Raw genomic sequence first — 72,060 nt, 5'->3', positions numbered from 1 at the left:
TGTTTTGCTGAACAAGCTTCAGATTTTGCCCTTTTTAAATTTAAATCTGAACAATAACTACCTAAAATCCTAGTCCCAGAGAATATTGTCCATAACAAACACCATGTTCAAGCACAAGGGTGTCCATCAGTGCACGTGGCACCAGGACACATACTTCCCAACTCTCTTGGAGATATTTATTTAAAAAAATAAAAATTGACCTTTTCTACTAGCCTTTACTTTGGTAGCAAAGGCGAGCGGGGGGAGCATACGGGGGACACGGGCGCCGCCATGTTTGTTGAGATTACGATGCTGAGCGTTTCCATCCCAGAATTCAACGCAGGTCAAATTTAATCCGAAATCTACACCATGATAGTGAACGACATGAGCGTTAACAAAGATAGCGGCGCCAATAAGGATAAATCGACTGATGAAAATAAATACCGGTTCTACACCACATGCTTGTTTAATATAGAAATATACTATGAAGCGTAAAGTGGGACGAATATGCATCCGATGAGTCATGTGGCTCGCCTTATTAGTGTTATTTTCGGTTAATTCTGATAAAATTTGAAATCTCCCGCATAGGGGGGCAATCTCCCATTTTTTAATGTGTTATCTCCCCCCTGGGATGGTAAATAATTTGGGAAGTATGAGGACACCCTAGGCTGGAGATCAATTATCGGCTTCGTTGTCGTGTCATCTGACCTCCGGCCACGTATCTTGGACACTCGGGTGAAGAGAGGAGCAGAGCTGTCAACTGATCACCACCTGGTGGTGAGTTGGATCCGCTGGCGGAGGAGGAAGCTGTGCAGACAAAAGCGCATTGTGAGGGTCTGTTGAGAACGTCTTGCGGAGCCCTCTGTCAGTAGGGTCTTCAACTCACACCTTCGGAACAGCTTCTCCCATTTCTTGGGGGAGGCTGGGGACATTGAGTCAGAGTGGACCATTTTCGTGACCTCCATCGTCGATGCGGCTGCTCAGAGCTGTGGTCGCAAGGTCTCAGGTGCCTGCAGGTACGGCAACGCCCGAACCCGGTGGTGGACACCGGAAGGGATGTTGTCAGGCTGAAGAAGTAGGCCTATCAGGCCTCTTTGGCTTGTAGGACTCCTGAGGCCTTTGACAGGTATCGGCTGACCAGACGAGCCGCAGCTTGTGCTGTCGCTGAGAGGAGTTTGGGGAGATCATGGAGGAGGACTACTGGTTGCCCCCAAAGAAATTCTGGAAAACCGTCCGTCGCCTCACCAACACCGTTTACGGTGCGGGTGGAGACCTGCTGACCTCAACTGGGGATGTTGTCAGGACGGTGGAAGGAATACATTGAGAACCTCCGTAATCCCACTATCACATATTCCGAAGAGGAAGCAGACTGAAGACTCTGAGGCTGACTCGTCCATCGCCCAAGCTGAAGTCATTGAGGTTGTTGGCAGACTCCTTGGTGGCAGGGCTCCTGGGGTGGATGAGATCTGCCCTGAGTACCTAAAATTTTTCTGGATGTTGTAGGACTGTCTTGGCTGACACATCTAAGTGTCTCTGGACTGGCAGACCGGAGTGGTCATCCCTCCGTTCAAGAAAGGGGACCGGAGGGTGTGTTCCAACTACAAAGGGATCACACTCCTCAGTAAGGTCTGTTCCAGGGTACTGAAGAGGAGAATACGACTGATAGTCGAACCTCAGATTCAGGAGGAGCAGAGTGTTTTTTGTCCCGGTCGTGGAACACTGGACCAGCTCTAGACTCTCCATCGGGTGGTCGAGGGTTTATGGGAGTTTGCCCAACCAGTCCACATGTGCTTTGTGGATCTGGAGAAGGCTTTCAACCGTGTCCCTCGGGGTGTCCTTTGGGGGGTGCTCTGGGGCTACGGGGTCCGGGGCCCTTTGCTCAGGGCTGTCCGGTCCCTGTATGACTGGAGCAGGAGCTGTGTACATTGGAGTAAGTCAGACCTGTTCCCAGTGCGTGTTGGATGCCAGGGCATCCCTTTGTCACAGGTTCTGTTTTTTGTTTTTATGGACAGAATTTCTAGGCGCAGTCAGGGGTCGGAGGCTGTGGTCAGGGGTCGGAGGGTGTTCGGTTTGAGGACCACAGGATTTCATCTCTGCTGTTTGCAGACGATGTTGTCCTGATGGCTCCATCAAACCCGGACCTGCAACATGCACTGGGACGGTTTGAGCCGAGTGTGAAGCGTCTGGGATGAGAATCAGCTCCAAATCCGAGGCCATGGTTCTCAACCGGAAAAAGGTGTCTTGCCCTTTCCAGGTGGGTGGGGAGTCCTTGCCCCAAGTGGAGGAGTTCAAGTATCTCGGGGTCTTGTTCACGAGTGAGGGAAGAGGGAACGTTAGATTGACAGTTGGATCGGTGCAGCGGTCTGTTGTGGTGAAGAAGGAGCTGAGTCGAAAGGCAAAGCTCTCAATTTACCGGTCAATCTACATTCCCTCACCTATGGTCATGAGGTAATATTTTGAATAATTGGTTAAATCCAACTGAACTCTTTGCTTTGAAAACCACTGCAAATATGATGACGGTTCAAAACCATGAACCATTTGCTCAATATTCAAACCCATTTTGGGCTGTATTCAAAATCAGAGCGTATTAAAAAAAAAGTCAAAATGTGTCCTGTTGAGTTGTGCTGTAGACCTTTAGTCGAACAATCGATCAATGGTGTCTTTGTCAAATTCATTTTGGGTTCTTTTGAAGGATTAATATTCACAACAACAGAAAAGAATAAACAAGTGAGATACTGTGAGATTTGGGAGTGAATTATGGGTTCATTCTGTTGTTTTTCATGTAAATACACTGGTCGTTTTCTATAAAAATAAAAAAAAAATATTTGCAATAGTGTGAACTCCTGTGATCTTGTGGTGTTGTCGTTCCACTTTGGGTTAAATACATGTTCTGTTAGCAAAATATATAAAATCAATGTTGTTTTTAAGATGGGCTGAATTTGAATATTAAGTTTATTGTTGATGGTAAAAAGTTCAAACCTCAACTAACACATTTAAACACATTTCTGTTGTATTGAAATAATATTGTCTGATTATCGTTATCAGGAATTAGATAAAGATTTTTGTCACTATTTTTGCCTTAGTCTTATCATAAAGATACTAAATAGTTTTGCCCGCTTTAATCGTGTCTACTGCACGGTTTTGGCCGTAGAGGTTTAGGTTTATAGTTTTACTTCCTGTTTCTAATTTATGACATCACACTAGTGAATTACCCAGCAACCACTTTTTGATTCGACAAATAGAAATATATGAGCGCTCCTTTATTTTGTTGAATTAACATTTATAGGGTGAAAAACAGTTGTTTTGTGTAAATTATACATCTACTCTGGCTGGACCCTAATGTGATGTCACTTCCTGTCATTTACTATAGATTTGTTTGTACTTTTCCTTGCATATAGTCGCTCGATCGGTGTAAAACTAGGGTTCATATGTACAACAGATACAGACACACCAAATAAAAACCTGTAACGTGCCCTTTGAACTAGGGACTGTTGAATGTGGTGTCGATGAGTCTCGCAGGCCTGTTTGAATAGAACGGTTTGGCGTCTTGATTGTGTGTTACAAAGTTGCGTGTCTCTCATGTAACGCGCCTGAGCAGACGTTCAGCCCAGCGCTTCCGTTTTGCAGCGTATAAGGAAGAAAACTGTCTGGATGTTGCCAGAGCCCATTATTCTAACACTTTCCGAGCCGGGCCACGTGACAGATGATTGAACGCTTTTCTTTCAACACTGACGATTTCAGTTTGAGTTGAGTTTGTCTTATTAAAAGCAGACTGACTTTTAACACAAAAAATAGTCACATTTCTTTCTCCATTTTGCTAAAGGTGTGATTTTTGTTTGTCTCAATATTAAATCTGCAAGTGAAAAGTAACGTTAAGGCTCAATTAATGAAAAAAATATGACAATCACAGTTATTAAAACCATAACTGTAATCACGATTATTCAAACAATTATTTGTTTTAGAGCAGGGATGTCAAATTTTACCGTTTTGATTAAATATCACGATTTAATGATTGATCACGATTATTGAGACTGTGACCAAACAACAGTGACAGTGAATTTCCCTGGGAGCGCCCCGGGTTTTTGCCTCTGTGACACAAGCGGTGTGCTTGGCCTGCCGATACCTGTCAACGGCCTTAGGAGTCCCATAAGCAGAAGAAACCTTATCCCTTACGCCATCCCGTACTTCCGGCGTCCACCACCGGCTTCGGGGGTTGCCGCCTTCCTAGATTTTTAAAGATGAATATTCATTAAAAACCTATAAAAGGTTAATTTGAAAAAGTAAAAAGTGTGTATGATACCTGGAGACAAAAAGTACTAAAAAAAACCTTAGATTTGACTTTCTAGTTTACCTGATTTAGAAGCTATTACATTTTATTATTATTATCTAATTAGGGTTGAATTGAAAAAAGTACAAGGTGTGCTTGATACCTAGAAATTAAACCTACTATAAAAGACTATAGAATCTATTGAAAGAATTCCTTGTTTTTTGAAGGTGAATATTCATAAACTACCTGTCCTGATAACGAGACTGTGACTGGGGCTTAGCATCGGACCTCTTCTTGACTGGAAAAAATCACAATGGCCAATGTGAAACCTGTGGAAAAGAAGAAACTGTCCCCCATGTTTTAATGGAGTGTAACAGGTTTGCAGTTCAGAGGAGATCACTTTTGTCCCACTTCTTTGATCTGGGGTTTAAATCTGTGTCAGTGAAGACTTTGCTTGTCCCCTCTTTGCATCAGCAGGTGTACAGAGCGTCATAACGGACTATCACCAGTGAGAGGCAGCAGTGCTCTGTGTGGTGCGTAGTCTGCCGGAAATACATTGTTACCTGCCTGGCTGGCCCCTTGAAGAGAGAGGGTGGCATTGTGGGTAGCCGGAAGTGTCTTGTTGTTTTTGGGTCTGTTTTTCGATGTTTTTTCGTCGCGCGCGTGTCTGCCACCGCTGATCCGTATGTCCTGCATTCCGCTTCATGTAACCAAATAAAATCGTGTTGCAACGAGTACTATGCCTGCTCAGCCTCTGTACCACGGTTAGGAGTTTACTGTGCAGGGGAAGTATTAATAAATCCGGAGGTGGAAATAAATTTGGCTACGTCCCGGAAGGGACCTGCGCGCTAATGTATAGCTTACATAGAGATATCGTTCTACTGACGCGCGCAGATCTCTATTGGTGGTGCGGAGGCAAAGTGCTTCACCATGCATTAGACGGCAAGAATGAAGGTCCTTGTGCCCTAGTATCTCTCATTGTGCAGGCAGTCGTGTTTCCCATGACAGCTAACGACATTTTGCAGTGGGCTGATTCTCCTGTCCGGATGGCAGAGAACCCACTGCGTCCCATGAGATCGGTAGGGAAATCCACTCCCTGGCTGAGTGAAGCTGACCCAACCTACGTCGATGCCATAGGAGTCCCACGGGGTGTACCAGACGAGTATAAAATCAGTAATCAAGTGGCCGCAGGATTTGAATCATTCTTTTGCCCGTGGTGTACTATAAATAAAAACGTTGATAGAATGAATTACATCCATTATAATATTCAGAAACTGGGTAATTTTTCCCAGGAAGGGTTCACTGCTGTACACGAGCAGCTAGCCGCTACCTCTCTGATGGCCTTCCAGAATCGTATAGCCTTGGACATGCTCTTGGCAGAGAAAGGCGGGATTTGCGCCATGATACGGGAGGTGCAATGTTGTACTTTTATACCGAATAACACACGCGAAGGGGGCCGTTTGACCCAGGTTGTTGACGGATTACGCACACTAAATAGAAAGATGAAAAAGCATTCGGGGGTAGACACATCCATGTGGGATTCATGGATGAATTATTTTGGTAAATGGAAAGGGTTAATGTTGTCTGTGATACTCTCCCTCGCCGTTTTCCTGGCCATCCTGGTCTTGTGTGGCTATGGCTGCATACCCTGTATCAAGACCCTCATGGTGTCTTACCCACCTGGTGGAACGAACGATCGACGGCTTTGTGGCTCAGGCAGGAGGAGGTCAGTATATGTTGATATGTTGGTGCCAAAGGAAGATGCTGTCCTCCCGGAGGAAGAGGAATGTTATCTACTCTAACCTTTCCCTTTGTCTAGTGTGCTGCGCTGTGCTTTATTTTTCAGAGTTGTCTGGTGAGCCGAACAATGGGAAAGTTTTGCAGTTCTGTAGTAGACATGTTTATATTGATGCACGGTTTTCTCACCAGTGATTCTATGTGAATTATTTGATTATATATGGGTTCTGATTGTGATCTCCTTCAGATATCAACAGGGGGAATGAAGTATATTGATTATGCTACTATGTTTGTTACTTATGCTCATGTATCGCTTCATTCTTCTGCCCAGTCCAGATGAAGGGAGATCGGAGGGTCGGAAAAGAGTAGTGAGAGAGCAGAATAATCCTAAAGTAATCCTTCAATTTAAAACTGAGAGTGAGTTAGGAAAAATTGGAATCTTGGCGCTGTCAAGGGAGATAAAGAAGATATTGGGGGATGTAGCATTTGCCAGTGTTGAGAGATGGTAATCTACTGATTGTGTGTGATTCGGAGGCGCAGAAAAACTCAGCAATGCAGATTAGTAGCATTGGAAAGATGGCTGTAAGTGAGTTTAAGGTTGTTGGAGAAAGGAAAGGAGCACGTGGAGTAGTCACAGGAATCCCCCTGGATGAAGATCTGGATAAGTTTAAAAACAGTTTGGGTGCAGGGGTGGATTCTGTTAAGAGATTGATGAGATGGAGTGATGGCCAAAGAATTCAGAGCATGTCGGTTTTATTGGAATTTAAAGATGTGCTTCCTGAGAGAGTGAAGGTCGGCTGTTTGAATTTCCTGGTAAGAGAATATGTCCCTCCTCCACTCCGGTGCTACAAGTGTCAGCTTTATGGCCACATAGCAGCGGTGTATAGAGGGAAGCAGAAATGTTTAAAATGTGGAGGTGAACATAAGATTGAAGAATGTGAGGAAAATGCTCAGATTAAGTGCTGTAATTGTGGGGGACAGCACACTGCGACGTTTGGTGGATGTGAGGTAAGAAAGAAAGCTGTACAAATTGAAAAGGTAAAAATGTTGAATAACATCTCGTATGCAGAAGCTGCAACGAAGGTCCAAATACAGAAACGAGGAAACACTGCTGACACCAGTGTTGTTCCAAAAAGAGGAGGAACAAGTATAGTACTTGTTGTTGATGACTTGGTAGTATTTTTGTCTTATGTGATAAATTGCTCTGAACAAGTCAAACGTAAACCAGACAAAGCTAAGATGATAGTAGAGGGGGCGGAGAAATTCTTGGGTGCTAAAGGTATCTCTTGGGAGCTAATGAACAAAAGGTTAGAGGGGAACAGTAAGGCAGGAGGAGAAACAAGTGAGAAGACCTGATTATACTGCAGTGGAATGCCAGGAGTCTCATTGCAAATGGACAGGAATTTAAAGGATATGTACAAGATAGTAAGGTGAAACCGGATGTCATTTGTGTTCAAGAAACCTGGCTAAAGCCAACATTAGATTTTGTTATTAGAGGGTACGAGTGTGTTCGAAGGGATAGGCAAGGAGGAAATGGTGGAGGATGTGCAATATTTATCAGGAATGGGATCAGTATAGAGTTTTAAGTAAAGGGAAAGAATTATAATTCATTGTGATAGAAGTGTGGGGGAGAGTTCTTCTATTAAGAGTGCTTTTTAAACTTCCTATAAGTTATCTATCCTTTTCCTCTGAATCTACCTGCGTTGCAACAACAAAATTTCCCCATTTGTGGACAAAAAAGGAATTTCTTATCTCATCTTAAGCGTTTAACACTGGAGGGTCTGCAGGATTTTATGGTTCATCTTGAGGGCAAATCTACATGTTGTGGTGATTTTAATGCTCATAGTACGTTGTGGGCATAATGATGAGAATGAGTTGGTGATAGAGGATTTAATGGATATGAAGGGTCTTGTATGTTTGAATGACGGGAGTGGAACTAGATTTAATGCTGGTGTCAGCGGAACCACCTCCTCATCAACGCGGGGAAGACCAAGGAGATGGTGGTGGACTTCCACAGAGGCCACCCCACTGCCCCCTCACCAGTGAACATCCAGGGACGGGACATTGAGAGAGTGACTCATACAAGGACCTGGGTGTTCATCTGAACCACAAACTGAACTGGACTCATAACACAGACGCACTGTACAGGAAGAGCCAGAGTCGGCTCTACCTCATGAGACTCAGGTCTTTTGGAGTGACAGGGCCACTCCTGAAGACCTTCTCTGACTCTGTGGTGGCATCAGCTCCTGTAGGTGTGGCCTGCTGGAGCAGCAGCATCACAGAGAGGGAGAGGAAGAAGCTGGACAAGGGTCCTGACTAGATTCACATCTATGCTGGACCATGAGTGTCGCCCCCTGCAGGACACTCTGTCCGCTCTGGAGAGCAGCTTCAGAGAGACTGATCCAACCTCGCTGTGTGAGGGAGAGGTTTCACAGGTCTTTCCTTCCTGCTGCTGTCAGACTGTATAACAAACACTGCTAGCCCTGAACATGTGCAATACTGATTTAACCATGTGCAATACTGTCATATTCATGTGCAATTACTGTCATACTCACACGCAATTAATTTCATTCATGTGCATACAACTGATGTAAATAAGAGTGTTTACTTTACCATTATTATTAGTATTATTTGTCTTATGCCTGCTACTTTTATTTCTATTATTATTATTATTATTAGGCCCGAGCGCCACAAGCTGGCGAGAGGCCTATTAGTCTCGTAAGGCCGTGCAAAGCACGGCTGCGAAAGTGCGCACATAGTGCGCACGAAATCGAGCGCGAAGCGCTCGCCCACTTCCAAACACTCACTAACGCACTCCTCCACTCATGCACGCCCCGTGCATACTAATTAGTTGTAGGAAAATGGAACATTACCGTTGTAAACGGGCGAAGCCCGTGCAAAAGTTCGCACTAAACGAGCACTTTACATATAAAGCACTCATTTGCGCTAAGTAGCTCACGAATACGTTCCCCATCTCTTGCATGTTCCGTGCATATAAGCATGTAATGCAAAAATTGAACATTATTACTGTATAGAGGGCCAAAAACACAAAGTCGAAAGTACCCGTCAGTGACCAGGGACCCACACCATGAGGTAGGAAAGCGCGAGCGCTTTCCGAAAATGTATAGTTTATGATATTTGAAAAATGGGAAACATTGTTTTCTCATCGGAATATTCTTCTTCTTCTTCTTCTTCTTCTTATTCTCGGGACCAACCCCCCTATTTTTCACCCAGTGAACATTGACGAAAAGTCACAAAAATTTGCACACCTCTAAAAATCGTGCCTCTCTACATTATGGCTATTTCCCTTTTCTAAAATAAAAAAATTGGCGCGTCAGCGCCCCCAAATGTACCAAAAATGCATTGAGAGATGGGAAATGACCCAAAAAAAATCTGATCGTAGAATCATGAAATTTGGCGCAGAGGTAGATGGTGACAAGAGAAGTAAAAAATATTATTACGGCAACGCCGTCCGCCCAACCAAAAGTCGGCCATATTGCTTCAAAAATGGCTAAACATGACTTCGGAGTTTTTCCAAACGTCGTACTTTTACGAACTCCTTCCAGGGCGTTGGCCCTAAAAAGCTGAAATTTGGTGAAAATGCTACTGAGGAGTGGGACATCAAAAGTTATCCAAATTACATTGATACCTGTCACGGTCTCTGTGCGGCGAAGCCGCAAACTGTAGCAAGAATTTCAGAAATCTCCCAAATTTTACATTTCTGCCGTTTGCGCAGATAAAGTCCGAATTGCGTCAAATTAGAATCAGTTGTTAAACTCTTTGCCCTAAACCTACTTGAAGTGAAATTAATTAATTTGGCGCCACAGCGCCCCCTACAGATTTTATATGGAGGTTAAATGTTTAGTTTTGCGAAATTATATGAAATTTGACACACAACTCAATTTTAGCATCCCCATCAAAAAAGTCAATGAGACCCATGTCATAATTGTTATGGCGTTGCCGTAACGATGACCGAAACCTTCCATGTTATTCCAATGGGGAAATCGCCAGAACATGTTTACACTTTAGACTTTCACAAACTCCTCTTAGGGCGTCAGCCCTATTAACCTGAAATTTGGCGAGACTCATCTTCAGGGGTGGACCATCAAAAGTTATCCACATTTTTATTCAAAGAGTCACGGTGTCTGTGCGGCAAAGCCGCACATTTTGCCAAGAATTCAAAATAAAATAGCTTTTTGATGGTAAAACAAAGGGGAGAAGATGTGACAGCGTCACAGATTCAGCAGTAGGCGTAATAAAAGGACAATTGGGGCGCGTTAGCGCCCCCTCCTCTTGCGGCGTGGCGGCGGCGTAGCGAGGGCCGATCATTGCCGCTTGCGGCTATATTTATTATTATTATTATTATTATTTTATCTTTATTTTTATTTTTCTGCCCTCCATTCCCTATTAAGATATGAGAGGACCTGTTTACAAGGTTTTGTTAATAAGAGTTTTTGTTTATAAGAGTTCTTCTATTAAGAGTGTTTTTTTTAACTTCCTATAAGTTATCTGTCCTTTCCCCCTGTATCTACTGTGTTGTAACACCCACATTTCCCCATGTGTGGACATTAAAGGCATATCTTATCTTATCTTGCCTCAAAGGCCGGTTTTTCTATATTATACAAACGAGAGCAGAGGGGAGAACAAGAGAGTAGAGCAGTAAGAGCCGCAGAGAGGAGGACGTTCTGACGTGTCTGAGGTTGGGACACACAGGGCTGAATGACACCCTCAGAATAATAGGGAAACATTGAACAGGGGAGTGCGAGCGCTGCAGAGTCCAAGAGACAGTGGAGCATGTCATTATTCATTGCCCGAAATATCAACAGCAAAGACAAATTGTGAGAGAGAGTATGTGAACATGGGATTAGATTTAGTATCAAGGAATGATTGCTGAACATCTCACAAGAGGTTATAGTAAAGGTACTCCTTATGTACCTTAAGTCAACAGGATCAATGGGGAGGATTTAAGGACTGTTGGGGCCTTCCCAACCCACACTCCATACCGGCCGGTGGCGGTAATGGTGGTGGCACCTTTAGTTGCGTGCCAACCGCCAATAAACAATACTAGAAGAAGAAGAAGAAGTACTTCCGTGAGTTAGGCGTGTATGATCTAGTGCCTGCCATGCTGCTGGACTCGCTGCTTAAACCCGCGACCTACAACGACTCCAACTCAACATAGCCGAAGGTAAGTGAAGAATGACATTATATTTGTAAAGGAATGTGTTTCCTTCACTTATATCCGGTGTTTAGGCCATAGTTTTAACTTGTTTGTGACGTTAGCTAGTCGGCTAACGCTAGTCGGCTAACGCTAGTCGGCTAACGCTACAAACGTAAAACAACAACACTAATGAAGTGAACTCTTTATCGGTTCGGCTGGATGTGAAGTGAATTACTGAGAGTGTGTTTCTACTATTATTTTACATGTTTATTGCTTTTTATGAAAGATATACACGTTTTTACCGTTGTCCCAGCAACAATACATAGCTTCACGCTGACGTCGTCATCCGGGTCACTTGACCTAGTAACGGGGGCATTCAGTTTGCGAGGGGGAAACAACACCATAACTACCGCGTGTCACGTGGTTACGCAGAGCATTTGGAGCATCAGTGATTTGAACATCCCAAAACTGAGCAACTTTTTGAGATTGATCAGAATGACAGTTAGCTTACTCGGTATCAAGGTTTTGTGAGGGGGCAGTGACCCGGATGTTGTGACGTCATCTGAAGCTATGTATCGTCTCAGTAGAAGTGCATGTGACACACTGAATGGACAGTCCACTCTCGATGCACTTGGACAGATCCTTCTTCTTCAAAGACAGAGAAGTCTCCTCGGGGGTCTTTCGTGTTCCTGTAAATGAATAAATCTTGTAAATGATTCATCAACTTAACTGCATTGATGACATCAGTAATAAGCCCTCACTTCCTCTGTTGTGCTGCAGTCTTTGTTTAGTGCAACGCGTACATCCATGGATTTGCTCTTCCATGACAGATGTAACCTAAAGCATTGTTTATTATTTTCTGATCGGATGTTGCATCCCGATCAGTGATCGGATATACATTTTACTCTTACTAGTTTGATCAGCGTTATACATTTCAAGCTTATTATTAGTCTCTCTCCTCCGTATAACACATGAATGGATCATGACATTTTACTGCCCACACTTTACGGCAGTTAACTTGCATCATGGATCAATCATCTGCATGTCCAGGGAATTTCGCGGACACCACACAGCAGAGAGCATCTTAACAGATTAAGGAAAAAATGCTCAATAACTGGGGCATCGACAAGCAACGGGTCGGTGTAATTTTGCGTGACAAGCGCTGCTAATATGAAGAAAGCTATGTGTGAGACGGGAGTGCGGAGTGTGCGCTGCGTCGCACATTCTGGCCATCTCTGCGTACAGAACTTGCTTTCCCAACACGGCGTGATAGACACCGTGGCTACTGCGAGGATGAGTGTAGGTCGCTTCAAACACTGGCCCCTGGCCTACTCTCGACTCGACAACAGATGGATTTCATCAAGAAAAACATACGTTTTATTATTTAAGCCCAAGAGTATTAAGAGTGCAGTTCTGAAAAGCACATTATGGCCTTACTTTATGACACTGTTGCAATTTTAATACACTTTGTTTATTTGTTTACATGCTTCTGGGGATTTTAAGTTGAGCTGCTTTTTTATTTAATTCAAATTCTGCACTATTGTTTCTTATTCAAGCTACCTCAAAAAAGGTGCACTGTTAAAGTGTTAAAAAATAAAATAAAAACTGCGACAACCTGCATTTGTGCATTTAAAAAAAAAAGTTACTGTACTAGGGAAAGAAATCCCGCACACTGTCTTACTTGCGGATAAAAATGTATTGGTAAAGAGGCAACGTTTCGGCAACTGGGCCTTCGTCAGGCAAATGGGTAACTGAGGATGGGACAGAGGTTTAAATAGGAGTGGCCTAAAAAATAGGAGTGGCCAATCACAGATGTTAAAGGTCCCATAACATGCAAAATCGACTTTTCAGAGCTTTTAACCTTCTTACATTGCTATTTGTGCTTCATATTTGTCCAGAGTGTTTTTTTGATTGATTCCCGCAGTGTTTAGCTATATTACAGACTATCTCCTTTCCACAAATCTCCAAACTGACGGGCGGTGGGGCAAGACCGCGTCATAAGGGCAAGCACGCGTCATTAGCCCCCCTCACCCCCCGCCTGCCGCCTCCCGCCCCCTTCCCCCCGGCTCCGCGCTGCTGTCTCCCTTCAAGCTCATTCCGGAGTTTTTCTGCTTCGATTTACGAGGAAACACGGCTCAAAGAGGCCCAAAACGTCATTAATGATATCGCACTCTTTACTCTTATCACAATGGTGAAGGTTTATGTGGCACTTGATGCAGCAACCGGGAAAATAAACGGAGAGAAGTTCTATCCGATACGAAAAACCAGGAAATAAGAGCGCGATGGACATAAGACTTTTTTATCCATCTCTATCTCTATAGATAGATAGATAGATAGATAGATAGATAGATGGATAGATTCTCACTCATTCGCGCGGAGCTGCGCAGCGCGGAGCAGACAGCTGTGGGGCTACGTCACGGGTGGGCGGGGCACACACGCTCTCTGAGACTACGTCACGGGTTGGGCGGGGGAGCCAAATCGCTCTTCGCAAGGTTGGGGGCGAATATCAAACCAAGCCGTTTGCATTTCCGGGTTGGTGAGGGGGTCCAAGGTCTGGGTGATATTTCTTAACTATTCTGTTAAGGCTGTTGCACAACCCTTATTATTACCAATTATTATTACCAATTATACACTAGACTACACTAGACTACGAAACGTGAAAAAAAGCATGTTATGGCACCTTTAACCCCAAACGATAAACGATAGACAAATAGTGACACCTCATGATGAATTACACATACGTCAAAAATAGTATTAATCACTATTTTTTGAAGGCCCAGTTGCCGAAACGTTGTCTCTTTACCAATACATTTTTATTTGCAAGTAAGACAGTGCGCAGGATTTCTATTATTATTATTATTATTATTATTATTATTATTATTATTATTATTTTATATTTATATATATAATTCCACAAATGTTCCCAATCATTGTGTTCACACTTGCTATCACAGGCAACACAACACCGCTCTGTGACGAGTTCTTGCTGGTTTGCTCACGGCAACAAACCACACTTTTTTGTAGCTGCTGTGAACAGCTGCAAGTTCCCCGAGTTGATCTGGCGCTGTACTCACACCACGTTTGTGAAATATGTTTGCTCATGTAACAGTTATATGATTAAATCCCACGGGCGCATACATGGATGCGCCCGTGGGTAAAACAAAACTAATCAAATGTGTGGTGATTTTCATAGCTTACGATGCCCACAAATGTTTTTTTCCCAGCAGCTTTTGAGTTTGCTCTCACAATTTGACATTCTCGAAACATACGGCCAGTAAATATGCAATAAAATGTTTAACGTCTGGTTTTCATTATTTTGAAATCCAGGTCGAGTTACCGGAAACACACATTTTTTTCTTCTTATGAAGTTCTCTCAGGTGTGAACTGTTGCCCAGTCAAGTGACCCAAACTGCCATTTTTAGAGCCAATTACCTTCCCAGGAATGTTGTGTAGAAGCATTGCGACTCCTGCTGACCAATTTGTTCCATAACTAAAATATATTTTGTCTCCCCAACATTTTTCATCAGTGTTTTTGGTGTGTGTCTCTTGAAGAAGAAAATGATGTGCTTTGGTTTTAGTCGAGTCTCTCAAACCCCGAGCATTGAGAGACGCCTGCCGTGTGGGGCGGGCTGCGGCCTCATGAGTTTGAGTCCGGCTTTCACCTGTTTGCTGCATGTCGTTCCCCAGTCTCATTCCCATTTCCCACTGCACTGTCCTGTCAAAGCCTACAGTCCAAAAAAAACTCTGGAAAAAAAAGTACTCAGAATGTGAAATACAAAGGATCAAACATGACTCTCCCACTTTACCCTCATTCACACAAACACATTTAATTGTTAAATTAAATCAATGTGTTACATTCATTAAATGTTGAATGTAAACATGTTTGAATGACAGAGCTCTGGCTAGACTTGTTTGATGCTGTCGGTCCTCACCCAAAGCCAGAGCCTGTTATACTGTCCACATTCTTATAGAAACAGTAAAGTTCTGTTCGTTTCATAACTCACTGAAGCTTGTGAAAATGACTTATTTTTTTCCATTACAACACCACTCTCAATGGTGATAAGGAATTGACAAAAGTATAAGTTATTTATTTAACCCTATTATTACTTAACATCTTCTTTTTCTGTGTTCATGGCAGATCTAAAAGTCCATCAGAAGAATGGGGTTCACCCTTTGACCAGTGTGGAAAGACATGGAGCTGTTCTTCTGCGCTCAAGAAACACTACAGAACTCACACAGGAGAAAAACCATACGAGTGTGACCAGTGTGGAAACAGTTTTCCTACAGCAAGAGCTCTCAAAATACACACTAGTATCCACACTGGAGAGAAACCTTACAGCTGTGATGTTTGTGAGAAGACATTTTCAAGCTCAAGCTACTTAAAAAAACACATGAGAATCCACACTGGAGAGAAACCTTACAGCTGTGATGTTTGTCAGAAGACATTTTCAAGCTCAAGCTACTTAAAAAAACACATGAGAATCCACACTGGAGAGAAACCTTACAGCTGTGATGTTTGTCAGAAGACATTTTCAAGCTCAAGCTACTTAAAAAAACACATGAGATTCCACACTGGAGAGAAACCTTACAGCTGTGATGTTTGTCAGAAGACATTTTCAAGCTCAAGCAACTTAACATCACACATGAGAGTCCACACTGGAGAAAAACCTTACAGCTGTGATGTTTGTGAGACGGCATTTTCATACTTGTGCAGCTTAATAAAACACATGAGAGTCCACACTGGAGATAAATCTTACAGCTGTGATGTTTGTGAGAAGGCATTTTCATGCTCAAGCCACTTAACATCACACATGAGAGTCCACACTGGAGAGAAACCTTACAGTTGTGATGTTTGTGAGACGGCATTTTCCCAGTCAAGCAGCTTAACATCACACATGAGAATCCACACTGGAGAGAAACCTTACAGTTGTGATGTTTGTCAGAAGACATTTTCATGCTCAAGCAGCTTAACATCACACATGAGAATCCACACTGGAGAGAAACCTTACAGTTGTGATGTTTGTGAGACGGCATTTTCATGCTCAAGCAGCTTAACATCACACATGAGAATCCACACTGGAGAGAAATCTTACAGCTGTGATGTTTGTCAGAAGACATTTTCAAGCTCAAGCAGCTTAATAAAACACATGAGAGTCCACACTGGAGAGAAACCTTACAGCTGTAATGTTTGTCAGAAGACATTTTCAAGCTCAAGCAGCTTAATAAAACACATGAGAGTCCACACTGGAGATAAACCTTACAGCTGTGATTTTTGTGAGAAGGCATTTTCAAGCTCAAGTCACTTAACATCACACATGAGAGTCCACACTGGAGAAAAACCTTACAGCTGTGATGTTTGTGAGAAGGCATTTTCAAGCTCAAGCTGCTTAAAAAAACACATGAGAGTCCACACTGGAGAGAAACCTTTTAAGTGTGACCAGTGTGAAAAGGCTTTTAGAACATCACCTGAGCTCTCGAATCACTACACAACCCACACAGGAATAACACTAAATGAGTGTGACCAGTGTGGAAACAGTTTTTCTACAGCAAGCGCTCTCAAAAGTCACACCAGAATCCACACTGGAGAGAAACCTTACAGCTGTGATGTTTGTGAGACGGCATTTTCCCAGTCAAGCAGCTTAATAACACACATGAGAATCCACACTGGAGAAAAACCTTACAGCTGTGATGTTTGTGAGAAGGCATTTTCAAGCTCAAGCAACTTAACATCACACATGAGAATCCACACTGGAGAGAAACCTTACAGCTGTGATGTTTGTCAGAAGGCATTTTTCCAGTCAGGCAACTTAACATCACACATGAGAGTCCACACTGGAGAGAAACCTTACAGCTGTGATGTTTGTCAGAAGGCATTTTTCCACTCAGGCAGCTTAATAAAACACATGAGAGTCCACACTGTTGAAAAGCCTTAGGCCTAAGGCTTTTATCAGATGCATGTGTTTTCATATCAAACGCCTGCTAATGTTCATGTTTTACCATAAATGAGCTCATCATCTGGACACTGTTTTTTTTTCCCAACTCCTTCAAGAGTCATTCTCAATATGTGGATGTAGTCTGAGAATGCAAATATTTACTCTACTCTATGAAGGGTGTTTACAATTTCACTTGAGATTACTCTCCTTTGTATCCTAACTGTAAAGGGCTATCAAAACCCTTTTGTTAGCTGATGTTAGCTCCCTCATCACTGAGTACCTGATTAGCGTCAGAATGGACAGGGCTTTTCCCGCCCCATGGCTTCAAGACACTATTGTATGCGACCGGTATGTTTAACGTTAAATTTCTATTCAAAGAGCTCTTTCTGAACAAAATGGCCTCTGTAGGACATATGTGTCCATAGAGACCTTTAAGAGACATTACCTTTTCATAATTAAGACACTGTTGCAGAAAGCAAAGCAAAATGTTGGATGGGTGGAAGAATGTTCCCCATCCCCCCATTGACCAACAACACTGTCTTCACCACACCCCCCTCCCCCCCTTTGGGTCAACACCTCTGATAAAGAACACAGAGGACACCAAATGGGTCCAAGGACCTGACCCCTGTGGAGAAGTGGAATCGTCCACTGTAACAAATCCTCTTGTTCTGCTGGATGGAAACTTTCTCAGGATGAAGTCCTTAATGACTGTATTTCACATTTAAACTGACTTAACGTTTACTGTGTGATCTAAACTTGTAAATAAATCATGCTTTAGTTTAGTTTGCCTTAAGAACTGTGTTAGAAATGTGTTTATGTCATATTTAATGTACTTCCTCATGACCTGCTAATGATGTGTGGGAGGGGCTTCCATTGTCTCCCACGTCTCAGCACTGTGCTCAGAATGTCAAATCTTCGAACGCTAAACTCTGAGCAAAGACCAGCGCCACAGACGGCTCTAAGGACCCAAAGATCTCTGAGGAGGCCTTGATCCACATCTGGGCCTTCTCTTGGACACATGAGACCTGAGAGTGGCTGAAACTTGCAGAGTGGCATTAAATTGAGGTTTCATCCAGATTATTTTAGAATTAATCAAAACTTACTTTTCACGTTGATCCCAGACATAGCTGGTGTAATTAATGTGTAATTACTTGCTTTGATATTTTTGTTTATTAAACTACACAAAATCATTCTGGTTTATAGACTTTTTATTGATCTTTTTTTTTTAGAGTTATAGTTGTCAGTCAATGGATAAAGTGCTCCCTTTTCAGAAAACGAGACTCGGTAGGTATTAATGTTTTGCTGAACAAGCTTCAGATTTTGCCCTTTTTAAATTTAAATCTGAACAATAACTACCTAAAATCCTAGCCCCAGAGAATATTGTCCATAACAAACACCATGTTCAAGCACAAGGGTGTCCATCAGTGCACGTGGCACCAGGACGCATACTTCCCAACTCTCTTGGAGATATTTATTTAAAAAAATAAAAATTGACCTTTTCTACTAGCCTTTACTTTGGTAGCAAAGGCGAGCGGGGGGGGGGAGCATACGGGGGACACGGGCGCCGCCATGTTTGTTGAGATTACGATGCTGAGCGTTTCCATCCCAGAATTCAACGCAGGTCAAATTTAATCCGAAATCTACACCATGATAGTGAACGACATGAGCGTTAACAAAGATAGCGGCGCCAATAAGGATAAATTGACTGATGAAAATAAATACCGGTTCTACACCACATGCTTGTTTAATATAGAAATATACTATGAAGCGTAAAGTGGGACGAATATGCATCCGATGAGTCATGTGGCTCGCCTCATTAGTGTTATTTTCGGTTAATTCTGATAAAATTTGAAATCTCCCGCATAGGGGGGCAATCTCCCATTTTTTAATGTGTTATCTCCCCCCTGGGATGGTAAATAATTTGGGAAGTATGAGGACACCCTAGGCTGGAGATCAATTATCGGCTTCGTTGTCGTGTCATCTGACCTCCGGCCACGTATCTTGGACACTCGGGTGAAGAGAGGAGCAGAGCTGTCAACTGATCACCACCTGGTGGTGAGTTGGATCCGCTGGCGGAGGAGGAAGCTGTGCAGACACAAGCGCATTGTGAGGGTCTGTTGAGAACGTCTTGCGGAGCCCTCTGTCAGTAGGGTCTTCAACTCACACCTTCGGAACAGCTTCTCCCATTTCTTGGGGGAGGCTGGGGACATTGAGTCAGAGTGGACCATTTTCGTGACCTCCATCGTCGATGCGGCTGCTCAGAGCTGTGGTCGCAAGGTCTCAGGTGCCTGCAGGTACGGCAACGCCCGAACCCGGTGGTGGACACCGGAAGGGATGTTGTCAGGCTGAAGAAGTAGGCCTATCAGGCCTCTTTGGCTTGTAGGACTCCTGAGGCCTTTGACAGGTATCGGCTGACCAGACGAGCCGCAGCTTGTGCTGTCGCTGAGAGGAGTTTGGGGAGATCATGGAGGAGGACTACTGGTTGCCCCCAAAGAAATTCTGGAAAACCGTCCGTCGCCTCAGAAGTGGGAAGCAGTGCTTCACCAACACCGTTTACGGTGCGGGTGGAGACCTGCTGACCTCAACTGGGGATGTTGTCAGGACGGTGGAAGGAATACATTGAGAACCTCCGTAATCCCACTATCACATATTCCGAAGAGGAAGCAGACTGAAGACTCTGAGGCTGACTCGTCCATCGCCCAAGCTGAAGTCATTGAGGTTGTTGGCAGACTCCTTGGTGGCAGGGCTCTTGGGGTGGATGAGATCTGCCCTGAGTACCTAAAATTTTTCTGGATGTTGTAGGACTGTCTTGGCTGACACATCTAAGTGTCTCTGGACTGGCAGACCGGAGTGGTCATCCCTCCGTTCAAGAAAGGGGACCGGAGGGTGTGTTCCAACTACAAAGGGATCACACTCCTCAGTAAGGTCTGTTCCAGGGTACTGAAGAGGAGAATACGACTGATAGTCGAACCTCAGATTCAGGAGGAGCAGAGTGGTTTTTGTCCCGGTCGTGGAACACTGGACCAGCTCTAGACTCTCCATCGGGTGCTCGAGGGTTTATGGGAGTTTGCCCAACCAGTCCACATGTGCTTTGTGGATCTGGAGAAGGCTTTCAACCGTGTCCTTCGGGGTGTCCTTTGGGGGGTGCTCTGGGGCTACGGGGTCCGGGGCCCTTTGCTCAGGGCTGTCCGGTCCCTGTATGACTGGAGCAGGAGCTGTGTACATTGGAGTAAGTCAGACCTGTTCCCAGTGCGTGTTGGATGCCAGGGCATCCCTTTGTCACAGGTTCTGTTTTTTGTTTTTATGGACAGAATTTCTAGGCGCAGTCAGGGGTCGGAGGGTTTGGGGACCACAGTATTTCATCTCTGCTGTTTGCAGACGATGTTGTCCTGATGGCTCCATCAAACCCGGACCTGCAACATGCACTGGGACGGTTTGAGCCGAGTGTGAAGCGGCTGGGATGAGAATCAGCTCCAAATCCGAGGCCATGGTTCTCAACCGGAAAAAGGTGTCTTGCCCTTTCCAGGTGGGTGGGGAGTCCTTGCCCCAAGTGGAGGAGTTCAAGTATCTCGGGGTCTTGTTCACGAGTGAGGGAAGAGGGAACGTTAGATTGACAGTTGGATCGGTGCAGCGGTCTGTTGTGGTGAAGAAGGAGCTGAGTCGAAAGGCAAAGCTCTCAATTTACCGGTCAATCTACATTCCCTCACCTATGGTCATGAGGTAATATTTTGAATAATTGGTTAAATCCAACTGAACTCTTTGCTTTGAAAACCACTGCAAATATGATGACGGTTCAAAACCATGAACCATTTGCTCAATATTCAAACCCATTTTGGGCTGTATTCAAAATCAGAGCGTATTAAAAAAAAAGTCAAAATGTGTCCTGTTGAGTTGTGCTGTAGACCTTTAGTCGAACAATCGATCAATGGTGTCTTTGTCAAATTCATTTTGGGTTCTTTTGAAGGATTAATATTCACAACAACAGAAAAGAATAAACAAGTGAGATACTGTGAGATTTGGGAGTGAATTATGGGTTCATTCTGTCGTTTTTCATGTAAATACACTGGTCGTTTTCTATAAAAATAAAAAAAAAATATTTGCAATAGTGTGAACTCCTGTGATCTTGTGGTGTTGTCGTTCCACTTTGGGTTAAATACATGTTCTGTTAGCAAAATATATAAAATCAATGTTGTTTTTAAGTTGGGCTGAATTTGAATATTAAGTTTATTGTTGATGGTAAAAAGTTCAAACCTCAACTAACACATTTAAACACATTTCTGTTGTATTGAAATAATATTGTCTGATTATCGTTATCAGGAATTAGATAAAGATTTTTGTCACTATTTTTGCCTTAGTCTTCTCATAAAGATACTAAATAGTTTTGCCCGCTTTAATCGTGTCTACTGCACGGTTTTGGCCGTAGAGGTTTAGGTTTATAGTTTTACTTCCTGTTTGTAATTTATGACGTCACACTAGTGAATTACCCAGCAACCACTTTTTGATTCGACAAATAGAAATATATGAGCGCTACTTTATTTTGTTGAATTAACATTTATAGGGTGAAAAACAGTTGTTTTGTGTAAATTATACATCTACTCTGGCTGGACCCTAATGTGATGTCACTTCCTGTCATTTACTATAGATTTGTTTGTACTTTTCCTTGCATATAGCCGCTCGATCGGTGTAAAACTATGGTTCATATGTACAACAGATACAGACACACCAAATAAAAACCTGTAACGTGCCCTTTGAACTAGGGACTGTTGAATGTGGTGTCGATGAGTCTCGCAGGCCTGTTTGAATAGAACGGTTTGGCGTCTTGATTGTGTGTTACAAAGTTGCGTGTCTCTCATGTAACGCGCCTGAGCAGACGTTCAGCCCAGCGCTTCCGTTTTGCAGCGTATAAGGAAGAAAACTGTCTGGATGTTGCCAGAGCCCATTATTCTAACACTTTCCGAGCCGGGCCACGTGACAGATGATTGAACGCTTTTCTTTCAACACTGACGATTTCAGTTTGAGTTGAGTTTGTCTTATTAAAAGCAGACTGACTTTTAACACAAAAAATAGTCACATTTCTTTCTCCATTTTGCTAAAGGTGTGATTTTTGTTTGTCTCACTATTAAATCTGCAAGTGAAAAGTAACGTTAAGGCTCAATTAATGAAAAAAATATGACAATCACAGTTATTAAAACCATAACTGTAATCACGATTATTCAAACAATTATTTGTTTTAGAGCAGGGATGTCAAATTTTACCGTTTTGATTAAATATCACGATTTAATGATTGATCACGATTATTGAGACTGTGACCAAACAACAGTGACAGTGAATTTCCCTGGGAGCGCCCCGGGTTTTTGCCTCTGTGACACAAGCGGTGTGCTTGGCCTGCCGATACCTGTCAACGGCCTTAGGAGTCCCATAAGCAGAAGAAACCTTATCCCTTACGCCATCCCGTACTTCCGGCGTCCACCACCGGGTTCGGGGGTTGCCGCCTTCCTAGATTTTTAAAGATGAATATTCATTAAAAACCTATAAAGGGTTAATTTGAAAAATTAAAAAGTGTGTATGATACCTGGAGACAAAAAGTACTAAAAAAAAAAACTTAGATTTGACTTTCTAGTTTACCTGATTTAGAAGCTATTAAATTGTATTATTATTATCTAAATAGGGTTGAATTGAAAAAAGTACAAGGTGTGCTTGATACCTAGAAATTAAACCTACTATAAAAGACAGTAGAAGCTATTGAAAGAATTCCTTGTTTTTTGAAGGTGAATATTCATAAACTACCTGGCCTGATAACGAGACTGTGACTGGGGCTTAGCATCGGACCTCTTCTTGACTGGAAAACATCATAATGGCCAATGTGAAACCTGTGGAAAAGAAGAAACTGTCCCCCATGTTTTAATGGAGTGTAACAGGTTTGCAGTTCAGAGGAGATCACTTTTGTCCCACTTCTTTGATCTGGGGTTTAAATCTGTGTCAGTGAAGACTTTGCTTGTCCCCTCTTTGCATCAGCAGGTGTACAGAGCGTCATAACGGACTATCACCAGTGAGAGGCAGCAGTTCTCTGTGTGGTGCGTAGTCTCCCGGAAATACATTGTTACCTACCTGGCTGGCCCCTTGAAGAGAGAGGGTGGCATTGTGGGTAGCCGGAAGTGTCTTGTTGTTTTTGGGTCTGTTTTTCGATGTTTTTTCGGCGGGCGCGTGTCTGCCACCGCTGATCCGCATGTCCTGCATTCCGTTTCATGTAACCAAATAAAATCGTGTTGCAACGAGTACTATGCCTGCTCAGCCTCTGTACCACGGTTAGGAGTTTACTGGGCAGGGGAAGTATTAATAAATCCGGAGGTGGAAATAAATTTGGCCACGTCCCGGAAGGGACCTGCGCGCTAATGTATAGCTTACATAGAGATATCGTTCTACTGACGCGCGCAGATCTCTATTGGTGGTGCGGAGGCAAAGTGCTTCACCATGCATTAGACGGCAAGAATGAAGGTCCTTGTGCCCTAGTATCTCTCATTGTGCAGGCAGACGTGTTTCCCATGACAGCTAACGACATTTTGCAGTGGGCTGATTCTCCTGTCCGGATGGCAGAGAACCCACTGCGTCCCATGAGATCGGTAGGGAAATCCACTCCCTGGCTGAGTGAAGCTGACCCAACCTATGTCGATGCCATAGGAGTCCCACGGGGTGTGCCAGACGAGTATAAAATAAGTAATCAAGTGGCCGCAGGATTTGAATCATTCTTTTGCCCGTGGTGTACTATAAATAAAAACGTTGATAGAATTAATTACATCCATTATAATGTTCAGAGACTGGGTAATTTTTCCCAGGAAGGATTCACTGCTGTACACGAGCAGCTAGCCGCTACCTCTCTGATGGCCTTCCAGAATCGTATAGCCTTGGACATGCTCTTGGCAGAGAAAGGCGGGATTTGCGCCATGATAGGGGAGGAGCAATGTTGTACTTTTATACCGAATAACACACGCGAAGGGGGCCGTTTGACCCAGGTTGTTGACGGATTACGCACACTAAATAGAAAGATGAAAAAGCATTCGGGGGTAGACACATCCATTTGGGATTCATGGATGAATTATTTTGGTAAATGGATGTGATAAAATGTGAATATATGATTATATTTCTGTGATGTATTTTATCTGCATAATAGTGATATTTTATCTGCATCATTAGTCTAAGAGAATAACGGGTGTGTGACAAACTGCATTTGTGAAGGGGTCGTAAAGATGGGCCAAAGGATGTTTACCCTAGGGGGGTGACAGCCCAGAGGAGTTTGGGTAATGTTTACCCAAGGCTTGATCTCTAGGAAAAATACCAGCTGTAAAACAAGTGCCTTGATGTGAAGCTGACCAATGAGAAATGTGACCCGCCTATTCCAGAATATCTAACAAAACCAACCAGCATGGGAAAAAACGGGGTGAGACGCAGGAGGATCACGCAGGCTGCGTACCACAGCCTGCGTGATCAGTCCAGGCGTTTTCTCCCAAGCTTGCCATACAAATGTCTCATATTTCTGTGTCGTTTCATTTTCTAAGTTGAATTGTGTTCTCGATGTGTTACGGAATAGCATCGGTGCATGTCTGATTCCATGACAATGGAAAGGGTTAATGTCGTCTGTGATACTCTCCCTCGCCGTTTTCCTGGCCATCCTGGTCTTGTGTGGCTATGGCTGCATACCCTGTATCAAGACCTTCACGGTGTCTTACCCGCCTGGTGGAACGAACGATCGGCGGCTTTGTGGCTCAGGCAGGAGGAGGTCAGTATATGTTGATATGTTGGTGCCAAAGGAAGATGCTGTCCTCCCGGAGGAAGAGGAATGTTATCTACTCTAACCTTTCCCTTTGTCTAGTGTGCTGCGCTGTGCTTTATTTTTCAGAGTTGTCTGGTGAGCCGAACAATGGGAAAGTTTTGCAGTTCTGTAGTAGACATGTTTATATTGATGCACGGTTTTCTCACCAGTGATTTTATGTGAATTATTTGATTATATATGGGTTCTGATTGTGATCTCCTTCAGATATCAACAGGGGGAATGAAGTATATTGATTATGCTACTATGTTTGTTACTTATGCTCATGTATCGCTTCATTCTTCTGCCCAGTCCAGATGAAGGGAGATCGGAGGGTCGGAAAAGAGTCGTGAGAGAGCAGAATAATCCTAAAGTAATCCTTCAATTTAAAACTGAGAGTGAGTTAGGAAAAATTGGAATCTTGGCGCTGTCAAGGGAGATAAAGAAGATATTGGGGGATGTAGCATTTGCCAGTGTTGAGAGATGGTAATCTACTGATTGTGTGTGATTCGGAGGCGCAGAAAAACTCAGCAATGCAGATTAGTAGCATTGGAAAGATGGCTGTAAGTGAGTTTAAGGTTGTTGGAGAAAGGAAAGGAGCACGTGGAGTAGTCACAGGAATCCCCCTGGATGAAGATCTGAATAAGTTTAAAAACAGTTTGGGTGCAGGGGTGGATTCTGTTAAGAGATTGATGAGATGGAGTGATGGCCAAAGAATTCAGAGCATGTCGGTTTTATTGGAATTTTAAGATGTGCTTCCTGAGAGAGTGAAGGTCGGCTGTTTGAGTTTCCTGGTAAGAGAATATGTCCCTCCTCCACTCCGGTGCTACAAGTGTCAGCTTTATGGCCACGGTGTAAAGAGGCAAGCAGAAATGTTTAAAATGTGGAGGTGAACATAAGATTGAAGAATGTGAGGAAAATGCTCAGATTAAGTGCTGTAATTGTGGGGGACAGCACACTGCGACGTTTGGTGGATGTGAGGTAAGAAAGAAAGCTGTACAAATTGAAAAGGTAAAAATGTTGAATAACATCTCGTATGCAGAAGCTGCAACGAAGGTCCAAATACAGAAACGAGGAAACACTGCTGACACCAGTGTTGTTCCAAAAAGAGGAGGAACAAGTATAGTACTTGCTGTTGATGACTTGGTAGTATTTTTGTCTTATGTGATAAATTGCTCTGAACAAGTCAAACGTAAACCAGACAAAGCTAAGATGATAGTAGAGGGGGCGGAGAAATTCTTGGGTGCTAAAGGTATCTCTTGGGAGCTAATGAACAAAAGGTTAGAGGGGAACAGTAAGGCAGGAGGAGAAACAAGTGAGAAGACCTGATTATACTGCAGTGGAATGCCAGGAGTCTCATTGCAAATGGACAGGAATTTAAAGGATATGTACAAGATAGTAAGGTGAAACCGGATGTCATTTGTGTTCAAGAAACCTGGCTAAAGCCAACATTAGATTTTGTTATTAGAGGGTACGAGTGTGTTCGAAGGGATAGGCAAGGAGGAAATGGTGGAGGATGTGCAATATTTATCAGGAATGGGATCAGTATAGAGTTTTAAGTAAAGGGAAAGAATTAGAATTCATTGTGATAGAAGTGTGGGGGAGAGTTCTTCTATTAAGAGTGCTTTTTAAACTTCCTATAAGTTATCTATCCTTTTCCTCTGAATCTACCTGCGTTGCAACAACAAAATTTCCCCATGTGTGGACAAAAAAGGAATATCTTATCTCATCTTAAGCGTTTAACACTGGAGGGTCTGCAGGATTTTATGGTTCATCTTGAGGGCAAATCTACATGTTGTGGTCATTTTAATGCTCATAGTACGTTGTGGGCATAATGATGAGAATGGGTTGGTGATAGAGGATTTAATGGATATGAAGGGTCTTGTATGTTTGAATGACGGGAGTGGAACTAGATTTAATGCAAGGAATGGAACAAAATCAGCCCATCATATTGCTGGGATGAGCACCTGGGTCGTTGATAAGGAGTGATCACTACCCAATAAAAACAGATAAGTTTTAATTATGAGAGTGCACGGAAGGAATAAGTAGGTGGTGTTTTAAAGGAATAGACTGGAATAAATTCAGGGTCATTTGTGAAAATGAAATGGAGAAAGCACAGTTTGGGCTCTGGAACCCATCTCCTCGAGAGGGGCTGGACGCTCCACTTCTCTGGTGTTGCCCGCGGGGAGAGGCGGCGGGCTGGTGTGGGCTTGCTGATAGCCCCTCAGCTCAGCCGCCACGTGTTGGAGTTTACCCCGGTGAACGAGAGGGTCGCGTCCCTCCGCCTTCGGGTGGGGGACAGGTCTCTCACTGTTGTGGCGGCCTACGGGCCGAACAGCAGTGCAGAGTACCCGGCCTTCTTGGAGTCCTTGGGAGGGGTACTGGACAGTGCACCGACCGGGGACTCTGTTGTTCTACTGGGGGACTTCAACGCCCACGTGGGCAATGACAGTGACACCTGGAGAGGGGTGATCGGGAAGAACGGCTTCCCCGATCTGAACCCGAGCGGTGTTCAGTTATTGGACTTCTGTGCTAGCCACGGATTGTCCATAACGAACACCATGTTCAAGCACAAGGGTGTCCATCAGTGCACATGGCACCAGGACACCCTAGGCCGGAGGTCAATGATCGACTTTGTTGTCGTGTCATCAGACCTCCGGCCGCGTGTCTTGGACACTCGGGTGAAGAGAGGGGCAGAGTTGTCAACCGATCACCACCTGGTGGTGAGTTGGATCCGCTGGCGGAGGAGGAAGCCGGACAGACTTGGCAGACCCAAGCGCATTGTGAGGGTCTGTTGGGAACGTCTAGTGGAGCCCTCTGTCAGTAGGGTATTCAACTCGCACCTCCGGGAGAGCTTCTCCCATGTCCCGGGGGAGGCTGGGGACATTGAGTCCGAGTGGACCATGTTCTCCGCCTCCATTGTTGATGCGGCTACTCGGGGCTGTGGTCGCAAGGTCTCCGGTGCCTGTCGTGGCGGCAACCCCCGAACCCGGTGGTGGACACCGGAAGTAAGGGATGCCGTCAGACTGAAGAAGGAGGCCTATCAGGCCACTCTAGCTTGTAGGTCTCCGGAGGTCATCGACGGGTACCGGCAGGCCAAGCGAGCCGCGGCCCGTGCTGTCGCAGAGGCAAAAACCCGGGCCTGGGAGGAGTTCGGGGAGGCCATGGAGGAGGACTATCGGTCGGCACCAAAGAAATTCTGGCAAACCGTCCGGCGCCTCAGGAGGGGGAAGCAGTGTCTCACCAACACCGTTTACGGTGCGGGTGGAGACCTGCTGACCTCGACTGGGGATGTCGTCGGACGGTGGAAGGAATACTTTGAGGATCTCCTTAATCCCTCAGTCACGTCTTCCGAAGAGGAAGTAGAGACCGGGGACTCGGAGGCTGGCTCATCCATCAGCCAAGCTGAAGTCACTGAGGTTGTTCGCAAACTCCTCGGTGGCAGGGCTCCGGGGGTGGATGAAATCCGCCCTGAGTACCTAAAGTATCTGGATGTTGTAGGACTGTCTTGGTTGACACGTCTCTGCAACATCGCGTGGCGTTCGGGGACCGTGCCTCTGGACTGGCAGACCGGGGTGGTGGTCCCTCTGTTCAAGAAGGGGGACCGGAGGGTGTGTTCCAACTACAGAGGGATCACACTCCTCAGCCTCCCGGGTAAGGTCTATTCCAAGGTACTGGAGAGGAGAATCCGACCGATAGTCGAACCTCGGATTCAGGAGGAGCAGAGTGGTTTTCGTCCCGGTCGTGGAACACTGGACCAGCTCTATACCCTCCATCGGGTGCTCGAGGGTTCATGGGAGTTTGCCCAACCAGTCCACATGTGCTTTGTGGATCTGGAGAAGGCTTTCGACCGTGTCCCTCGGGGTGTCCTTTGGGGGGTGCTCCGGGAGTACGGGGTCCGGGGCCCTTTGCTCAGGGCTGTCCGGTCCCTGTATGACCGGAGCAGGAGCTGTGTTCGCATTGCCGGCAGTAAGTCAGACCTGTTCCCAGTGCATGTTGGACTCCTCCAGGGCTGCCCTTTGTCACCGGTTCTGTTCATAATTTTTATGGACAGAATTTCTAGGCGCAGTCAGGGGTCGGAGGGTGTCCGGTTTGGGGACCACAGGATCTCATCTCTGCTGTTTGCAGACGATGTTGTCCTGATGGCTTCATCAAACCCGGACCTGCAACATGCACTGGGACGGTTTGCAGCCGAGTGTGAAGCGGCTGGGATGAGAATCAGCACCTCTAAATCCGAGGCCATGGTTCTCGACCGGAAAAAGGTGGCTTGCCCTCTTCAGGTGGGTGGGGTGTCCTTGCCCCAAGTGGAGGAGTTCAAGTATCTCGGGGTCTTGTTCACGAGTGAGGGAAGGATGGAGCGTGAGATCGACAGGCGGATCGGTGCAGCGGCTGCAGTGATGCAGTCGCTGCATCGGACCGTTGTGGTGAAGAGGGAGCTGAGCCGAAAGGCAAAGCTCTCGATTTACCGGTCGGTCTATGTTCCTACCCTCACCTATGGTCATGAGCTTTGGGTAGTGACCGAAAGAACAAGATCGCGGATACAAGCGGTCGAAATGAGTTTCCTCCGCCGTGTGGCTGGACGCTCCCTTAGAGATAAGGTGAGGAGCTCGGCCACACGGGGGGAGCTCGGAGTAGAGCCGCTGCTCCTCCACGTCGAGAGGAGCCAGCTGAGGTGGCTCGGGCATCTGTTCCGGATGCCTCCTGGGCGCCTCCCTCGGGAGGTGTTTCAGGCATGTCCCACCGGGAAGAGGCCCCGGGGAAGACCCAGGACACGCTGGAGAGACTATGTCTCTCGGCTGGCCTGGGAACGCCTCGGGATCCCCCCGGAGGAGTTAGAGGAAGTGTCTGGGGAGAAGGAAGTCTGTGAGTCCCTGCTCAGACTGCTGCCCCCGCGACCCGGCCCCGGATAAAGCGGTAGAAGATGGATGGATGGATGGAAATGGAGAAAGTAAATGTGGATGTAAACTTATTTGTGTCTCGCGATTGTGAGAGCAGCAAAGCAGACAATAAGGAAGAGCAAAGGTAAGCAAAACCGAAAGATTGTCCCTTGGTGGTCTGAAGAATGCACAAATGCCATTCGAGCGAGGAATAAAGCATTTAAAGTATTGAAAAGAAATGATTGTTTTCAAAATTATATTGATTATAAAAAGAAAATGGCAATGGTAAAAAGAACGGTAAAAGGAGAAAGAGTATTGGAGAGGTTACTGTGACACGCTTGGTAGACAATCATCGGTAGGTCAGGTTTGGGGAACAATTAAAAGAATGGCTGGTATTAATAAAAGTTTTAGTTACCCAGTGATGAAAAATGGAGAAGAAGTAGTTCTAGATAATGCAAATAAAGCTGAGTTGTTAGCTAGGCAATATGTAAAAGTTAATAGTCGGGAAAATCTGAGTGTAGAGGAAAAGAGAGCAAGAAGAAAGATTGTGGGAAATAACACCAATAGATTAGATGATATCAGTGACTATGATAGTGCAATTAATGTTGAATTTACAATGAAGGAACTCAATGACGCTTTAAATAAGTATGAAAAGATGAAGTTATTGTATGTTGAAGAACCTCAGTGGAAAAAGTAAAGCCTTAATTTTACAGTTGTATAATAAAGTGTGGATGGAGAATTCCTACCAGACCAGTAGAAGGAGGCAGTAATAGTACCAAATTGTAAACCAGGTAAGGATCCCAGCTTGGCAGTGAGCTATAGACCTAGAGCCTTGACATCGCATGTAGGGAAACTAATGGAAAAAATGATCAATGAAAGACTATGCTATATTTTGGAAAAAAATGAAATGATTAAAAGCCACCAGTCTGGATTTAGGAAAGGCAGGAGTACAATAGACCCAGCAGTTATTTTGGAAAATGAAATTAGAAAAGCCCAAGTGAATAAGGAGTGTGTTGTTGCAGTATTTTTTGACATTGAAAAAGCTGATGATATGATGTGGAGGGAGGGGCTAATTATAAGGTTGCATCAGATGGGAATAAGAGGCAAGATGTTAGGATGGGTTAGGAATTTTTTGGTAGGAATATTTCAGTGCGTGTGGGGAAAGATTTTAGCTCAAAGTATGACATCAAAAATGGTACGCCACAGGGGAGTGTAGTGGGCCCGGTGCTGTTTTCTATTATGAATAATGAAATATTTTGTAATGTGGAAGGCCCTATAGGGGTCTCTCTTTTTGCAGATGATGGAGTAATGTGGAAGAGAGGTAGAAATATTGAATATACTGGGGGGAAATTGCAACAAGCCAAACATAAAGTGGAAACATGGACAATTAAGTGGGGATTTAGATTTTCTGTAAATAAGACAAAAACAATGTTTTTTACGAGTGTGAGTTTAAGTATTTGGGGTTGTGGTTTGACACTATATTGACATGGGGAGTGCATATAAGTAAAACAGTAGAGAAGTGTAAAAAAGTGGTAAACATTATGAGGTGCTTGAGAGGACGGGAGTGGGGACGGGAGTGGGGAGCTAGCCGGAAATGCCTGAAGGTAATATATATGGCTCTGATCAGATCATCGATTGACTATGGGTGTATTGTATATTGCTCAGCTTCAAGGAGTAATCTAAAAAAAATAGATATAGTTCAGAACCAAGCTTTAAGAGTGTGTTGTGGGGCGATGAGGTCAACTCCAGTAGATGCACTCCAAGTTGAAAAGGGGGAGATGCCTCTAGATAGCAGAAGAGAGCAGATGATTCTAACATATTGGGTTAATTTACAAGGACATAGTGTAAGCCACCCAGGACTAAATGTACTAAAACCATGTCAGGAAAAAGAAAAAGCACAGTTCACCAGCTTTGGGTGGATAGGAGAGAGTGAAGCTCAAATAAATAGGAATTAACCAGCTGAACGTGAGCCCGACAGTTCCAAACTCTAATGTCCCTCCATGGTTTCTGAAAGAGCCTGGGGTAGATCTGAGTTTGTTGAGAAGAAAGAAATGTAGTAGTGTTAATGTGAACGGGTACATAAATAGAGAGTATTCAGAAAATCTAGTAATTTACACTGATGCATCAAAGTTAACTAGTGGTAAGGTTGGAGTAGCTTTTGTCATCCATGATATAGACATTGTTGTAAAAAAAAGAGTAAGTGATTACATAGCTGTGTAAACAGCAGAACTGTTGGCTGTGCTTTTGGCACTAAACTGGAGGAGGAAAATGGGCAAGAGAAAAATCTAGTTGCATCAGATTCAAGTAGAGCAATAACAAGTATTAAACATTTGAGCTCGGAAACCAGACAAGACGTAATCTGTGAAATAGGACAAGTGCTAGAAAGAATAAACAGACAAGGGAAACAAGTAACCCTTTTGTGGGTCCCAGCTCACATAGGGGTGGAAGGGAACGAGCTGGCACATAAATATGCAAAAGGAGGAGCTACAAAAGCAGAGGTGGACATCCCCATTTTGCATTGTAAAACAGAAATCAAAACCACAATTATGGAAGAAGTTAGGAAACGATGGCAGAGGAGATGGGTTGCTTGCTCCTCCCCCTGCACAGCTGGACAATGCCCTGCACCCGTCCCTCTTCACACCTCTGCTCCAGCTCATCAGCTCCCCACTTCGCCTGGACTCACCCATCCCCCCAGCACACAGTCCCCCTGCCAACCACTGACTCTCTCAACAGCACAGGTGAGGAGAGAGCTGAAGAGGATTAAAGTGAGGAGGGCAGCAGGACCTGACGGCATCAGCCCCAGGCTCCTTAAGTCCTGCGCAGATGAACTGTGTGGAGTTATGGAGCATGTCTTCAACATGAGCCTGAAGCTCAGGGTGGTACCACAGGTCTGAAGACCTCCTGTCTGGTACCTGTGCCCAAGACACCGCGCGCCAAAGACTTCAACAGCTTCAGGCCGGTGGCTCTCACGTCCCACCTGATGAAGACACTGGAGCGGCTGGTCCTGGACCACCTCCGCTCCACCGTGAGCCCAGCCATGGACCCGCTGCAGTTTGCATACCGGCATCGGAGTGGAGGACGCCGTCATCTCCCTGCTGCACCGCTCTCTCTCTCACCTGGAGAAACCTGGCAGCTCTGTGAGGATCCTGTTCTTTGATCTCTCCAGCTCCTTCAACGCCATCCAGCCGCTGCTCCTGAGGGACAAGCTTGATCCTGGACTACCTCACAGAGGCACTGTCATTTTGCCTTTTTTCTTCACCCTCTACACTGCAGACCTCAGACACGACACGGACAGCTGTGTCCTGCAGAAGTTCTCTGACCACTCTGCCATCATCGGACTAATCACAGACGACGATGATGCAGGGGACTGGACTGGTACAGGACTTTGTGGACTGGTGTCAGCGGAACCACCTCCTCATCAACGCGGGGAAGACCAAGGAGATGGTGGTGGACTTCCACAGAGGCCACCCCACTGCCCCCTCACCAGTGAACATCCAGGACGGGACAAACTGAACTGGACTCATAACACAGACGCACTGTACAGGAAGAGCCAGAGTCGGCTCTACCTCATGAGACTCAGGTCTTTTGGAGTGACAGGGCCACTCCTGAAAACCTTCTCTGACTCTGTGGTGGCATCAGCTCCTGTAGGTGTGGCCTGCTGGAGCAGCAGCATCACAGAGAGGGAGAGGAAGAGACTGGACATAGTCTTTAAGAAGTCCCGCTCCGTCCTGGGCTGTGCTCTGGACTCGGTGCAGGAGGTGGGGGACAGAAGGGTCCTGACTAGATTCACATCTATGCTGGACCATGAGTGTCGCCCCCTGCAGGACACTCTGTCCGCTCTGGAGAGCAGCTTCAGAGAGACTGATCCAACCTCGCTGTGTGAGGGAGAGGTTTCACAGGTCTTTCCTTCCTGCTGCTGTCAGACTGTATAACAAACACTGCTAGCCCTGAACATGTGCAATACTGATTTAACCATGTGCAATACTGTCATATTCATGTGCAATTACTGTCATACTCACACGCAATTAGTTTCATTCATGTGCATACAACTGATGTAAATAAGAGTGTTTACTTTACCATTATTATTAGTATTATTTGTCTTATGCCTGCTACTTTTATTTCTATTATTATTATTATTATTATTATTATTATTATTATTATTATTATTATTATTTTATCTTTATTTTTATTTTTATTTTTCTGCCCTCCATTCCCTATTAAGATATGAGAGGACCTGTTTACAAGGTTTTGTTAATAAGAGTTTTTGTTTATAAGAGTTCTTCTATTAAGAGTGTTTTTTTTAACTTCCTATAAGTTATCTGTCCTTTCCCCCTGTATCTACTGTGTTGTAACACCCACATTTCCCCATGTGTGGACATTAAAGGCATATCTTATCTTATCTTGCCTCAAAGGCCGGTTTTTCTATATTATACAAACGAGAGCAGAGGGGAGAACAAGAGAGTGGAGCAGTAAGAGCCGCAGAGAGGAGGACGTTCTGACGTGTCTGAGGTTGGGACACACAGGGCTGAATGACACCCTCAGAATAATAGGGAAACATTGAACAGGGGAGTGCGAGCGCTGCAGAGTCCAAGAGACAGTGGAGCATGTCATTATTCATTGCCCGAAATATCAACAGCAAAGACAAATTGTGAGAGAGAGTATGTGAACATGGGATTAGATTTAGTATCAAGGAATGATTGCTGAACATCTCACAAGAGGTTATAGTAAAGGTACTCCTTATGTACCTTAAGTCAACAGGATCAATGGGGAGGATTTAAGGACTGTTGGGGCCTTCCCAACCCACACTCCATACCGGCCGGTGGCGGTAATGGTGGTGGCACCTTTAGTTGCGTGCCAACTGCTGATAAACAATACTAGAAGAAGAAGAAGAAGAAGAAGAAGAAGAAGAAGAAGAAGAAGAAGAAGAAGAAGAAGTACTTCCGTGAGTTAGGCGTGTATGATCTAGTGCCTGCCATGCTGCTGGACTCGCTGCTTAAACCCGCGACCTACAACGACTCCAACTCAACATAGCCGAAGGTAAGTGAAGAATGACATTATATTTGTAAAGGAATGTGTTTCCTTCACTTATATCCGGTGTTTAGGCCATAGTTTTAACTTGTTTGTGACGTTAGCTAGTCGGCTAACGCTAGTCGGCTAACGCTAGTCGGCTAACGCTAGTCGGCTAACGCTACAAACGTAAAACAACAACACTAATGAAGTGAACTCTTTTTATCGGTTCGGCTGGATGTGAAGTGAATTACTGAGAGTGTGTTTCTACTATTATTTTACATGTTTATTGCTTTTTATGAAAGATATACACGTTTTTACCGTTGTCCCAGCAACAATACATAGCTTCACGCTGACGTCGTCATCCGGGTCACTTGACCTAGTAACGGGGGCATTCAGTTTGCGAGGGGGAAACAACACCATAACTACCGCGTGTCACGTGGTTACGCAGAGCATTTGGAGCATCAGTGATTTGAACATCCCAAAACTGAGCAACTTTTTGAGATCGATCAGAATGACAGTTAGCTTACTCGGTATCAAGGTTTTGTGAGGGGGCAGTGACCCGGATGTTGTGACGTCATCTGAAGCTATGTATCGTCTCAGTAGAAGTGCATGTGACACACTGAATGGACAGTCCACTCTCGATGCACTTGGACAGATCTTCTTCTTCAAAGACAGAGAAGTCTCCTCAGGGGTCTTTCGTGTTCCTGTAAATGAATAAATCTTGTAAATGATTCATCAACTTAACTGCATTGATGACATCAGTAATAAGCCCTCACTTCCTCTGTTGTGCTGCAGTCTTTGTTTAGTGCAACGCGTACATCCATGGATTTGCTCTTCCATGACAGATGTAACCTAAAGCATTGTTTATTATTTTCTGATCGGATGTTGCATCCCGATCAGTGATCGGATATACATTTTACTCTTACTAGTTTGATCAGCGTTATACATTTCAAGCTTATTATTAGTCTCTCTCCTCCGTATAACACATGAATGGATCATGACATTTTACTGCCCACACTTTACGGCAGTTAACTTGCATCATGGATCAATCATCTGCATGTCCAGGGAATTTCGCGGACACCACACAGCAGAGAGCATCTTAACAGATTAAGGAAAAAATGCTCAATAACTGGGGCATCGACAAGCAACGAGTCGGTGTAATTTTGCGTGACAAGCGCTGCTAATATGAAGAAAGCTATGTGTGAGACGGGAGTGCGGAGTGTGCGCTGCGTCGCACATTCTGGCCATCTCTGCGTACAGAACTTGCTTTCCCAACACGGCGTGATAGACACCGTGGCTACTGCGAGGATGAGTGTAGGTCGCTTCAAACACTGGCCCCTGGCCTACTCTCGACTCGAAAACAGATGGATTTCATCAAGAAAAACATACGTTTTATTATTTAAGCCCAAGAGTATTAAGAGTGCAGTTCTGAAAAGCACATTATGGCCTTACTTTATGACACTGTTGCAATTTTAATACACTTTGTTTATTTGTTTACATGCTTCTGGGGATTTTAAGTTGAGCTGCTTTTTTATTTAATTCAAATTCTGCACTATTATTTCTTATTCAAGCTAGCTCAAAAAAGGTGCACTGTTAAAGTGTTAAAAAATAAAATAAAAACTGCGACAACCTGCATTTGTGCATTTAAATTTTTTTTTTACTGTACTTGGGAAAGAAATCCCGCACACTGTCTTACTTGCGAATAAAAATGTATTGGTAAAGAGGCAACGTTTCGGCAACTGGGCCTTCGTCAGGCAAATGGCTAACTGAGGATGGGACAGAGGTTTAAATAGGAGTGGCCTAAAAAATAGGAGTGGCCAATCACAGATGTTAAAGGTCCCATAACATGCAAAATCGACTTTTCAGAGCTTTTAACCTTCTTACATTGCTATTTGTGCTTCATATTTGTCCAGAGTGTTTTTTTGATTGATTCCCGCAGTGTTTAGCTATATTACAGACTATTTCCTTTCCACAAATCTCCAAACTGACGGGCGGTGGGGCAAGACCGCGTCATAAGGGCAAGCACGCGTCATTAGCCCCCCTCACCCCCCGCCTGCCGCCTCCCGCCCCCTTCCCCCCGGCTCCGCGCTGCTGTCTCCCTTCAAGCTCATTCCGGAGTTTTTCTGCTTCGATTTACGAGGAAACACGGCTCAAAGAGGCCCAAAACGTCATTAATGATATCGCACTCTTTACTCTTATCACAATGGTGAAGGTTTATGTGGCACTTGATGCAGCAACCGGGAAAATAAACGGAGAGAAGTTCTATCCGATACGAAAAACCAGGAAATAAGAGCGCGATGGACATAAGACTTTTTTATCCATCTCTATCTCTGTAGATAGATAGATAGATAGATAGATAGATAGATAGATAGATAGATAGATTCTCCTCACTCATTCGCGCGGAGCTGCGCAGCGCGGAGCAGACAGCTGTGGGGCTACGTCACGGGTGGGCGGGGCACACACGCTCTCTGAGACTACGTCACGGGTTGGGCGGGGGAGCCAGATCGCTCTTCGCAAGGTTGGGGGCGAATATCAAACCAAGCCGTTTGCATTTCCGGGTTGGTGAGGGGGTCCAAGGTCTGGGTGATATTTCTTAACTATTATGTTAAGGCTGTTGCACAACCCTTATTATTACCAATTATACACTAGACTACACTAGACTACGAAACGTGAAAAAAAGCATGTTATGGCACCTTTAATCACAAAACGATAGACAAATAGTGACACCTCATGATGAATTACACATACGTCAAAAATAGTATTAATCACTATTTTTTGAAGGCCCAGTTGCCGAAACGTTGTCTCTTTACCAATACATTTTTATTTGCAAGTAAGACAGTGCGCAGGATTTCTATTATTATTATTATTATTATTATTATTATTTTATATATATATATATAATTCCACAAATGTTCCCAATCATTGTGTTCACACGTGCTATCACAGGCAACACAACACCGCTCTGTGACGAGTTCTTGCTGGTTTGCTCACGGCAACAAACCACACTTTTTTGTAGCTGCTGTGAACAGCTGCAAGTTCCCCGAGTTGATCTGGCGCTGTACTCACACCACGTTTGTGAAATATGTTTGCTCATGTAACGGTTATATGATTAAATCCCACGGGCGCATACATGGATGCGCCCGTGGGTAAAACAAAACTAATCAAATGTGTGGTGATTTTCATAGCTTACGATGCCCACAAATGTTTTTTTCCCCGCAGCTTTTGAGTTTGCTCTCACAATTTGACATTCTCGAAACATACGGCCAGTAAATATGCAATAAAATGTTTAAGGTCTGGTTTTCATTATTTTGAAATCCAGGTCGAGTTACCGGAAACACACATTTTTTTCTTCTTATGAAGCTCTCTCAGGTGTGAACTGTTGCCCAGTCAAGTGACCCAAACTGCCATTTTAGAGCCAATTACCTTCCCAGGAATGTTGTGTAGAAGCATTGCGACTCCTGCTGACCAATTTGTTCCATAACTAAAATATATTTTGTCTCCCCAACATTTTTCATCAGTGTTTTTGGTGTGTGTCTCTTGAAGAAGAAAACGATGTGCTTTGGTTTTAGTCGAGTCTCTCAAACCCCGAGCATTGAGAGACGCCTGCCGTGTGGGGCGGGCTGCGGCCTCATGAGTTTGAGTCCGGCTTTCACCTGTTTGCTGCATGTCGTTCCCCAGTCTCATTCCCATTTCCCACTGCACTGTCCTGTCAAAGCCTACAGGCCCAAAAAAACTCTGGAAAAAAAAGTACTCAGAATGTGAAATACAAAGGATCAAACATGACTCTCCCACTTTACCCTCATTCACACAAACACATTTAATTGTTAAATTAAATCAATGTGTTACATTCATTAAATGTTGAATGTAAACATGTTTGAATGACAGAGCTCTGGCTAGACTTGTTTGATGCTGTCGGTCCCCACCCAAAGCCAGAGCCTGTTATACTGTCCACATTCTTATAGAAACAGTAAAGTTCTGTTCGTTTCATAACTCACTGAAGCTTGTGAAAATGACTTATTTTTTTCCATGACAACACCACTCTCAATGGTGATAAGGAATTGACAAAAGTATAAGTTATTTATTTAACCCTATTATTACTTAACATCTTCTTTTTCTGTGTTCATGGCAGATCTAAAAGTCCATCAGAAGAATGGGGTTCACCTGTGACCAGTGTGGAAAGACATGGAGCTGTTCTTCTGCGCTCAAGAAACACTACAGAACTCACACAGGAGAAAAACCATACGAGTGTGACCAGTGTGGAAACAGTTTTCCTACAGCAAGAGCTCTCAAAATACACACTAGTATCCACACTGGAGAGAAATCTTACAACTGTGATGTTTGTGAGACGGCATTTTCAAGCTCAAGCTACTTAAAAAAACACATGAGAATCCACACTGGAGAGAAACCTTACAGCTGTGATGTTTGTCAGAAGACATTTTCAAGCTCAAGCTACTTAAAAAAACACATGAGAATCCACACTGGAGAGAAACCTTACTGCTGTGATGTTTGTCAGAAGACATTTTCAAGCTCAAGCAGCTTAATAACACACATGAGAGTCCACACTGGAGATAAACCTTACAGCTGTGATGTTTGTGAGAAGACATTTTCAAGCTCAAGCAGCTTAACATCACACATGAGAGTCCACACTGGAGAAAAACCTTACAGCTGTAATGTTTGTGAGACGGCATTTTCCCAGTCAAGCAGCTTAACATCACACATGAGAATCCACACTGGAGAGAAACCTTTTAAGTGTGACCAGTGTGAAAAGGCTTTTAGAACATCACCTGAGCTCTCGAATCACTACACAACCCACACAGGAATAACACTAAATGAGTGTGACCAGTGTAGAAACAGTTTTTCTACAGCAAGCGCTCTCAAAAGGCACACCAGAATCCACACTGGAGAGAAACCTTACAGCTGTGATGTTTGTGAGACGGCATTTTCCCAGTCAAGCAACTTAATAGCACACATGAGAATCCACACTGGAGAAAAACCTTACAGCTGTGATTTTTGTGAGAAGGCATTTTCAAGCTCAAGCTGCTTAATAAAACACATGAGAATCCACACTGGAGAGAAACCTTACAGCTGTGATGTTTGTCAGAAGGCATTTTTCCAGTCAGGCAACTTAACATCACACATGAGAATCCACACTGGAGAGAAACCTTACAGCTGTAATGTTTGTCAGAAGGCATTTTTCCACTCAGGCAGCTTAATAAAACACATGAGAGTCCACACTGTTGAAAAGCCTTAGCGGCTAAGGCTTTTATCAGATGCATGTGTTTTCATATCAAACGCCTGCTAATGTTCATGTTTTACCATAAATGAGCTCATCATCTGGACACTTTTTTTTTCCCCCCAACTCCTTCAAGAGTCATTCTCAATATGTGGATGTAGTCTGAGAATGCAAATATTTATTCTACTCTATGAAGGGTGTTTACAATTTCACTTGAGATTACTCTCCTTTGTATCCTAACTGTAAAGGGCTATCAAAACCCTTTTGTTAGCTGATGTTAGCTCCCTCATCACTGAGTACCTGATTAGCGTCAGAATGGACAGGGCTTTTCCCGCCCCATGGCTTCAAGACACTATTGTATGCGACCGGTATGTTTAACGTTAAATTTCTATTCAAAGAGCTCTTTCTGAACAAAATGGCCTCTGTAGGACATATGTGTCCATAGAGACCTTTAAGAGACATTACCTTTTCATAATTAAGACACTGTTGCAGAAAGCAAAGCAAAATGTTGGATGGGTGGAAGAATGTTCCCCATCCCCCATGGACCAACAACACTGTCTTCACCACACCCCCCTCCCCCCCTTTGGGTCAACACCTCTGATAAAGAACACAGAGGACACCAAATGGGTCCAAGGACCTGACCCCTGTGGAGAAGTGGAATCGTCCACTGTAACAAATCCTCTTGTTCTGCTGGATGGAAACTTTCTCAGGATGAAGTCCTTAATGACTGTATTTCACATTTAAACTGACTTAACGTTTACTGTGTGATCTAAACTTGTAAATAAATCATGCTTTAGTTTAGTTTGCCTTAAGAACTGTGTTAGAAATGTGTTTATGTCATATTTAATGTACTTGCTAATGATGTGTGGGAGGGGCTTCCATTGTCTCCCACGTCTCAGCACTGTGCTCAGAATGTCAAATCTTCGAACGCTAAACTCTGAGCAAAGACCAGCGCCACAGACGGCTCTAAGGACCCAAAGATCTCTGAGGAGGCCTTGATCCACATCTGGGCCTTCTCTTGGACACATGAGACCTGAGAGTGGCTGAAACTTGCAGAGTGGCATTAAATTGAGGTTTCATCCAGATTATTTTAGAATTAATCAAAACTTACTTTTCACGTTGATCCCAGACATAGCTGGTGTAATTAATGTGTAATTACTTGCTTTGATATTTTTGTTTATTAAACTACACAAAATCATTCTGGTTTATAGACTTTTTATTGATCTTTTTTTTTTAGAGTTATAGTTTTCAGTCAATGGATAAAGTGCTCCCTTTTCAGAAAACGAGACTCGGTAGGTATTAATGTTTTGCTGAACAAGCTTCAGATTTTGCCCTTTTTAAATTAAAATCCGAACAATAACTACCTAAAATCCTAGTCCCAGAGAATATTGTCCATAACAAACACCATGTTCAAGCACAAGGGTGTCCATCAGTGCACGTGGCACCAGGACGCATACTTCCCAACTCTCTTGGAGATATTTATTTAAAAAAATAAAAATTGACCTTTTCTACTAGCCTTTACTTTGGTAGCAAAGGCGAGCGGGGGGGGGGAGCATACGGGGGACACGGGCGCCGCCATGTTTGTTGTGATTACGCTGCTGAGCGTTTCCATCCCAGAATTCAACGCAGGTCAAATTTAATCCGAAATCTACACCATGATAGTGAACGACATGAGCGTTAAGAAAGATAGCGGCGCCAATAAGGATAAATCGACTGATGAAAATAAATACCGGTTCTACAATACATGGTTTGTTTAATATAGAAATATACTATGAAGCGTAAAGTGGGACGAATATGCATCCGATGAGTCATGTGGCTCGCCTCATTAGTGTTATTTTCGGTTAATTCTGATAAAATTTGAAATCTCCCGCATAGGGGGGCAATCTCCCATTTTTTAATGTGTTATCTCCCCCCTGGGATGGTAAATAATTTGGGAAGTATGAGGACACCCTAGGCTGGAGATCAATTATCGGTTTCGTTGTCGTGTCATCTGACCTCCGGCCACGTGTCTTGGACACTCGGGTGAAGAGAGGAGCAGAGCTGTCAACTGATCACCACCTGGTGGTGAGTTGGATCCGCTGGCGGAGGAGGAAGCTGTGCAGACACAAGCGCATTGTGAGGGTCTGTTGAGAACGTCTTGCGGAGCCCTCTGTCAGTAGGGTCTTCAACTCACACCTTCGGAACAGCTTCTCCCATTTCTTGGGGGAGGCTGGGGACATTGAGTCAGAGCGGACCATTTTCGTGACCTCCATCGTCGATGCGGCTGCTCAGAGCTGTGGTCGCAAGGTCTCAGGTGCCTGCAGGTACGGTAACGCCCGAACCCGGTGGTGGACACCGGAAGGGATGTTGTCAGGCTGAAGAAGTAGGCCTATCAGGCCTCTTTGGCTTGTAGGACTCCTGAGGCCTTTGACAGGTATCGGCTGACCAGACGAGCCGCAGCTTGTGCTGTCGCTGAGAGGAGTTTGGAGAGATCATGGAGGAGGACTACTGGTTGCCCCCAAAGAAATTCTGGAAAACCGTCCGTCGCCTCAGAAGTGGGAAGCAGTGCTTCACCAACACCGTTTACGGTGCGGGTGGAGACATGCTGACCTCGACTGGGGATGTTGTCAGGACGGTGGAAGGAATACATTGAGAACCTCCGTAATCCCACTATCACATATTCCGAAGAGGAAGCAGACTGAAGACTCTGAGGCTGACTCGTCCATCGCCCAAGCTGAAGTCATTGAGGTTGTTGGCAGACTCCTTGGTGGCAGGGCTCCTGGGGTGGATGAGATCTGCCCTGAGTACCTAAAGTTTCTGGATGTTGTAGGACTGTCTTGGCTGACACATCAAAGTGTCTCTGGACTGGCAGACCGGAGTGGTCATCCCTCCGTTCAAGAAAGGGGACCGGAGGGTGTGTTCCAACTACAAAGGGATCACACTCCTCAGTAAGGTCTGTTCCAGGGTACTGGAGAGGAGAATACGACTGATAGTCGAACCTGCAGAGTGGTTTTTGTCCCGGTCGTGGAACACTGGACCAGCTCTATACCCTCCATCGGGTGCTCGAGGGTTTTTTGGGAGTTTGCCCAACCAGTCCACATGTGCTTTGTGGATCTGGAGAAGGCTTTCAACCGTGTCCCTCGGGGTGTCCTTTGGGGGGTGCTCTGGGGCTACGGGGTCCGGGGCCCTTTGCTCAGGGCTGTCCGGTCCCTGTATGACTGGAGCAGGAGCTGTGTACATTGGAGTAAGTCAGACCTGTTCCCAGTGCGTGTTGGATGCCAGGGCATCCCTTTGTCACAGGTTCTGTTTTTTGTTTTTATGGACAGAATTTCTAGGCGCAGTCAGGGGTCGGAGGGTTTGGGGACCACAGGATTTCATCTCTGCTGTTTGCAGACGATGTTGTCCTGATGGCTCCATCAAACCCGGACCTGCAACATGCACTGGGACGGTTTGAGCCGAGTGTGAAGCGGCTGGGATGAGAATCAGCTCCAAATCCGAGGCCATGGTTCTCAACCGGAAAAAGGTGTCTTGCCCTTTCCAGGTGGGTGGGGAGTCCTTGCCCCAAGTGGAGGAGTTCAAGTATCTCGGGGTCTTGTTCACGAGTGAGGGAAGAGGGAACGTTAGATTGACAGTTGGATCGGTGCAGCGGTCTGTTGTGGTGAAGAAGGAGCTGAGTCGAAAGGCAAAGCTCTCAATTTACCGGTCAATCTACATTCCCTCACCTATGGTCATGAGGTAATATTTTGAATAATTGGTTAAATCCAACTGAACTCTTTGCTTTGAAAACCACTGCAAATATGATGACGGTTCAAAACCATGAACCATTTGCTCAATATTCAAACCCATTTTGGGCTGTATTCAAAATCAGAGCGTATTAAAAAAAAAGTCAAAATATGTCCTGTTGAGTTGTGCTGTAGACCTTTAGTCGAACAATCGATCAATGGTGTCTTTGTCAAATTCATTTTGGGTTCTTTTGAAGGATTAATATTCACAACAACAGAAAAGAATAAACAAGTGAGATACTGTGAGATTTGGGAGTGAATTATGGGTTCATTCTGTCGTTTTTCATGTAAATACACTGGTCGTTTTCTATAAAAAAAAAAAAAAATATTTGCAATAGTGTGAACTCCTGTGATCTTGTGGTGTTGTCGTTCCACTTTGGGTTAAATACATGTTCTGTTAGCAAAATATATAAAATCAATGTTGTTTTTAAGATGGGCTGAATTTGAATATTAAGTTTATTGTTGATGGTAAAAAGTTCAAACCTCAACTAACACATTTAAACACATTTCTGTTGTATTGAAATAATATTGTCTGATTATCGTTATCAGGAATTAGATAAAGATTTTTGTCACTATTTTTGGCTTAGTCTTATCATAAAGATACTAAATAGTTTTGCCCGCTTTAATCGTGTCTACTGCACGGTTTTGGCCGTAGAGGTTTAGGTTTATAGTTTTACTTCCTGTTTGTAATTTATGACATCACACTAGTGAATTACCCAGCAACCACTTTTTGATTCGACAAATAGAAATATATGAGCGCTCCTTTATTTTGTTGAATTAACATTTATAGGGTGAAAAACAGTTGTTTTGTGTAAATTATACATCTACTCTGGCTGGACCCTAATGTGATGTCACTTCCTGTCATTTTCTATAGATTTGTTTGTACTTTTCCTTGCATATAGCCGCTCGATCGGTGTAAAACTATGGTTCATATGTACAACAGATACAGACACACCAAATAAAAACCTGTAACGTGCCCTTTGAACTAGGGACTGTTGAATGTGGTGTCGATGAGTCTCGCAGGCCTGTTTGAATAGAACGGTTTGGCGTCTTGATTGTGTGTTACAAAGTTGCGTGTCTCTCATGTAACGCGCCTGAGCAGACGTTCAGCCCAGCGCTTCCGTTTTGCAGCGTATAAGGAAGAAAACTGTCTGGATGTTGCCAGAGCCCATTATTATAACACTTTCCGAGCCGGGCCACGTGACAGATGATTGAACGCTTTTCTTTCAACACTGACGATTTCAGTTTGAGTTGAGTTTGTCTTATTAAAAGCAGACTGACTTTTAACACAAAAAATAGTCACATTTCTTTCTCCATTTTGCTAAAGGTGTGATTTTTGTTTGTCTCACTATTAAATCTGCAAGTGAAAAGTAACGTTAAGGCTCAATTATTGAAAAAAAAATGACAATCACAGTTATTAAAACCATAACTGTAATCACGATTATTCAAACAATTATTGGTTTTAGAGCAGGGATGTCAAATTTTACCGTTTTGATTAAATATCACGATTTAATGATTGATCACGATTATTGAGACTGTGACCAAACAACAGTGACAGTGAATTTCCCTGGGAGCGCCCCGGGTTTTTGCCTCTGTGACACAAGCGGTGTGCTTGGCCTGCCGATACCTGTCAACGGCCTTAGGAGTCCCATAAGCAGAAGAAACCTTATCCCTTACGCCATCCCGTACTTCCGGCGTCCACCACCAGATTCGGGGGTTGCCGCCTTCCTAGATTTTTAAAGATGAATATTCATTAAAAACCTATAAAGGGTTAATTTGAAAAAGTAAAAAGTGTGTATGATACCTGGAGACAAAAAGTACTAAAAAAAAACTTAGATTTGACTTTCTAGTTTACCTGATTTAGAAGCTATTAAATTGTATTATTATTATCTAATTAGGGTTGAATTGAAAAAAGTACAAGGTGTGCTTGATACCTAGAAATTAAACCTACTATAAAAGACAGTAGAAGCTATTGAAAGAATTCCTTGTTTTTTGAAGGTGAATATTCATAAACTGCCTGTCCTGATAACGAGACTGTGACTGGGGCTTAGCATCGGACCTCTTCTTGACTGGAAAACATCATAATGGCCAATGTGAAACCTGTGGAAAAGAAGAAACTGTCCCCCATGTTTTAATGGAGTGTAACAGGTTTGCAGTTCAGAGGAGATCACTTTTGTCCCACTTCTTTGATCTGGGGTTTAAATCTGTGTCAGTGAAGACTTTGCTTGTCCCCTCTTTGCATCAGCAGGTGTACAGAGCGTCATAACGGACTATCACCAGTGAGAGGCAGCAGTGCTCTGTGTGGTGCGTAGTCTGCCGGAAATACATTGTTACCTGCCTGGCTGGCCCCTTGAAGAGAGAGGGTGGCATTGTGGGTAGCCGGAAGTGTCTTGTTGTTTTTGGGTCTGTTTTTCGATGTTTTTTCGTCGCGCGCGTGTCTGCCACCGCTGATCCGCATGTCCTGCCTTCCGCTTCATGTAACCAAATAAAATCGTGTTGCAACGAGTACTATGCCTGCTCAGCCTCTGTACCACGGTTAGGAGTTTACTGGGCAGGGGAAGTATTAATAAATCCGGAGGTGGAAATAAATTTGGCCACGTCCCGGAAGGGACCTGCGCGCTAATGTATAGCTTACATAGAGATATCGTTCTACTGACGCGCGCAGATCTCTATTGGTGGTGCGGAGGCAAAGTGCTTCACCATGCATTATACGGCAAGAATGAAGGTCCTTGTGCCCTAGTATCTCTCATTGTGCAGGCAGTCGTGTTTCCCATGACAGCTAACGACATTTTGCAGTGGGCTGATTCTCCTGTCCGGATGGCAGAGAACCCACTGCGTCCCATGAGATCGGTAGGGAAATCCACTCCCTGGCTGAGTGAAGCTGACCCAACCTACGTCGATGCCATAGGAGTCCCACGGGGTGTACCAGACGAGTATAAAATCAGTAATCAAGTGGCCGCAGGATTTGAATCATTCTTTTGCCCGTGGTGTACTATAAATAAAAACGTTGATAGAATTAATTACATCCATTATAATATTCAGAAACTGGGTAATTTTTCCCAGGAAGGGTTCACTGCTGTACACGAGCAGCTAGCCGCTACCTCTCTGATGGCCTTCCAGAATCGTATAGCCTTGGACATGCTCTTGGCAGAGAAAGGCGGGATTTGCGCCATGATACGGGAGGTGCAATGTTGTACTTTTATACCGAATAACACACGCGAAGGGGGCCGTTTGACCCAGGTTGTTGACGGATTACGCACACTAAATAGAAAGATGAAAAAGCATTCGGGGGTAGACACATCCATGTGGGATTCATGGATGAATTATTTTGGTAAATGGAAAGGGTTAATGTTGTCTGTGATACTCTCCCTCGCCGTTTTCCTGGCCATCCTGGTCTTGTGTGGCTATGGCTGCATACCCTGTATCAAGACCCTCATGGTGTCTTACCCACCTGGTGGAACGAACGATCGACGGCTTTGTGGCTCAGGCAGGAGGAGGTCAGTATATGTTGATATGTTGGTGCCAAAGGAAGATGCTGTCCTCCCGGAGGAAGAGGAATGTTATCTACTCTAACCTTTCCCTTTGTCTAGTGTGCTGCGCTGTGCTTTATTTTTCAGAGTTGTCTGGTGAGCCGAACAATGGGAAAGTTTTGCAGTTCTGTAGTAGACATGTTTATATTGATGCACGGTTTTCTCACCAGTGATGGTTTGGTTCTATGTGAATTATTTGATTATATATGGGTTCTGATTGTGATCTCCTTCAGATATCAACAGGGGGAATGAAGTATATTGATTATGCTACTATGTTTGTTACTTATGCTCATGTATCGCTTCATTCTTCTGCCCAGTCCAGATGAAGGGAGATCGGAGGGTCGGAAAAGAGTAGTGAGAGAGCAGAATAATCCTAAAGTAATCCTTCAATTTAAAACTGAGAGTGAGTTAGGAAAAATTGGAATCTTGGCGCTGTCAAGGGAGATAAAGAAGATATTGGGGGATGTAGCATTTGCCAGTGTTGAGAGATGGTAATCTACTGATTGTGTGTGATTCGGAGGCGCAGAAAAACTCAGCAATGCAGAAAAGTAGCATTGGAAAGATGGCTGTAAGTGAGTTTAAGGTTGTTGGAGAAAGGAAAGGAGCACGTGGAGTAGTCACAGGAATCCCCCTGGATGAAGATCTGGATAAGTTTAAAAACAGTTTGGGTGCAGGGGTGGATTCTGTTAAGAGATTGATGAGATGGAGTGATGGCCAAAGAATTCAGAGCATGTCGGTTTTATTGGAATTTAAAGATGTGCTTCCTGAGAGAGTGAAGGTCGGCTGTTTGAGTTTCCTGGTAAGAGAATATGTCCCTCCTCCACTCCGGTGCTACAAGTGTCAGCTTTATGGCCACATAGCAGCGGTGTATAGAGGGAAGCAGAAATGTTTAAAATGTGGAGGTGAACATAAGATTGAAGAATGTGAGGAAAATGCTCAGATTAAGTGCTGTAATTGTGGGGGACAGCACACTGCGACGTTTGGTGGATGTGAGGTAAGAAAGAAAGCTGTACAAATTGAAAAGGTAAAAATGTTGAATAACATCTCGTATGCAGAAGCTGCAACGAAGGTCCAAATACAGAAACGAGGAAACACTGCTGACACCAGTGTTGTTCCAAAAAGAGGAGGAACAAGTATAGTACTTGCTGTTGATGACTTGGTAGTATTTTTGTCTTATGTGATAAATTGCTCTGAACAAGTCAAACGTAAACCAGACAAAGCTAAGATGATAGTAGAGGGGGCGGAGAAATTCCTGGGTGCTAAAGGTATCTCTTGGGAGCTAATGAACAAAAGGTTAGAGGGGAACAGTAAGGCAGGAGGAGAAACAAGTGAGAAGACCTGATTATACTGCAGTGGAATGCCAGGAGTCTCATTGCAAATGGACAGGAATTTAAAGGATATGTACAAGATAGTAAGGTGAAACCGGATGTCATTTGTGTTCAAGAAACCTGGCTAAAGCCAACATTAGATTTTGTTATTAGAGGGTACGAGTGTGTTCGAAGGGATAGGCAAGGAGGAAATGGTGGAGGATGTGCAATATTTATCAGGAATGGGATCAGTATAGAGTTTTAAGTAAAGGGAAATAATTATAATTCATTGTGATAGAAGTGTGGGGGAGAGTTCTTCTATTAAGAGTGCTTTTTAAACTTCCTATAAGTTATCTATCCTTTTCCTCTGAATCTACCTGCGTTGCAACAACAAAATTTCCCCATGTGTGGACAAAAAAGGAATATCTTATCTCATCTTAAGCGTTTAACACTGGAGGGTCTGCAGGATTTTATGGTTCATCTTGAGGGCAAATCTACATGTTGTGGTGATTTTAATGCTCATAGTACGTTGTGGGCATAATGATGAGAATGGGTTGGTGATAGAGGATTTAATGGATATGAAGGGTCTTGTATGTTTGAATGACGGGAGTGGAACTAGATTTAATGCAAGGAATGGAACAGAATCAGCACATCATATTGCTGGGATGAGCACCTGGGTCGTTGATAAGGAGTGATCACTACCCAATAAAAACAGATAAGTTTTAATTATGAGAGTGCACGGAAGGAATAAGTAGGTGGTGTTTTAAAGGAATAGACTGGAATAAATTCAGGGTCATTTGTGAAAATGAAATGGAGAAAGTAAACGTGGATGTAAACTTCTTTGTGTCTTGCGATTGTGAGAGCAGCAAAGCAGACAATAAGGAAGAGCAAAGGTAAGCAAAACCGAAAGGAGAGTCTAAGGACAGAGGACCCTGGGACATCGTCCCTCGCCACCACAGACATTGTCTGACTCCCTCGCCACCACAGACATTGTCTGACTCCCTCGCCACCACAGACATTGTTGATTCATTTCTCCCTGTGGCCCTCAGAGGCAACTGTTGTTGTGATTTTGGGCCTTACAAAAAAAGAAAAAAAAAAAAAAAAGAAAAAAAAAAGAAAAGAAAGAAAGATTGTCCCTTGGTGGTCTGAAGAATGCACAAATGCCATTCGAGCGAGGAATAAAGCATTTAAAGTATTGAAAAGAAATGATTGTTTTCAAAATTATATTGATTATAAAAAGAAAATAGCAATGGTAAAAAGAACGGTAAAAGGAGAAAGAGTATTGGAGAGGTTACTGTGACACGCTTGGTAGACAATCATCGGTAGGTCAGGTTTGGGGAACAATTAAAAGAATGGCTGGTATTAATAAAAGTTTTAGTTACCCAGTGATGAAAAATGGAGAAGAAGTAGTTCTAGATAATGCAAATAAAGCTGAGTTGTTAGCTAGGCAATATGTAAAAGTTAATAGTCGGGAAAATCTGAGTGTAGAGGAAAAGAGAGCAAGAAGAAAGATTGTGGGAAATAACACCAATAGATTAGATGATATCAGTGACTATGATAGTGCAATTAATGTTGAATTTACAATGAAGGAACTCAATGACGCTTTAAATAAGTATGAAAAGATGAAGTTATTGTATGTTGAAGAACCTCAGTGGAAAAAGTAAAGCCTTAATTTTACAGTTGTATAATAAAGTGTGGATGGAGAATTCCTACCAGACCAGTAGAAGGAGGCAGTAATAGTACCAAATTGTAAACCAGGTAAGGATCCCAGCTTGGCAGTGAGCTATAGACCTAGAGCCTTGACATCGCATGTAGGGAAACTAATGGAAAAAATGATCAATGAAAGACTATGCTATATTTTGGAAAAAAATGAAATGATTAAAAGCCACCAGTCTGGATTTAGGAAAGGCAGGAGTACAATAGACCCAGCAGTTATTTTGGAGCATGAAATTAGAAAAGCCCAAGTGAATAAGGAGTGTGTTGTTGCAGTATTTTTTGACATTGAAAAAGCTGATGATATGATGTGGAGGGAGGGGCTAATTATAAGGTTGCATCAGATGGGAATAAGAGGCAAGATGTTAGGATGGGTTAGGAATTTTTTGGTAGGAATATTTCAGTGCGTGTGGGGAAAGATTTTAGCTCAAAGTATGACATCAAAAATGGTACGCCACAGGGGAGTGTAGTGGGCCCGGTGCTGTTTTCTATTATGAATAATGAAATATTTTGTAATGTGGAAGGCCCTATAGGGGTCTCTCTTTTTGCAGATGATGGAGTAATGTGGAAGAGAGGTAGAAATATTGAATATACTGGGGGGAAATTGCAACAAGCCAAACATAAAGTGGAAACATGGACAATTAAGTGGGGATTTAGATTTTCTGTAAATAAGACAAAAACAATGTTTTTTACGAGTGTGAGTTTAAGTATTTGGGGTTGTGGTTTGACACTATATTGACATGGGGAGTGCATATAAGTAAAACAGTAGAGAAGTGTAAAAAAGTTGTAAACATTATGAGGTGCTTGAGAGGACGGGAGTGGGGACGGGAGTGGGGAGCTAGCCGGAAATGCCTGAAGGTAATATATATGGCTCTGATCAGATCATCGATTGACTATGGGTGTATTGTATATTGCTCAGCTTCAAGGAGTAATCTAAAAAAATTAGATATAGTTCAGAACCAAGCTTTAAGAGTGTGTTGTGGGGCGATGAGGTCAACTCCAGTAGATGCACTCCAAGTTGAAAAGGGGGAGATGCCTCTAGATAGCAGAAGAGAGCAGATGATTCTAACATATTGGGTTAATTTACAAGGACATAGTGTAAGCCACCCAGGACTAAATGTACTAAAACCATGTCAGGAAAAAGAAAAAGCACAGTTCACCAGCTTTGGGTGGATAGGAGAGAGTGAAGCTCAAAGAAATAGGAATTAACCAGCTGAACGTGAGCCCGACAGTTCCAAACTCTAATGTCCCTCCATGGTTTCTGAAAGAGCCTGGGGTAGATCTGAGTTTGTTGAGAAGAAAGAAATGTAGTAGTGTTAATGTGAACTTTACCATTATTATTAGTATTATTTGTCTTATGCCTGCTACTTTTATTTCTATTATTAGGCCCGAGCGCCACAAGCTGGCGAGAGGCCTATTAATCTCCTAAGGCCGTGCGAAGCACGGCTGCGAAAGTGCACACGTAGTGCGCACGAAATCGAGCGCGAAGCACTCGCCCACTTCCAAACACTCACTAACGCACTCCTTCACTCATGCACGCCCCGTGCATACTAATTAGTAGTAGGAAAATGGAACATTACCGTTGTAAACGGGCGAAGCCCGTGCAAAAGTGCGCACTAAACGCGGTCGTCATCCCCATATAAAGCACTCATTTGCGCTAAGTACCTCACGAATACGTTCCCCATCTCTTGCATGTTCCGTGCATATAAGCATGTAATGCAAAAATTGAACATTATTACTGTATAGAGGGCAAAAAACACAAAGTGGGCGGAGCCCACTCAAAATCAACGAAAGTACCCGTCAGTGACCAGGGACCCACACCATGAGGTAGGAAAGCGCGAGCGCTTTCCGAAAATGTATAGTTTATGATATTTGAAAAATGGGAAACATTGTTTTCGCATCGGAATATTATTCTTTCTTCTTCTTCTTATTCTCGGGACCAACCCCCCTATTTTTCACCCAGTGAACATTGATGAAAAGTCACAAAAATTTGCACACCTCTAAAAATCGTGCCTCTCTACATTCTGGCTATTTCCCTTTTCTAAAATAAAAAAATTGGCGCGTCAGCGCCCCCAAATGTACCAAAAATGCATTGAGAGATGGGAAATGACCCAAAAAAAATCTGATCGTAGAATCATGAAATTTGGCGCAGAGGTAGATGGTGACAAGAGAAGTAAAAACTATTACTGCGGCAACGCCGTCCGCCCAACCAAATGTCGGCCATATTGCTTCAAAAATGGCTAAACATGACTTCGGAGTTTTTCCAAACGTCGTACTTTTACGAACTCCTCCCAGGGCGTTGGCCCTAAAAAGCTGAAATTTGGTGAAAATGCTACTGAGGAGTGGGACATCAAAAGCTATCCAAATGACATTGACCCTGTCACGGTCTCTGTGCGGCGAAGCCGCAAACTGTAGCAAGAATTTCAGAAATCTCCCAAATTTAACATTTCTGCCGTTTGCGCAGATAAAGTCCGAATTGCGTCAAATTAGAATCAGTTGTTAAACTCTTTGCCCTAAACCTACTAGAAGTGAAATAAATCAATTTGGAGCCACAGCGCCCCCTACAGATTTCATATGGAGGTTAAATATTTAGTTTTGCGAAATTATATGAAATTTGACACACAACTCAATTTTGGCCCCATCAAAAAAGTCAATGAGACCCATGTCATAATTGTTATGGCGTTGCCGTAACGATGACCGAAACCTTCCATGTTATTCCAATGGGGAAATCGCCAGAACATGTTTACACTTTAGACTTTCACAAACTCCTCTTAGGGCGTCAGCCCTATTAACCTGAAATTTGGTGAGACTCATCTTCAGGGGTGGACCATCAAAAGTTATCCACATTTTTATTCTAAGAGTCACGGTGTCTGTGCGGCAAAGCTGCACATTTTGCCAAGAATTCAAAATAAAATTGCTTTTTGATGGTAAAACAAAGGGGAGAAGATGTGACAGCGTCACAGATTCAGCAGTAGGCGTAATAAAAGGACAATTGGGGCGCGTTAGCGCCCCCTCCTCTTGCGGCGTGGCGGCAGCGTGGCGAGGGCCGATCATTGCCGCTTGCGGCTATATTTATTATTATTATTATTATTATTTTATCTTTATTTTTATTTTTCTTCCCTCCATTCCCTATTAAGATATGAGAGGACCTGTTTACAAGGTTTTGTTAAAAATAGTTTTTGTTTATAAGAGTTCTTCTATTAAGAGTGTTTTTTTTAACTTCCTATAAGTTATCTGTCCTTTCCCCCTGTATCTACTGTGTTGTAACACCCACATTTCCCCATGTGTGGACATTAAAGGCATATCTTATCTTATCTTGCCTCAAAGGCCGGTTTTTCTATATTATACAAACGAGAGCAGAGGGGAGAACAAGAGAGTGGAGCAGTAAGAGCCGCAGAGAGGAGGACGTTCTGACGTGTCTGAGGTTGGGACACACAGGGCTGAATGACACCCTCAGAATAATAGGGAAACATTGAACAGGGGAGTGCGAGCGCTGCAGAGTCCAAGAGACAGTGGAGCATGTCATTATTCATTGCCCGAAATATCAACAGCAAAGACAAATTGTGAGAGAGAGTATGTGAACATGGGATTAGATTTAGTATCAAGGAATGATTGCTGAACATCTCACAAGAGGTTATAGTAAAGGTACTCCTTATGTACCTTAAGTCAACAGGATCAATGGGGAGGATTTAAGGACTGTTGGGGCCTTCCCAACCCACACTCCATACCGGCCGGTGGCGGTAATGGTGGTGGCACCTTTAGTTGCGTGCCAACTGCTGATAAACAATACTAGAAGAAGAAGAAGAAGAAGAAGAAGTACTTCCGTGAGTAAGGCGTGTATGATCTAGTGCCTGCCATGCTGCTGGACTCGCTGCTTAAACCCGCGACCTACAACGACTCCAACTCAACATAGCCGAAGGTGAGTGAAGAATGACATAATATTTGTAAAGGAATGTGTTTCCTTCACTTATATCCGGCGTTTAGGCCATAGTTTTAACTTGTTTGTGACGTTAGCTAGTCGGCTAACGCTAGTCGGCTAACGCTAGTCGGCTAAACGCTAGTCGGCTAACGCTAGTCGGCTAACGCTACAAACGTAAAACAACAGCACAAATGAAGTGAACTCTTTTTATCGGTTCGGCTGGATGTGAAGTGAATTACTGAGAGTGTGTTTCTACTATTATTTTACATGTTTATTGCTTTTTATGAAAGATATACACGTTTTTACCGTTGTCCCAGCAACAATACATAGCTTCACGCTGACGTCGTCATCCGGGTCACTTGACCTAGTAACGGGGGCATTCAGTTTGCGAGGGGGAAACAACACCATAACTACCGCGTGTCACGTGGTTACGCAGAGCATTTGGAGCATCAGTGATTTGAACATCCCAAAACTGAGCAACTTTTTGAGATTGATCAGAATGACAGTTAGCTTACTCGGTATCAAGGTTTTGTGAGGGGGCAGTGACCCGGATGTTGTGACGTCATCTGAAGCTATGTATCGTCTCAGTATAAGTGCATGTGACACACTGAATGGACAGTCCACTCTCGATGCACTTGGACAGATCCTTCTTCTTCAAAGACAGAGAAGTCTCCTCGGGGGTCTTTCGTGTTCCTGTAAATGAATAAATCTTGTAAATGATTCATCAACTTAACTGCATTGATGACATCAGTAATAAGCCCTCACTTCCTCTGTTGTGCTGCAGTCTTTGTTTAGTGCAACGCGTACATCCATGGATTTGCTCTTCCATGACAGATGTAACCTAAAGCATTGTTTATTATTTTCTGATCGGATGTTGCATCCCGATCAGTGATCGGATATACATTTTACTCTTACTTGTTTGATCAGCGTTATACATTTCAAGCTTATTATTAGTCTCTCTCCTCCGTATAACACATGAATGGATCATGACATTTTACTGCCCACACTTTACGGCAGTTAACTTGCATCATGGATCAATCATCTGCATGTCCAGGGAATTTCGCGGACACCACACAGCAGAGAGCATCTTAACAGATTAAGGAAAAAATGCTCAATAACTGGGGCATCGACAAGCAACGGGTCGGTGTAATTTTGCGTGACAAGCGCTGCTAATATGAAGAAAGCTATGTGTGAGACGGGAGTGCGGAGTGTGCGCTGCGTCGCACATTCTGGCCATCTCTGCGTACAGAACTTGCTTTCCCAACACGGCGTGATAGACACCGTGGCTACTGCGAGGATGAGTGTAGGTCGCTTCAAACACTGGCCCCTGGCCTACTCTCGACTCGAAAACAGATGGATTTCATCAAGAAAAACATACGTTTTATTATTTAAGCCCAAGAGTATTAAGAGTGCAGTTCTGAAAAGCACATTATGGCCTTACTTTATGACACTGTTGCAATTTTAATACACTTTGTTTATTTGTTTACATGCTTCTGGGGATTTTAAGTTGAGCTGCTTTTTTATTTAATTCAAATTCTGCACTATTGTTTCTTATTCAAGCTACCTCAAAAAAGGTGCACTGTTAAAGTGTTAAAAAATAAAATAAAAACTGCAACAACCTGCATTTGTGCATTTAAAAAAAAATGTTACTGTACTAGGGAAAGAAATCCCGCACACTGTCTTACCTTCGAATAAAAATGTATTGGTAAAGAGGCAACGTTTCGGCAACTGGGCCTTCGTCAGGCAAATGGGTAACTGAGGATGGGACAGAGGTTTAAATAGGAGTGGCCTAAAAAATAGGAGTGGCCAATCACAGATGTTAAAGGTCCCATAACATGCAAAATCGACTTTTCAGAGCTTTTAACCTTCTTACATTGCTATTTGTGCTTCATATTTGTCCAGAGTGTTTTTTTGATTGATTCCCACAGTGTTTAGCTTTAGTACAGACTATCTCCTTTCCACAAATCTCCAAACTGACGGGCGGTGGGGCAAGACCGCGTCATAAGGGCAAGCACGCGTCATTAGCCCCCCTCACCCCCCGCCTGCCGCCTCCCGCCCCCTTCCCCCCGGCTCCGCGCTGCTGTCTCCCTTCAAGCTCATTCCGGAGTTTTTCTGCTTCGATTTACGAGGAAACACGGCTCAAAGAGGCCCAAAACGTCATTAATGATATCGCACTCTTTACTATTATCACAATGGTGAAGGTTTATGTGGCACTTGATGCAGCAACCGGGAAAATAAACGGAGAGAAGTTCTATCCGATACGAAAAACCAGGAAATAAGAGCGCGATGGACATAAGACTTTTTTTTACCCATCTCTATCTCTATCTCTATCTCTATCTCTATCTCTATCTCTATCTCTATAGATAGATAGATAGATAGATAGATAGATAGATAGATAGATAGATAGATAGATAGATAGATAGATAGATTCTCACTCATTCGCGCGGAGCTGCGCAGCGCGGAGCAGACAGCTGTGGGGCTACGTCACGGGTGGGCGGGGCACACACGCTCTCTGAGACTACGTCACGGGTGGGCGGGGCACACACGCTCTCTGAGACTACGTCACGGGTTGGGCGGGGGAGCCAGATCGCTCTTCGCAAGGTTGGGGGCGAATATCAAACCAAGCCGTTTGCATTTCCGGGTTGGTGAGGGGGTCCAAGGTCTGGGTGATATTTCTTAACTATTCTGTTAAGGCTGTTGCACAACCCTTATTATTACCAATTATACACTAGACTACACTAGACTACGAAACGTGAAAAAAGCATGTTATGGCACCTTTAATCACAAAACGATAGACAAATAGTGACACCTCATGATGAATTACACATACGTCAAAAATAGTATTAATCACTATTTTTTGAAGGCCCAGTTGCCGAAACGTTGTCTCTTTACCAATACATTTTTATTTGCAAGTAAGACAGTGCGCAGGATTTCTATTATTATTATTATTATTATTATTATTTTATATATATATATATAATTCCACAAATGTTCCCAATCATTGTGTTCACACGTGCTATCACAGGCAACAGAACACCGCTCTGTGACGAGTTCTTGCTGGTTTGCTCACGGCAACAAACCACACTTTTTTGTCGCTGCTCTGAACAGCTGCAAGTTCCCCGAGTTGATCTGGCGCTGTACTCACACCACGTTTGTGAAATATGTTTGCTCATGTAATGGTTATATGATTAAATCCCACGGGCGCATACATGGATGCGCCCGTGGGTAAAACAAAACTAATCAAATGTGTGGTGATTTTCATAGCTTACGATGCCCACAAATGTTTTTTTCCCCGCAGCTTTTGAGTTTGCTCTCACAATTTGACATTCTCGAAACATACGGCCAGTAAATATGCAATAAAATGTTTAAGGTCTGGTTTTCATTATTTTGAAATCCAGGTCGAGTTACCGGAAACACACATTTTTTTCTTCTTATGAAGTTCTCTCAGGTGTGAACTGTTGCCCAGTCAAGTGACCCAAACTGCCATTTTAGAGCCAATTACCTTCCCAGGAATGTTGTGTAGAAGCATTGCGACTCCTGCTGACCAATTTGTTCCATAACTAAAATATGTTTTGTCTCCCCAACATTTTTCATCAGTGTTTTTGGTGTGTGTCTCTTGAAGAAGAAAACGATGTGCTTTGGTTTTAGTCGAGTCTCTCAAACCCCGAGCATTGAGAGACGCCTGCCGTGTGGGGCGGGCTGCGGCCTCATGAGTTTGAGTCCGGCTTTCACCTGTTTGCTGCATGTCGTTCCCCAGTCTCATTCCCATTTCCCACTGCACTGTCCTGTCAAAGCCTACAGGCCCAAAAAAACTCTGGAAAAAAAAGTACTCAGAATGTGAAATACAAAGGATCAAACATGACTCTCCCACTTTACCCTCATTCACACAAACACATTTAATTGTTAAATTAAATCAATGTTGAATGTAAACATGTTTGAATGACAGAGCTCTGGCTAGACTTGTTTGATGCTGTCGGTCCCCACCCAAAGCCAGAGCCTGTTATACTGTCCACATTCTTATAGAAACAGTAAAGTTCTGTTCGTTTCATAACTCACTGAAGCTTGTGAAAATGACTTATTTTTTCCATTACAACACCACTCTCAATGGTGATAAGGAATTGACAAAAGTATAAGTTATTTATTTAACCCTATTATTACTTAACATCTTCTTTTTCTGTGTTCATGGCAGATCTAAAAGTCCATCAGAAGAATGGGGTTCACCTGTGACCAGTGTGGAAAGACATGGAGCTGTTCTTCTGCGCTCAAGAAACACTACAGAACTCACACAGGAGAAAAACCATACGAGTGTGACCAGTGTGGAAACAGTTTTCCTACAGCAAGAGCTCTCAAAATACACACTAGTATCCACACTGGAGAGAAATCTTACAACTGTGATGTTTGTGAGACGGCATTTTCAAGCTCAAGCTACTTAAAAAAACACATGAGAATCCACACTGGAGAGAAACCTTACAGCTGTGATGTTTGTCAGAAGACATTTTCAAGCTCAAGCAGCTTAACATCACACATGAGAGTCCACACTGGAGAAAAACCTTACAGCTGTAATGTTTGTGAGACGGCATTTTCCCAGTCAAGCAGCTTAACATCACACATGAGAATCCACACTGGAGAGAAACCTTTTAAGTGTGACCAGTGTGAAAAGGCTTTTAGAACATCACCTGAGCTCTCGAATCACTACACAACCCACACAGGAATAACACTAAATGAGTGTGACCAGTGTGGAAACAGTTTTTCTACAGCAAGCGCTCTCAAAAGGCACACCAGAATCCACACTGGAGAGAAACCTTACAGCTGTGATGTTTGTGAGACGGCATTTTCCCAGTCAAGCAACTTAATAGCACACATGAGAATCCACACTGGAGAAAAAACTTACAGCTGTGATTTTTGTGAGAAGGCATTTTCAAGCTCAAGCTGCTTAATAAAACACATGAGAATCCACACTGGAGAGAAACCTTACAGCTGTGATGTTTGTCAGAAGGCATTTTTTCCAGTCAGGCAACTTAACATCACACATGAGAGTCCACACTGGAGAGAAACCTTACAGCTGTGATGTTTGTCAGAAGGCATTTTTCCACTCAGGCAGCTTAATAAAACACATGAGAGTCCACACTGTTGAAAAGCCTTAGCGGCTAAGGCTTTTATCAGATGCATGTGTTTTCATATCAAACGCCTGCTAATGTTCATGTTTTACCATAAATGAGCTCATCATCTGGACACTTTTTTTTTTCCCAACTCCTTCAAGAGTCATTCTCAATATGTGGATGTAGTCTGAGAATGCAAATATTTATTCTACTCTATGAAGGGTGTTTACAATTTCACTTGAGATTACTCTCCTTTGTATCCTAACTGTAAAGGGCTATCAAAACCCTTTTGTTAGCTGATGTTAGCTCCCTCATCACTGAGTACCTGATTAGCGTCAGAATGGACAGGGCTTTTCCCGCCCCATGGCTTCAAGACACTATTGTATGCGACCGGTATGTTTAACGTTAAATTTCTATTCAAAGAGCTCTTTCTGAACAAAATGGCCTCTGTAGGACATATGTGTCCATAGAGACCTTTAAGAGACATTACCTTTTCATAATTAAGACACTGTTGCAGAAAGCAAAGCAAAATGTTGGATGGGTGGAAGAATGTTCCCCATCCCCCATGGACCAACAACACTGTCTTCACCACACCCCCCTCCCCCCCTTTGGGTCAACACCTCTGATAAAGAACACAGAGGACACCAAATGGGTCCAAGGACCTGACCCCTGTGGAGAAGTGGAATCGTCCACTGTAACAAATCCTCTTGTTCTGCTGGATGGAAACTTTCTCAGGATGAAGTCCTTAATGACTGTATTTCACATTTAAACTGACTTAACGTTTACTGTGTGATCTAAACTTGTAAATAAATCATGCTTTAGTTTAGTTTGCCTTAAGAACTGTGTTAGAAATGTGTTTATGTCATATTTAATGTACTTGCTAATGATGTGTGGGAGGGGCTTCCATTGTCTCCCACGTCTCAGCACTGTGCTCAGAATGTCAAATCTTCGAACGCTAAACTCTGAGCAAAGACCAGCGCCACAGACGGCTCTAAGGACCCAAAGATCTCTGAGGAGGCCTTGATCCACATCTGGGCCTTCTCTTGGACACATGAGACCTGAGAGTGGCTGAAACTTGCAGAGTGGCATTAAATTGAGGTTTCATCCAGATTATTTTAGAATTAATCAAAACTTACTTTTCACGTTGATCCCAGACATAGCTGGTGTAATTAATGTGTAATTACTTGCTTTGATATTTTTGTTTATTAAACTACACAAAATCATTCTGGTTTATAGACTTTTTATTGATCTTTTTTTTTTTAGAGTTATAGTTGTCAGTCAATGGATAAAGTTTTTCAGAAAACGAGACTCGGTAGGTATTAATGTTTTGCTGAACAAGCTTCAGATTTTGCCCTTTTTAAATTTAAATCTGAACAATAACTACCTAAAATCCTAGTCCCAGAGAATATTGTCCATAACAAACACCATGTTCAAGCACAAGGGTGTCCATCAGTGCACGTGGCACCAGGACGCATACTTCCCAACTCTCTTGGAGATATTTATTTAAAAAAATAAAAATTGACCTTTTCTACTAGCCTTTACTTTGGTAGCAAAGGCGAGCGGGGGGGGGAGCATACGGGGGACACGGGCGCCGCCATGTTTGTTGTGATTACGCTGCTGAGCGTTTCCATCCCAGAATTCAACGCAGGTCAAATTTAATCCGAAATCTACACCATGATAGTGAACGACATGAGCGTTAAGAAAGATAGCGGCGCCAATAAGGATAAATCGACTGATGAAAATAAATACCGGTTCTACACTACATGGTTTGTTTAATATAGAAATATACTATGAAGCGTAAAGTGGGACGAATATGCATCCGATGAGTCATGTGGCTCGCCTCATTAGTGTTATTTTCGGTTAATTCTGATAAAATTTGAAATCTCCCGCATAGGGGGGCAATCTCCCATTTTTTAATGTGTTATCTCCCCCCTGGGATGGTAAATAATTTGGGAAGTATGAGGACACCCTAGGCTGGAGATCAATTATCGGTTTCGTTGTCGTGTCATCTGACCTCCGGCCACGTGTCTTGGACACTCGGGTGAAGAGAGGAGCAGAGCTGTCAACTGATCACCACCTGGTGGTGAGTTGGATCCGCTGGCGGAGGAGGAAGCTGTGCAGACAAAAGCGCATTGTGAGGGTCTGTTGAGAACGTCTTGCGGAGCCCTCTGTCAGTAGGGTCTTCAACTCACACCTTCGGAACAGCTTCTCCCATTTCTTGGGGGAGGCTGGGGACATTGAGTCAGAGCGGACCATTTTCGTGACCTCCATCGTCGATGCGGCTGCTCAGAGCTGTGGTCGCAAGGTCTCAGGTGCCTGCAGGTACGGCAACGCCCGAACCCGGTGGTGGACACCGGAAGGGATGTTGTCAGGCTGAAGAAGTAGGCCTATCAGGCCTCTTTGGCTTGTAGGACTCCTGAGGCCTTTGACAGGTATCGGCTGACCAGACGAGCCGCAGCTTGTGCTGTCGCTGAGAGGAGTTTGGGGAGATCATGGAGGAGGACTACTGGTTGCCCCCAAAGAAATTCTGGAAAACCGTCCGTCGCCTCAGAAGTGGGAAGCAGTGCTTCACCAACACCGTTTACGGTGCGGGTGGAGACCTGCTGACCTCGACTGGGGATGTTGTCGGGACGGTGGAAGGAATACATTGAGAACCTCCGTAATCCCACTATCACATATTCCGAAGAGGAAGCAGACTGAAGACTCTGAGGCTGACTCGTCCATCGCCCAAGCTGAAGTCATTGAGGTTGTTGGCAGACTCCTTGGTGGCAGGGCTCCTGGGGTGGATGAGATCTGCCCTGAGTACCTAAAGTTTCTGGATGTTGTAGGACTGTCTTGGCTGACACATCAAAGTGTCTCTGGACTGGCAGACCGGAGTGGTCATCCCTCCGTTCAAGAAAGGGGACCGGAGGGTGTGTTCCAACTACAAAGGGATCACACTCCTCAGTAAGGTCTGTTCCAGGGTACTGGAGAGGAGAATACGACTGATAGTCGAACCTCAGATTCAGGAGGAGCAGAGTGGTTTTTGTCCCGGTCGTGGAACACTGGACCAGCTCTAGACTCTCCATCGGGTGCTCGAGGGTTTATGGGAGTTTGCCCAACCAGTCCACATGTGCTTTGTGGATCTGGAGAAGGCTTTCAACCGTGTCCCTCGGGGTGTCCTTTGGGGGGTGCTCTGGGGCTACGGGGTCCGGGGCCCTTTGCTCAGGGCTGTCCGGTCCCTGTATGACTGGAGCAGGAGCTGTGTACATTGGAGTAAGTCAGACCTGTTCCCAGTGCGTGTTGGATGCCAGGGCATCCCTTTGTCACAGGTTCTGTTTTTTGTTTTTATGGACAGAATTTCTAGGCGCAGTCAGGGGTCGGAGGCTGTGGTCAGGGGTCGGAGGGTGTTCGGTTTGAGGACCACAGGATTTCATCTCTGCTGTTTGCAGACGATGTTGTCCTGATGGCTCCATCAAACCTGGACCTGCAACATGCACTGGGACGGTTTGAGCCGAGTGTGAAGCGGCTGGGATGAGAATCAGCTCCAAATCCGAGGCCATGGTTCTCAACCGGAAAAAGGTGTCTTGCCCTTTCCAGGTGGGTGGGGAGTCCTTGCCCCAAGTGGAGGAGTTCAAGTATCTCGGGGTCTTGTTCACGAGTGAGGGAAGAGGGAACGTTAGATTGACAGTTGGATCGGTGCAGCGGTCTGTTGTGGTGAAGAAGGAGCTGAGTCGAAAGGCAAAGCTCTCAATTTACCGGTCAATCTACATTCCCTCACCTATGGTCATGAGGTAATATTTTGAATAATTGGTTAAATCCAACTGAACTCTTTGCTTTGAAAACCACTGCAAATATGATGACGGTTCAAAACCATGAACCATTTGCTCAATATTCAAACCCATTTTGGGCTGTATTCAAAATCAGAGCGTATTAAAAAAAAAGTCAAAATGTGTCCTGTTGAGTTGTGCTGTAGACCTTTAGTCGAACAATCGATCAATGGTGTCTTTGTCAAATTCATTTTGGGTTCTTTTGAAGGATTAATATTCACAACAACAGAAAAGAATAAACAAGTGAGATACTGTGAGATTTGGGAGTGAATTATGGGTTCATTCTGTCGTTTTTCATGTAAATACACTGGTCGTTTTCTATAAAAATAAAAAAAAATATTTGCAATAGTGTGAACTCCTGTGATCTTGTGGTGTTGTCGTTCCACTTTGGGTTAAATACATGTTCTGTTAGCAAAATATATAAAATCAATGTTGTTTTTAAGTTGGGCTGAATTTGAATATTAAGTTTATTGTTGATGGTAAAAAGTTCAAACCTCAACTAACACATTTAAACACATTTCTGTTGTATTGAAATAATATTGTCTGATTATCGTTATCAGGAATTAGATAAAGATTTTTGTCACTATTTTTGCCTTAGTCTTATCATAAAGATACTAAATAGTTTTGCCCGCTTTAATCGTGTCTACTGCACGGTTTTGGCCGTAGAGGTTTAGGTTTATAGTTTTACTTCCTGTTTGTAATTTATGACATCACACTAGTGAATTACCCAGCAACCACTTTTTGATTCGACAAATAGAAATATATGAGCGCTCCTTTATTTTGTTGAATTAACATTTATAGGGTGAAAAACAGTTGTTTTGTGTAAATTATACATCTACTCTGGCTGGACCCTAATGTGATGTCACTTCCTGTCATTTACTATAGATTTGTTTGTACTTTTCCTTGCATATAGCCGCTCGATCGGTGTAAAACTATGGTTCATATGTACAACAGATACAGACACACCAAATAAACCCTGTAACGTGCCCTTTGAACTAGGGACTGTTGAATGTGGTGTCGATGAGTCTCGCAGGCCTGTTTGAATAGAACGGTTTGGCGTCTTGATTGTGTGTTACAAAGTTGCGTGTCTCTCATGTAACGCGCCTGAGCAGACGTTCAGCCCAGCGCTTCCGTTTTGCAGCGTATAAGGAAGAAAACTGTCTGGATGTTGCCAGAGCCCATTATTATAACACTTTCCGAGCCGGGCCACGTGACAGATGATTGAACGCTTTTCTTTCAACACTGACGATTTCAGTTTGAGTTGAGTTTGTCTTATTAAAAGCAGACTGACTTTTAACACAAAAAATAGTCACATTTCTTTCTCCATTTTGCTAAAGGTGTGATTTTTGTTTGTCTCACTATTAAATCTGCAAGTGAAAAGTAACGTTAAGGCTCAATTAATGAAAAAAATATGACAATCACAGTTATTAAAACCATAACTGTAATCACGATTATTCAAACAATTATTTGTTTTAGAGCAGGGATGTCAAATTTTACCGTTTTGATTAAATATCACGATTTAATGATTGATCACGATTATTGAGACTGTGACCAAACAACAGTGACAGTGAATTTCCCTGGGAGCGCCCCGGGTTTTTGCCTCTGTGACACAAGCGGTGTGCTTGGCCTGCCGATACCTGTCAACGGCCTTAGGAGTCCCATAAGCAGAAGAAACCTTATCCCTTACGCCATCCCGTACTTCCGGCGTCCACCACCGGGTTCGGGGGTTGCCGCCTTCCTAGATTTTTAAAGATGAATATTCATTAAAAACCTATAAAGGGTTAATTTGAAAAAGTAAAAAGTGTGTATGATACCTGGAGACAAAAAGTACTAAAAAAAAACTTAGATTTGACTTTCTAGTTTACCTGATTTAGAAGCTATTACATTTTATTATTATTATCTAATTAGGGTTGAATTGAAAAAAGTACAAGGTGTGCTTGATACCTAGAAATTAAACCTACTATAAAAGACAGTAGAAGCTATTGAAAGAATTCCTTGTTTTTTGAAGGTGAATATTCATAAACTACCTGGCCTGATAACGAGACTGTGACTGGGGCTTAGCATCGGACCTCTTCTTGACTGGAAAACATCATAATGGCCAATGTGAAACCTGTGGAAAAGAAGAAACTGTCCCCCATGTTTTAATGGAGTGTAACAGGTTTGCAGTTCAGAGGAGATCACTTTTGTCCCACTTCTTTGATCTGGGGTTTAAATCTGTGTCAGTGAAGACTTTGCTTGTCCCCTCTTTGCATCAGCAGGTGTACAGAGCGTCATAACGGACTATCACCAGTGAGAGGCAGCAGTGCTCTGTGTGGTGCGTAGTCTGCCGGAAATACATTGTTACCTGCCTGGCTGGCCCCTTGAAGAGAGAGGGTGGCATTGTGGGTAGCCGGAAGTGTCTTGTTGTTTTTGGGTCTGTTTTTCGATGTTTTTTCGTCGCGCGCGTGTCTGCCACCGCTGATCCGTATGTCCTGCATTCCGCTTCATGTAACCAAATAAAATCGTGTTGCAACGAGTACTATGCCTGCTCAGCCTCTGTACCACGGTTAGGAGTTTACTGGGCAGGGGAAGTATTAATAAATCGGACGACTCATGGCCATCTTTCCCCTCGATGCGTGAACACGCTCTGTAAGGGTAATAGGTTGAACCCTTCAATACTTAAAATATTGCACTAAATACTGCACAATAATCACAAAGGTGAGACAGGAGTGGGCGTCCCCGACAGAGGATATATATGTATATATATATATATATATATATATATATAATATATGTGTGTATATATATGTATATATATATGTGTGTATATATATATATATATACATATATATATATATATATATATATATACTATATATATATATATATATATATATATATATATATATATATATATATATATACTATATATATATATATATATATATATATATATATATATATATATATATATATATATATATATATATATATATATATATATATATATAGGACGGGCACTTGGTACTTGTGCATTTATGGCCCTCAAAGCCCGGTCTGCAGCTACACTTCCCAGAGGAGTCACACTGTGAGGAGACTGCCCCCTGCTGGTCACAGGCACAGGCTGCAGGAGGAGAGAGCAGAAACATCCCATTGAATGCACTAGTGTTCATTGTTAAATGTACAGATGTGATATATGTCATGGTAACATTTCTGTAGAAACAATGAAACAAAACACGTAATTAATAATGACTAAAGCCAGCACAAACAACAAGACATGAGAGTCTAAGTAAGTGTAACTAAGTAAAGTAAGTGGATAAGTGTGTAAAGTAAGTCAGTAAGAAAGTAAGGAACTAAAGTAAAGAAATATAAAGTATGTACAGTAAAGCTCTGTGGAGTAAAGTACCTAAGTTCAATAAACAGACTAAAGCTGGTTTACGCTGGGGCGGCAGTAGCTCAGTGGTAGAGTGCTCGTCTTCTGATCCAAAAGTTGGCAGTTTGACTCCCCGCTCAGTCAGAGCGGTCAGATCCACTGGCCCGCAGGTTGGCGGTGCTATCGCAGCTGCCTCATGTGAATACTGCCGCTATGTCCTTGGGCAAGACACTTAACCCGACTCGCCCCCCAGTGTCTGCGTACATCTGGGGTGTGAATGTGTGTGTGAGTGAATGGGTGACTGGTTCCTTGATGTAAAGCGCTTTGAGTACCTTGATGGTGGAAAAGCGCTATATAAATGTGACCATTTAAGACTCCCAGACTGCACCAGGTGTAGCAGAGGCGGAGTTACTTGAGTATCCAGTGGCTGTCGTCAGAGGACAGACACTCTCCAGTCTGGGCGTCGCAGCTGCCCTTTGGACAGTCACTGAGGGCCCCGCGGCTGTAGCCCGGTGCACAGCGCTCACACTGCTCCAGCCCAGCAGGACACTGGACACTCCGCACCCACCCGGCAGGGGCTGTACCCAGGCTTGGGCGAGCAGACACCAGGGAGACGTTGTCCAGGTCCAAAGATCCAGTCACATCATGATAATAGAAAGCAAATGGATGGATGGGAATTCTACACGTTTTACTTTGACCATATTTCAGCTCAGTCTTGTGGTTTTAAACCTGCTAAAATGACTGATATTATGAAGAAAGTCCCAACATTGAGCAAACAAAAACGGAGATGAAAATTCACCAGGAAAATTAAGAAATCTGTTCGCGTTGATTCTGATGACTAAACATCTGCTTTATTCAGATTATGTGAAATACTTTTAATGTAAACAGTACTTACACTTCCTTTCCGTTCTTTTTTATTATAAATTCACTTTTGTGAGATTTTAACCTTATATTAGTAAGTATTTTTTTTTAATTTTTGATCCTTGAGAGTCTTTAATTGTTCCAATAATCACAACTAAGTACAGATATGTGGGCGGGGATAGGGGGTAGGTAAAAACAGGAATTATCTGATCACTGGCGCCTCAGTGACAGGACAACACAAGATTAACTCAAACCTGCAGGAATCAATCCAAATACAACTTATGATTAGGAAACACTGTTGTAACAAGGTTAAATCCTCATTAAAGTGGATTTTGCATAATATCACCCTTTTAAGGAACATATTGGACCAGTACAGACACAGATGATCTTTACTGTACCGCTGTTTCCGAAGGTGGCCCTGATCTTGATGGCCGTCAGGTTCTGGAGCAGAGTCTGGAACATGATGGAGCTGAGCTGAGGACTCCAGAGCCTCTCCTCAAGCCTGAGGAATCAAGAGTAGCACAGGAATCACAATAACGCCATCACCATATCACAGTTCCGCCGGAAGCGGTCAAAAAACTGTGCTTGCCCGTCTAGCAACCTGTCCCCAGGGTCGGCACCAGATCATACACTCCTAGCTCACGGAAGTCAGAATTCCACTAGTTTATTTTTGTAATTTTTTTTTTATTGTCAAAATTCTTTATTACAAAACATTTATAACAGACAATAAATAGTTTCCACTAGTTAATATACGCAATCGGGGCGAAAGTGACTGAATCTGAATCCAACATGGCGGCGAGCGAGACCGGTCCCTCTGATACAGCTCAGGCAATAATTTTCTCTCTCTAAAAAGCTTTTTTCATTGCATTACAGTTTGTTCCACTTCACACGTAGTATAGTCTGCTCAAAGATAGTGTTTGATCATAAAATAAATACCCCTAAGGCTAAGCAAAATAATATGTATGTTTGCCGTAACCCGACCGACCCGCTATGAAACTAGCCGACTGAAAAAAAAAATCATCATTTTGTTGAAAAAAGGTCAAAATCCTTTATTTTTATATTATTTCGCCAACTCACCAACCGGTCTTTCCTGAACCACCATGTCAAATATTATTATCACACTGGTAAACCTGACTTTCATCTCAAAGAACTGATGATGCACTGCGCACCGCATGGCGTCTTCATTTTCAGTCCTCCACATGCTTTTGTGACACAACAGAGCACGCATAGGAGTCGTCACATTGCTTTAAACAAGTTGGTTTGTCCTTGTCGGCGCCACTGACATGTCCATAGTAATGTCACCCTCTGTCAGGGTGTGAAATTTGACTTACGCAAATGCATTCTGGGATTGAAACACGCCCAGCAGCGTCATCCCAACAAACATGGCGGCGCCCGTGTCCCCCGTATGTTCCCCCCGCTCGCCTTCGCTACCAAAATAAAGGATAGCGGCGTAAAAAGGTCGATTGAAATATCTTAAAATCGTGAGATTTAGTCTCCCGATCGGGTTGATAGAGACGTTTTCCGTCATTGACTGTTGAAGCCTGACCCCTGGTGGTCACTCCGACTCAAAAAATGACAAAATTTTGATATTTTTTTTTGCCTTCAAAGTAAAAAGAATTCTTATTCTTTTTACTGCCTACCGTCCGACCCACTTGAAAAATGTTGACTCGGGTTACAGCAAACAGACAATTTATTTGGGGTAGCCTAACCACTAACCCTAGCCAAACCTAACCCTACCATCCATCAATCTATCCATTTTCTACCGCAGCAGTCTAACCAGGGACTCCCAGACTTCCTCCTCCCCAGACACTTCCTCCAACTCCTCCGGGGGGATCCCGAGGTGTTCCCAGGCCAGCCGAGAGACATAGTCTCTCCAGCGTGTCCTGGGTCTTCCCCGGGGCCTCTTCCCGGTGGGACATGCCTGAAACACCTCCCAAGGGAGGCGCCCAGGAGGCTCCGGAACAGATGCCCGAGCCACCTCAGCTGGCTCCTCTCGACGTGGAGGAGCAGCGGCTCTACTCTGAGCTCCCCCCGTGTGGCCGAGCTCCGCTCCCCCCGTGTGGCCGAGCTCCTCACCTTATGTCTAAGGGAGCGCCCAGCCACCCGGCGGAGGAAACTTATTTCGACCGCTTGTATCCGCAATCTTGTTCTTTCGGTCATTACCCAAAGCTCATGACCAAAGGTGAGGGTAGGAACGTAGACAGTATGAAATTGAGAGCTTTGCCTTTCGACTCAGCTCCTTCTTTACCACAACAGCCCCATCCGCCTGTCGATCTCACGCTCCATCCTTCCCTCACTCGTGAACAAGACCCCGAGATACTTGAACTCCTTCACTTGGGGCAAGGACTCCCCACCCACCTGAAGAGGGCAAGCCACCTTTTTCCGGTCGAGAACCATGGCCTCGGATTTGGAGGTGCTGATTCTCATCCCAGCCGCTTCACACTCGGCTGCAAAACGTCCCAGTGCATGTTGCAGGTCCAGGTTTGATGGAGCCATCAGGACAACATCGTCTGCAAACAGCAGAGATGAGATCCTGTGGTCCCCAAACCGGACACCGTCCGACCCCTGACTGCGCCTAGAAATTCTTTCCATAAAAACTATGAATAGAACGGGTGACAAAGGGCAGCCCTGGCGGAGTCCAACATGCACTGGGAACAGGTCTGACTTACTGCCGGCAATGCGAACACAGCTCTTGCTCCCGTTATACAGGGACCGGACAGCCCTGAGCAAAGGGCCCCGGACCCTGAAAGCACCCCTCAAAGGACACCCCGAGACCTACAAGCCAGAGTGGCCTGATGGGCCTCCTTCTTCAGTCTGACGGCATCCCTTATTTCCGGTGTCCACCACCGGGTTCAGGGGTTGCCGCCACGACAGGCACCGGAGACCTTGCGTCCACAGCTCCGAGCAGCCGCATCAACAATAGAAGCGGAGAACATGGTCCACTCGGACTCAATGTCCCCAGCCTCCCCCGGGATATGGGAGAAGCTCTCCCGGTGGTGCGAGTTGAATACCCTACTGACAGAGGGCTCCGCAAGACGTTCCTAAAACACCCTCACAATGCGCTTGGGTCTGCCAAGTTTGTCTGGCTTCCTCCTCCACCAGCGGATCCAACTCACCACCAACTCTGCCCCTCTCTTCACCCGAGTGTCCAAGACACGCGGCCGGAGGTCAGATGACACTACCACAAAAATCATTGACCTGCGGCCTAGGGTGTCCTGGTGCCACGTGCACTGATGGACACCCTTGTGCTTGAACATGGTGTTCGTTATGGACAATCCGTGGCTAGCACAGAAGTCCAATAACTGAACCGCTCGGGTTCTGATCGGGGAAGCCGTTCTTCCCGATCACCCCTCTCCAGGTCTCACTGTCATTGCCCATGTGGGCGTTGAAGTCCCCCTGTAGAACAACTGAGTCCCCGGTCGGTGCACTGTCCAGTACCCCTCCCAAGGACGCCAAGAAGGCTGGGTTCTCTGCACTGCTGTTCGGCCCATAGGCCGCCACAACAGTGAGAGACCTGTCCCCCACCCGAAGGCGAAGGAACGCAACCCTCTCGTCCACTGGGGTGAACTCCAACACGTGGCGGCTGAGCTGAGGGTCTATAAGCAAGCCCACACCAGCCCGCCGCCCGCGGGCAACACCAGAGAAGTGGAGCGTCCAGCCCCTCTCGAGGAGATGGGTTCCAGAGCCCAAACTGTGCGTGGAGGTGAGGCCGACTATATCTAGTCGATATCGCTCAACCTCCCGCACAAGCTCAGGTTCTTTCCCCCCCAGCGAGGTGACATTCCATGTCCCCAGAGTTAGTCCCTATCTCTGGAGATCTGGTCGCCAAGGCTCCTGCCGTCGACTGCCGCCCAGATCTCTCTGCACTGGCCCCTTATGGATCCTCCTGCGGGTGGTGGGCCCACGGGAGGGCGGCCCCACATCGCTCTTTCGGGTTGTGCCCGGCTGGGCCTCGTGCGGTAAGACCCGGCCACCAGGCGCTTGCCATCGAGCACCCATCCCAGGCCTGGCTCCAGGACAGGGCCCCGGTGACGCCGATCCGGGCGACGTAAATGGCCTTGTTCTTTTTGTCATCATAGGGGGCTTCTGAATCGTTCTTTGTCTGACCCGTCACCTAGGACCTTTTTACCTTGGGAGACCCTACCAGGGGCTTGAAGCCCCCGACAACATAGCTCCCGGGATCATTCGGGCACTCAAACCCCTCCACCACGTTACGGTGTCGGTTCAACCCTAACCACTAACCCTAACTCCTAACCCTATCTTTTTTGTAGTAGTTAGGAGACGAAGGAAAACACTGCAAATGTTTGCTCACCTGTTCATCTGATAAAGCATATCTATAAGTTAAAAAAAGTTTAATCCCGAAAGATTCTCCGCTGCGAGACAGTAAATGTATCTCACATCCGCCATATTGGATTCTGTAACTTCCGAATTCTGATTTACGTTAGTTAGGAGTGAATGATCTAGTGCCGACCCTGTCCCCAGCACCAAGGTTCCCACCTAAATACTATTTCCTCATGAGGCAACAGGGCCACTCTGTGGCTGCTCCCAACAATACATCTATAAGAGGTTTTGGCCCCTACACCAGACATAAATCAGATCTAAACTAGATCTAAACTAGGTCTAAACCAGGACTAAACCAGGTCTAAACCAGGTCTTAACCAGGTCTAAACCAGGTGAAGCATGCATGGCTCACACACCGTAGACACAGCAG

The 72,060-nt window shown here is 44.1% G+C and overlaps 1 pseudogene; it reads left to right on the top strand.

Annotated features, from left to right (window-relative positions):
* Positions 1–15,667: 15,667 nt before the first annotated feature.
* Positions 15,668–59,372, top strand: LOC140357023 (uncharacterized; annotated as a pseudogene).
* Positions 59,373–72,060: the final 12,688 nt, after the last annotated feature.

Source organism: Eucyclogobius newberryi, unplaced genomic scaffold (genome assembly GCF_026437365.1).
Source record: "Eucyclogobius newberryi isolate DKJ021-1_F unplaced genomic scaffold, fEucNew1.0.hap1 SCAF_121, whole genome shotgun sequence".
NCBI classification, from domain to species: domain Eukaryota; kingdom Metazoa; phylum Chordata; class Actinopteri; order Gobiiformes; family Gobiidae; genus Eucyclogobius; species Eucyclogobius newberryi.
Note: the sequence above shows the minus strand (reverse complement) of the source record. Positions and strands in the feature narration are given on the sequence as shown.